Source organism: Ruditapes philippinarum, unplaced genomic scaffold (assembly GCF_026571515.1).
Source record: "Ruditapes philippinarum isolate M1 unplaced genomic scaffold, ASM2657151v2 ctg5254_1_1_1_1, whole genome shotgun sequence".
NCBI lineage: Eukaryota > Metazoa > Mollusca > Bivalvia > Venerida > Veneridae > Ruditapes > Ruditapes philippinarum.
In genome coordinates this window covers 144,180-213,350 of record NW_026854361.1, presented here as the reverse complement: position 1 = coordinate 213,350, position 69,171 = coordinate 144,180, and the positions used below count along the sequence as shown (strand labels likewise).

Here is a 69,171-nt window from a genome sequence, read left to right as displayed (position 1 = left end):
TTGTAAATTCGACTTCAAGTAACGAAGTTATGGGCCGGACACGAATTTGCTGCAAGGTCATGCTGTGACCTTGACCTTTAAGGTTTAGCGACCAAACTGTGCGTGCGACACATTGTCTAAATATGGTATTCATTTCTGTGAAATAGTTTTAAAATCCAACTTCAAATAAGGAAGTTATGGGTCGGACAAGGTTTTGCTGCAAGGTCATGCTGTGACCTTGACCTTTAAGGTAGCGACCCAAATGTTGCGCGCGACACATCGTCTCAATATGGTGATCATTTCAGTGAAAACGTTTTAAAATCCGATTTCAAAAAACAAAGTTATGGGCCGGATACGATTTTGCTGCAAGGTCATGCTGTGACATTGACCTTCAAGATAGCGACCCAAATGTTGCGCGCGACACATTGTCTCAATATGGTGATCATTTCTGTGAAACAGTTTTAAAATCCGACTTCAAATAACGAAGTTATGGGCCGGACACGATTTTGCTGCAAGGTCATGCTGTGACCTTGACCTTCAAGGTAGCGACCCAAGTGTTGCGCGTGGCACGTCGTCTCAATATGGTGATCATTTCTGTGAAATAGTTTTAAAATCCGACTTCAAATAACAAAGTTATGTGACGGACACGATTTTGCTGCAAGGTCATGCTGTGACCTTGACCTTCAAGGTAGCGACCCAAATTTTGTGCGTGGCACGTCGTCTCAATATGGTTATCATTTCTGTGAAATAGTTTTAAAATCCGACTTCAAATAACGAAGTTATGGACCGGACACGAATTCGGGACGTACGTACGTACGAACTGACGGACGGACGGACAACCCGACGACTATATGCTCCCCCGAAATTTTTTCGAGGAACATAAAAGGAATATTTGTTTCATATAAAAATATTGGTAAAATAAGTCTTGCTGCTCGTTTGTTGCATAAATGTTCGTAAAATGAATCATGCAAGTGTTCCTTTACGTACAATTTTGTGAAAAGGGCCATGCAAAATGTTCTTTCAAAGAAATCAGAAATAAATATAATATTTTATATGTTTTAAGATTATCTTTATACTCGATATATACATAAATATTCAAAATAGCATTTAAAGCTGAAACAAGCAAAAGCAAACAAAAGGCTTTCGCTTACTGGAATGACATTTTAACATTTATGTAAAAGTGTCAAAACCTTGCTCATTATATAGATTTAACATTTTATTTTGATGTGGTGTAAGATTGATTTAATATTTGCTACGGCTAATTATAGATATTTTATTCATCAAAGACAAGTCCATAGACACGGAGGAGGAGTGATTTAAAAAAGAAAAAATAAGACAAAATCTTTATATTACTGAATGTTGTATTCAAAAGTAAATTGAGATATGTTGTGATTGAAATCAATTTATGTTAGTAAAACCAAAATTGAAATAAAATGATAAAACTCCAAAACTTTATATTTGCATGTGAAAATGTTCAGAACGCTAATAAAGATGCATAACTGCGTTTATATTTTCTGTATTCAGAGTTAAGATTTATCTCCCTTCAATCACTTATTTTAAACATGGTTGCGTTCGTCTTGATTATTTTTGTGATTGGTGGTCATTCGATCCTGACCAGTCCGTTCTTTCGATAAGTCTTGATAGTTCATTATTTTTCCCAAAATTAAACAATCTGGTTCCTAAACATCAGTTCAATTAACTAGAAAATATGAAATTACGTTAATGTTTGCAGTATTATCATCTATATTAAAGAAAAAGAAATAAGTTTATGCTCAGATAATGTGGAGGTTGTGCTTGTGCGTGCGTGCTTGCGTTGGTGTGTTCGTGTGTTCGTGTGTCAGTAAAACATGTAAATGTACATACTCTATATGGTCATCAACTTTTTTCTTACAGGAAATAATTTCTTATAAATGCAGAAATATATGGGGAATAACATCTAACCGGAATTTTCTATAACTATCATATTTATCATTTTGTTATGGCATATTACACAATTTACTAATGAAAGAAAATAAAATTTGCCAATTTACTTGGTAAGATGGTTTAGCTAAGTGGGTTTTTACATTGACCAGTAATGTTATTTGAAAACCAAACAAAACCTTTCTTAATGATTTTGTTTCTTCATTTTTGTTTGTGAATGATTGAACATTTCAATTATTATAGTAATTGATTAATTAAACAATTTGAACACTTAACCTATTATATTTTCACTTTTTTTTTAATTTCCAAGTACGAGTCAGTCTGTAGTTACGGTATTTGGAGTGGCTTTACCTAACTACTTAAATATAGTTTTCTTTGCAGATAAGTGTTTTAAACAAAACTTATTTTGCATGTATAAAATGTTTTGACATCATCGACAAACTTAAAACAAAACTATATTAGATAATTTCATAATAAACATTTCTACGCGACAATTTTGTCTTGATAAGACCGACAATTCATTAAAACTGTACCTGCCTTATCCTTTATAACATGTAAAAGGCAGTTATCAAACCATTTTGATTTTTTAACACAGGAATTAAATTCATAACACATTTACTTTATTTGATCTTTCTCTAGTGGGTGGTTCCATTATTCCTTCTTGAATACTGTGTAATCACCCAAATGATATGTTTCCTGTTGATGTTGCTTTTGTTTTGTTTTTGTTTTTTTTTTTTGTTTTTTTTTTTTTTTTTTTTTTTTTTTTGTGATTTGACGTCTTTTTCTGTGGTATGCAGGTTTCATAACCTCTGATTCCGTTTCACAATTTCATATCAAATAAATGCCACTACCACATTGTGCCCGAAGATAAGTACATAGGTCATTAATCAAAAGAACAAATTCAAAAGACTACATATATTTCCATGTTTTGTGTCTTTTAAACACGGGAAACTATTTGTCACACGTGATTGTTGTATTCTAATTTTAGCACTTGCCACCAATACCCTTTTTAAGAAGGTTGTTAAACAAATGAAGATGACTAATATTGACTTTTCCGGTTTTTCGTAGCGGAACATTTAGCCACACCTTTTCCATTCATTGCTAGGTCAACTGCCCACAAACAGTATCACAATCATAAGCACGTGTTCTTTTGTGCAAACCAGGTCAACCAGTGACTATGTATTATCTCAAGTTAGCCAATTTACATAAACTGTAATCACCGGAAAGGTCCATTATCGAAAGCCTTCGCAAAATCTACATATAGTACATACCACTTCAAATATCATTGAATTGATAGTTCTTAAGATGACTTTCAAAAGGGAAATCATTTTTTGTGGCTGAAATTTACAGATAAATTATTTGGTAACTTAATAGTAAAGTTAATAGTATCAACAAAATTTTGATTAGTCAGGTCTATGGGGGAAAAAACTTTGAAGTCATTCAATTACGCAGAAAAAAATTCATCGGAACCTTAACATAGAACAAAAGAACAGAACAAACATTTTATTTGGCACAAACATATATACATGTTCATCGCCAATACGTTGTAACAATGTATGGCGGTAAAGAGTAACATAATTATGAGAAAAGTATAACATAATTTATCACACAAAGTGAAACATATTAACAAGACATTCGAAAAGCTGTTAACAAATTATATATACAATCTATAGTACAGGATATACATTAATATGTAAATTATTAGTGCATACGTGTTTCATAAACAGGGTGATTGACATGTTTAATTGTATTTTAAGAATTTAGTTCATGTAGACAATTTTGAGAGAATAAAATAAATATTTATGACAATTATACAGTTAAGACAGTAAGTACATATTGTAACGACTTGACGAATACATATTTACAAATGTGTACTTTATATAATTTGTATAAAAGTATAATATATCGTTAACGTTACTAAAATTCATCGTTTAATTGTACATTTCCACGTTTGCAATTAGCCAGATAGATATATTTTGCAAGTTTGTTAAGAGTACATTTATTTTCACATTTCATCAAATTTTTAAATTTCTGTATACTTGGCCAAGAATTGTAATATTTTGGCAGATTTTCCATTCTTATTGATCTATAATATGGACATACCATCAAGAAATGGTATTCATTTTCAATCACATTCATGTTACATTTAGTGCATTTTCTATTGTTTCTATCAATATTCCGATGTCTGCCTTCTTCAATCAACAAGTCATGTGCAGAACATCTAAATCTACACAATGCATTCCTGTAATTTATATTATTAATACATATAAGATATTTCTCTGAGGAAAAGTCGTTTTTAAATAAGCAATATGTATCTAATTTTGACATACTATGTATACTATTATACCACATTTGAATATATTGATCTTTTACTCTTTGTATTAATTGTTGCAATTGACCATTTGAGATATCAACGTAGTTCCACATATACGAGAAGCCAAGATCATCTAATAGTTCTTTAACTTCCAAAGACCATCTATTCACAATAATACCATTAACATCTACCATTTCATACACTTTATAAATCAAAGAATCTCGATTATTCTTCAACCTTTGCCAATATTTCAAAATTCCTAGTTCACCATAAACGGTTGCATTTACAGTTTGTTGTCGGACATTTAATATTTGCTTTAAAAACTTGATATGAATACGCTCAATATCTGGAGCTTTATGAAGGCCCCAAATTTCAGAACCATAATTTAAAATTGGTAATACCATAGCATCAAACAATTTTATCTTTTCAGAAATATCCATTTGCACTTTGTCAAACAAGGCATTTAATGAATATAGTGCTTTGTTTGCCTGCTTTGATAAGGCTTTCTGTGTTTGATAAAATTTACCATTTGAAGATAGAGTAACACCAAGATATGTAAATGATTTAACAAAATTCAATTTCTTTTACATCAACATTTTCATTCCTATTTCCATTTTTAAAAAGCATTACTACAGTTTTGCCAATATTTCAAAATTCCTAGTTCACCATAAACGGTTGCATTTACAGTTTGTTGTCGGACATTTAATATTTGCTTTAAAAACTTGATATGAATACGCTCAATATCTGGAGCTTTATGAAGGCCCCAAATTTCAGAACCATAATTTAAAATTGGTAATACCATAGCATCAAACAATTTTATCTTTTCAGAAATATCCATTTGCACTTTGTCAAACAAGGCATTTAATGAATATAGTGCTTTGTTTGCCTGCTTTGATAGGGCTTTCTGTGTTTGATAAAATTTATCATTTGAAGATAGAGTAACACCAAGATATGTAAATGATTTAACAAAATTCAATTTCTTTTACATCAACATTTTCATTCCTATTTCCATTTTTAAAAAGCATTACTACAGTTTTGTTCGTATTGACCATAATACCCCACTTTGCACAGTATTGATGTAGTTTGTTTAACAAATGCTGTAAACCATCCACTGAGTAAGAAAATAAAGCAGTATCGTCAGCAAATAGCAATAGAAATATCTGTAATTCGTCAACAGTAAATGTATCTAAAGTGTCTTCGCTAAGTTGAATTCGCATATCATTAATAAAAAACAGAAATAATAGAGGAGATAATGGTTCTCCTTGCTTTACTCCCATATATGTGTCGAAATAATCAGATAAACTGCCATTTACTTTGACACATGCTTTTACATTCTCATACATGACTTTAAGCATATTTACAATTTTTGATGATGCACCATAAGAAATTAACTTGAACCATATACCATTTCTGTATACCACATCGAACGCCTTTTTAAAATCTACAAAAGCTATATACATTTTCTTCTTTTCATAATTCAATATTCTACTTATAATACTATTCAAAACAAAAATGCAATCAACAGTGCTTTTTCCTTTACTAAAACCAAATTGACATTCATCTAATACATTTACATTTTGCGACCACTTTCTTAGTCTGTTATCTAATATGATTGAAAATACTTTTGAAAAAATACTTGTAAGGGTAATACCTCTATAATTATTTATATTAGTCAGGTCCCCTTTTTTAATATTAGGTACAGGCACCACAATACCTTTAGTCCAACTTTCTGGATATATACATTTTGAATACATGTGGTTAAATAATTTACATAATAATGGTGAAATAATGTGTTTACAATCTATAAAAAGTTCAGGTGTAAGAAGATCATCCCCACTACTTTTGCCTTTTTTAAGAGAAGTAATTGCCCTTTCAATTTCTTCAATTGAAAAATCTACATCTAATTCATCAACTAAAATATCGTCTGATTCCGAATTATTTATATTATCTTCTACATCCCTATCAGTAAAAATATCCCTGTCACCGTACAAATCTTTAAAATGTTCATAAAATTGATCTTTACTTATTTTAGACCCTTTTGGATTACTTGACTTAAGTTTTTTAATCTCAGACCAAAATTTTTGAGGACTATTTTTCGCTAAATTATGAAGTTTATCTTTCTGTCTATTTTTGTATTGTACTATCGCTCTTCGTTTTGTCTGTTTATATCGTCTTCGCCTTATAACTAGTAAGTCTCTATTATCTGTAGACATACATATTTTATAATTTCTATTTGCATTACGTAATTCTTTTCTTGCAACTTCACATTCATTGTTAAACCAAGGATTTTTACCTTTACGTTCATTATTCTTAAAACTATGTACAATTTTTCTCGTACCAAAAACAGAACGAGCATTGTCATATAAACACTGAGCTATATCATCTATACCTGTATCAAAATCTATATCAGACGATATTATATTATTCACCATTACATCTATACGATTATATTCAATATCCATAATATCTCTAAACTCTTGAGCTTTGTCTTCATCATACTTCAACTTTACACCGGAACCAACACGCTCATTTTCAGATGGATTCAACATACATTTTGCTTTAAAACATACTTGTAACGGTACATGTGTTGAAAATGTATATAAATCGTGAACAATGAAATTGCTAATAAATGGAAATAAATCACACGTGCATAACACATAGTCTATCAGGCTATTACCGTTTTGGTTTAAATTTGTAAAACTTCCTATTCCAGCATCGTCTCCACAACGACCATTGACAATTTTTAATGTACTATTAGCACAAATATCTAAAAGTTTTATACCAGAGGTATTAACACATTCATCCATTGTAAACCTATGTGGCAAGTCACATAAAGTATATTCAATATCTCTATTCATAACATGTATATATTTATTAAAATTCGACTCATTATTCAAGTAATCGTTTCTGTTACCACATCTAGCATTTAAATCTCCGATAACTGAAACTGAACCAATTTCAGAATATTTTCGAACATTTTCTTCTAAACTTTCGAAAAATCCCAATTCGTGCATATTAAAGTATACTGAATTATTTGGAGGAATATATAAGAAACATATATAAAGATCCTCCGATAAATGAAAAAATATCTTACAAAACTTTACCCATAAAATTCCTGATTTATCAATATCTACAACATTCATACCAGGCTTCATGTTTTCTTTGATAAATAAACAAATACCACCGTGACCTCTACGAGAAGACAAACTTTCGTTACGAGGTACAAATACTGACTCATACCCATCTATTTCAAAAGAATCATTTTTACGTTGCCATGTTTCGGAAAAAAACAGAACATCAAAATTACACACAAAATTTAGGAACTCGACGTCACTTAAACAGTTTTTCAGACCTTCAATATTCCAAGACAAAATATTCAAGTCATACTTTTCTCCGGTCTCCTAGTCTGTATCATGTGGTTCCGCTCCAGTAGTCGGCGCGTACAGCTGATTGTTGATAAAGAGCTTATCCCGGACCAAAACTGCTTTCTTGCCGTCTTTCCTGGCTTTCAGCATCTCCGGGATAAGGGAACGTCTACGTTCCATTATCTCGGGTGGTAACTGTTCTGTCACGTTATACGGTGAGCTTTTGAAATTGAAACCTTTCAAGTGATTCTTGACGGCTTGGACAGACTGCTTATCTTTAAAGCGTACAACGATGGGTCGTATTTTGTCATAAGCAGGTGCACCAACTCTGTGCGCAACATCGATGTCGAATTGCAATTGGGGATCGGAGATATTCAAGATTTTAGCGAAAAAGTCATGTACTTTCTCTACACAGTTCTCAATGTTAGAACTTGCTGCTTGAGAATTAATCGTCTGTTCGGGATTTCCGGAATCGCTCTGAGTCATAAGCCCGGAGGACCCAGAAACTACCTCAGATATGAGCAGCCCTGGTTTTACGTGACCGCCAAGAAGCGTGTTTGTAGAGATAGAAGACGGTGCAGGCACACTGGACTGTGAAAGGTTGGGATATTGGGTGGGGATCTGCGCGCTGCCTTCCGGAATACCATGGAATAACATATTTAGACTCATTGAACGGCATTTCATATCAATGATGTTTTCATTAAGTTTATCATTTGAGATTTTGAGATTCACATTTTCAGTAGCTAATTTAGAAACGTCGCTTTGCAACTTTGTAATTTTGTCCGTGTTTATTTTTGTAGACGTAGATATATTGTCATAGCCGTTACTAAGAAATTCAACGCTTTTTTCAAAGGCTTTTATTTTCTCATCCATGCTATCAACCCGCAAGGTCATGGTTTTAATTGATGCCTGAATAGAGTTCAATTGTGTAAGTTTACTATCCATTGTATCCAATCTACCAAGAATATTCTGGAGCAATTCATACGTTTGATTTTGTTGCGGCTGTATTATACTACATGTAGGTGAGGTATTCATATTTGTGTTTAAGTTCGTATATGTAGGTGTATATGGATAACTTGGATTCATTGTGAACGTACCATTTAATCCAGGAGAAACGGAACCAATTTGTTGTGTTTGCTGCCCAGTTGATTGATCAGCGTTCATGGTTTGAGGATCATATGACGGTGTTGAGAATGTACCGTTATTGGTCAATCGTTTAGCTGGTGTATCAGTCACGGAATTAGGCGATGACTGGGATTTCGTCCGTTTCTTGTTTTTGTTAGGCATGATCCGTATAATCCATACAATTGATCATTATTATAATATAGTGAGCGAAGTTCATTACAATAGTATAACAATGCAATGACCGTTCCCCCACAGGCAATATCGGAAAAATGGTTAAAAATTCAAATCAATTGAAGTCTATTTATATCTATTGTTCTCGAGATAAAACAAAATACCGTCTTAATTAATATCCAAATGTAAATCCAATGTATTGCAACATCTGTAGAATTCCATTACGAGCATTTCGGTATAAAATTTATAGTAACTTTTTGGTTTAGAAACATATTTTAATCCAGTTTTTCAAGAGCACTCGTGAAACACGTCTTTACCATACCATACATAACATTATTATAACATTACATAAGATAGTCCACATTATATCCGACAGGATAAAAAAAACAACAGGAAAATCTGGCAGAAAGGCTGACGATGTTTCATTTAAGAAATGCTATAGCTTTAGAAAAAAATATATTGTTCGTGTACAATACATTGGAAGCAAAAAAAAACAACAAAGTATTTACTAATTGTATGTTTGCGTTTAAAAATACAATGTTGTCACTTAAATATAGCGTTAAATTACAGGGTAAAAAGCTGCTATGTAAGATGAATTTAATTGGTTTATAAAATTTGGTGTCCGGCTCTAAAGAGGTAGTTATGTTTGAAGCTCAAAGCTAACCTAGATGGACTTGGCGTTTTATGTTATATGCTATCATAATCATACATATTGAAACACTTATTTAATGTAATGTAATGGCGAGTCGATTAATGTGCTAGTTTCGTGGAACAAGAAATACGGTGTATCTACGAAACTGAGATTTAAATATTCTTGAATGTAACAGTTTTGCTACACGTCTAACATATACATTTGTATATCTTGTTTTATATCTTTAGAAATTTCTTTTTTCGTCTTAAAATATCTTAATTATTCATGACATCGTTTTTGCTTATGTGACTTGTTACCAACCTCCGCTAAAGCCTCCCTCGCTACCAACCTCCGCAAAAGCCTCGCTACCAACCTCCGCTAATATATCTTATAATATATCGTGCATGTATCGTATTGATTAAGGATCGCTTGATTATCGTCATTTTTACTTTGAGAAATCATCTGCTTTATGTCCGCAAAATGAGTTGATATTTAAATTTCCCTTAATTCCAAATGGATTGTTTCATATACGTATACATTTCGCAGAATAAAGTTAAATTGCTGTGTTCCAGGAAAAATAAATACAGTGCCGACGATATGACTTGCAGACGATATAATTTATTTATTTTATTTATTAATTTATTTATTTATTTATTTATTTATTTATTTTTCAACTTTATTCGGATAACAAGGAACAGTTCATCGTCGGATAACCATGGCCGACGTATTAATATTTATTAGCCGTCGGATTTTTGGCCGATATCTAGTCGGTTAGAGGTGTGTCAAAGACATCTTCATTTACTTCATTGGTTGTCTCACGATTTAACTATAGGTGATAAAAACCAACCAAAACGCTCGTTTTATACGAGGTTCGGTATTACAGACAAAACTGCGGCACTTTTTGCTGTACATCGACGCAAATGGATTCATTTTAGCCATGGATTTATTTCATGTTTAATCATTGGTATCCGACGAGGATACTTGTCTTAATGTGGGCGTAGGTCAACATTATTTACCTTGGAGAAAGTAAGGACAATATTATAACTATCTTAAGACTTTTAAAAAGAACAACAACAGACTATATATAATGCTTTAAGAATCATTTAATTGCTCTTTCAAAGTCGATCAGTCCATTGGTTATGTCAAATAGGTGAAGTCAGTCGGCCAGAAAAACATTATTATTTCAGATCTATCATGTTGCATTCTTTCCGGTTGCTATGCGACAACAATAATTACTGTTGGAGCACTTATAGTTTTGTCCACAATCATCATCATTGACGCAAACTATATATTCTCCGTTTAACTTCTTCGGCTTAGATGATCTTCTCGAGATAGGAAAGCAGTCGAGACCTTAAAAGAAAAGATATGAAATTCAATTTTGATGATATTGAAAATCCATAAGAAAACTTAACTATCCAAAAGATATGGCAACAAGTTTATTATCTTTGCCATTTTTTTTGTTGTCAATTTAATGACAATGCTTAAATGGGATATATACGTGTATCCCTACAAGTCCGACTTTTTGCTGTCAAGACTGATGTAACAAATGTTATCCAGTATAAGAATATACCGGTGAAATATACTGTTTAGAACTTTTGTTTTTATCGAGATACAAAGAACCGCTTTAGAGTGGATTAAGACAGTATAATTTCTTACGTCTGCAGACAAAGTTCAGCCCGCCTGGGCAAATCCACTGTCCGTTATTACTAACAACCCTTATATTATCGTTTGGACAAATACATGCACTGCCTTCTTCTGGAGGACCACATGGCTAGACGTATGAAGTGGAACATAAATAATTTGACCACTTTACATGTGATCTTGATTAGTAATACAGTTAGCTGGCAAATTTGTATTTCTACCACGGGAACATAGATATTTTAAATAGTCGTTATACAATATTAATCGTGAAAACTGTTTCAAAACATTTAATATTGAATATCCTGTGTACAACATTCATCGGCTGCCATTTTCATTTGATTTTACTGCCCGCGAATTTATAATATATTGACAGCCCCGCTTTGTAGGAGCACATTTGTCTCGGAGCACATTTGTCTCACGAAGTGTGACCGATGTGTTCGTCAACATTCATATTTGCGACAAATTGGAAATGAGACAGATGTGTTCGACACACAATAGAAAGGACACTCGAAGCACATTTGTCTCACATTTTTCCATAAAATTCTTAAAAGGTAATAATTATGCCCGTCCGTTTACCGGCAACCAGCCATTGTTCTGTGTTTTCTGTATTTATAAAACAGTTTTTAGGTCACTTCCGGTCAGTCAAAAACTTCCTGCCTCTGCATAGGAGTCATATATTAAATTAAAGAATATCCCTGTTCTGCATGTCACAATGAAAATTTCTACAAGTGCAGCATCCAGAACCTAAACACATATGCAGCAAGTCTATTGTTTTCGTTATCAATTGTGATACGTTTATTTTCAATGCTTAAAGTTTTATAAATGATTTATGGCACTAGAAATGTTCTTAGCAAAAACAAGGTAGTATCTACGATGGCATAAAGGGGACATACAATTTTCTTATTTATAATAGCTTTTACATGGCCACGCGATACTATTACGTGCGCACGCGATAGCTATGACGTACGCACGCGGATTGTATACTGACCGGGTTCCTCGCTAAATCCGATGAATAGTTCGATGCCCCGTGTATATATCGAACCTACAGCGGTTAAGGACAAGTGTTTTTTTTAACTCAATCGGCCACGGAGGCCCTTTAATGATCTATGGAAGAAAATAAGAAAACCATTACACACGTATTTTGTTTTCATCAGAAATATATGTATGAAAAATCGTCATTTTCCAAGAATTGCGGCTTTCAGATCCGCCTTTGAAAAAGCACTAACAACATGTATCAGTTCCTAAAATAATCCGGGGAATGCCATAATTATGGAATATCGGACCACTCAGAATCGTGCGAGACGCGACATTCCGATGAGACACGAAGCGAGGCACGATATTGTAACACGAGAGCGAGGCACGATATTGTAACACGAGATCTCGCAATGTCGAAGTATCCCGTACCACGATATTTCAGAAATGAAAAAAAAAATACTTCTTTGGATAGAGCAAGTATGAATTTATTAATATTCAAATAATGATTTCTAAAGGAGATAGATGCTTGTATACTAAAGAAATTCGCAATAAATGTGAAATAATGCTTCATAAAAGTAGCAAATGTAAATAATGTAGTATTTTGACTTCAATACAAAATTCTAAATCACTTCAACTGTACAAACTGCAAAAAAGCAGCAGATGAAAAATGCTTAAGGTAATTAGCCAATGAGTAACTTTTTTGGAGCTATAAAAGTATACCAAAAATACAAAGTTTTTAAGGAATACAAATCAAAGCATTTCTCAGGCATAATGGACTTTTAAGTGATTCTATGAAGACTATAAAGGGAAACTACTTAGCGGTATATGACCTGGAATCAATTTCTTGTCTCGCGTCGACGAACGAAATGCGAATCGGGACGCGAGATTTCGGCAAGATGCGAAACGAGTTCACGATATTGTATCATTCAATATCAACCGATTACGGTGTTCCGTTTGGACATAAGTAACATTTTTGACTCCCTGATCAGCTATGCGCAATGGTACAAAGGTGAAATTAAGGTACGATGACTAAAACACGATGATACGATTGGTCAAATCACGATGATGCGATGACACGACAGAGAAAATCATGTCACGTTTTCATCATCATGCCATCGCAGTTTCATCAAATCTTACCATCGTATTTTCGCCATCGTTAACATTCGTCGTTCACCATAGTATCATCACGATTTCATCATCGAACCTTCGTTGTTTTCACCATCGTACACGTTGTTTCACCATCGTACAGTCGTTGTTTCACGTTTTCGTACCATTGTGTTTTTCACACCGCACCCATCGCGTTTTCATCAACGTAACAATGTGCCACCGCCTGTCACCATTGTACCATCATGAACGGGATTTAGTATGTTTCAGTGTACGCCTTCACTCAGGTTTAGCCAATCAATTACTTTGAATTAGAGATATTATGATTAATAGTTCACTTTAGGTTTTTCAATAAAGAAAGCATAAGCAAAACCTATTGATAATTACACTTGACATGAGGTAAAACGGCGAACCTCGATTCTAAAAAAGAATTTCTGCCGAAAAATGTGAGATTTAATTCATAAAAAATGACATGAGACAAATGTGCTTTCTTGTCCCTTAAAAACACATGAGACAAATGTGCTTTCTTGTCCCTTAAAGAACTTGATCGGAGCACATTTGTCACACAAATGAGTTTTTTGGGGTAGATATTTGAGATCCCATTTGTCTCATGTGGGACAAATGCGACCGCATTGGTCTTACGTAAGACAAATGTGCTCCGAGACAAATGTGCTCCTACACCGCTTTGTTGTAAATTAATTAGATATAAGATCATTAAAGTACACCTTTTAAAAGTAGTTGTATCATTATATTATACTATAAAAAAAACGTTGCTCTTTTCCATTTATCATCCTTAGAAATAATCTTCAGTCAAGTTAACTTACATCTAGGAAAGATTTGTCGTTGCATACTTTATCGTCAGCGTTGACAATTTGGAAACTTGCCTGAATTTAAGATTAAAAAAAGACCTTAAAACATGCAGAACCAATAAACATAAGAATTTTGAATATTCAATTAATTTTCCTCGGCAATTATCTGTTCCATAATTAAATCTTATTGAACGTAACAAAACATAACAGTATACATAGCCGCATGCAAAACAACTTGACGATACTATGCTAGTCTGCTAGACAATAGCTAGTTATAGGTAGCCGGTTCGAATCAAACTTTTAATCTGTTATCTATTTATTAATCTACTTAATAATGTGCGTTCAAATCACACACGGTACGATTTCATTAAAATCAATGAATGAGAAAATGATAAATACAGTATCAACAATAGAATATTTACAACACAAAAGGCGATAAAGATAAATGTAGAAGTAAAATTTTGACAACAGAAATCGAAACGAAATTCAAATTCAAAATTAAAAGAACTCCACTGAGGTCCAAAAACATAAAAACATCTAATTTGAATTTCTTTCATAGATCAACTTGGGCAAATAAAACAAAAATATATGCAAAAGATTAATGTAGAATATACTCAGAATTGAATTAAAAAACGTATTTTTCTGCCACTCTTGGCTCGATTCGAATGAAAATCGTTAAAGTCATTTTTCGCATTAAAAGTAATTAGTCTGGAAGAACGGAGTGAGCAACTGATTTGAAATTTCGCACACAGGTTATTTATCTAGACCTACACCACATAGAACTTTAAATTGAACAATTATTTTCAGTCCTGTCATGTCAATAAACCTCAGTGGAATATTTTTAAACACTATTTATGATAATGCTAACGTTAAACAAACATACCAACATCAGCAGGACTATTACGCCAAGAACTTGGGCCATTCTTACAACAGATTGCACGGTAAAATTATGACTATAATAAAAAATGAAAACAAATATTAATGTTGCACCTCGTCCCTGCATTAATTATATTGAATGGAAGTAAATAAACATAGACCAAATAAGAAAAGGATTTGAAATATAAAATGATATTTAGGTACATGAATATTGGTTTACACAACCAATAAAAGAGAACGACATTTCAAAGTTGTAGCCACATTTATGATGTTTAGCAGCTGTTGAATAAGATGATGATTATGTTCAGTGTTTAAAACAGAGACTGTATTATATCGATATCAACTTGAAAATGTTTGTTAAAATTTGCCAAAAACATATTGTATATTTTAAAACTTTATTTCAATATAATTATGAAGAAGTTCGGTAAAGAATCACCAAGTTAAAACGCAGTATCATTAAAATTCAATGAACGTAAAAATAAATAAAATCACTTTGTCATATTTCTGAATAATTCTTTCTTGCTAAAAAGACGAAAATTGTACATAAATATTAAATAAAAAACGTAAAATTTTACCTTTAGTCCTAAAGTGAAGGAATCCAAACAAACAATAGATGTGGTATTGCTGTTAATAAAGAAGTAAACACAACCAGCTGTTGAATGTACACGTTGTCAAAGGTGTTGAAACCCCGATAATTTGTAAAATCGATGAAACAATGAAAAATTTAACCTAAATTACATTACATCGCTATAAACTTTTACAGATTAATAAAGTTACATGAGAACTCTTTAAAAAATTCCATGTTTTAAAATTCTTTTGAATCTGAGCCTTGCAGTCTTTTTTTTATCATAATTCACATGCGTGCTGCTAATAAAAACGTCAAGATTGTTATACCTAGTGCAAACTGTATTTTGAAGATTTAATTATATCATACAAAATTACGGAGCTTGAGCATACAAGATATGATTCTGTTTTGAAAAAAAACGGAATGTTGTTTTTCTTTTTTTTTATTTATTTATTTTTCTTTATTTATATTGTTGTTGTTTGTTTGTTTCTATTTTTCTTTTTCTTTAAGTTTTGTGTTTTTAGTAGTAGTTGTTGTTGTGTTTTTTTGGAGAGGGTGATTGTAATAAGAATGGTTGAATAAAATGAATAGAACAATGTTATCTTCATGTATATTGTCAGGGTGAATGACAATGAATAAAATTAAAATTGCGTCGAATGTCTAGAATCTGTTTTGAAAAAAAGGGATTGACTTTAAACAATTGAGCCGCGTCACGACAAAACCAACATAGTGGGTTTGCGACCAGCATGGATCCAGACCAGCCTGCGCATCCGCGCAGTCTGATCAGGATCCATGCTGTTCGCTGTCAGTTTCTCCACTTGTAATAGAGTTGCTAAGCGAACAGCATGGACCCTGATCAGACTGCGCGAATGCGCAGGCTTGTCTGAATCTATGCTGGTCGCAAACCCATTATGTTGGTTTTGTCATGACGCGGCTCATTTACCATAAAGTATGTCACCTAATGAATTGAAAATGATAATTCTTTAGATGTCTCATGGCTCATTCAAATTAAATATTTTACCTCCATATCTGTGTACCGCAAAATGTTGAAGTTCAAACATTTTTGAAAATGTTTCCGTTTAAACAGCTTGAATATATGATTAATATGATGACCCCGTTTGATAGTAAGACAGCATATGGATGATAATTAGTATACACGTATACTCTTGTTCTTGTTATAAAGTAAAATCAATGAAGAACAGTGGATAAAGTGAAATCAATGAAGAACAGTGGCTGATATTTTTTATTTAATATTAAAATAATACAAAAAGAATTATACAAAAAGAATATGTGTATAGCAAATGTATAAGCAAAACATTTAATCAATATATTTGATATAAGTCATTATTATTGCGCTTTTAATCATATAACAATAATGATATGTATATGACCATTAGAAAAATTTCTAAAGTAAGACAATTAGCTTGACAACACAGTCATATCGACATTCAATTCTATTAATCATTACCCGTGCCGTAAAAATGGTATTGCACAACCATGCGTGAATTCATTTGCATTATACCAACATATTTTAAAAACACGCTAAATGGACACGTCAATGGAAAAAAAAAAGATTATTTTTGAACTTTTAATCAGTATTTATTTTGGGTATGTGAAAAATAGAATATTATATTCGTGTATGTTCATTATTGAATTTATTGAAGTTGTTGAATAAAATAATAATAATATAATCATATTCAACTCGTTCAATAAATTCCGTATTTTACCTACACTTATTTAATATTCGGGATTCGAACCAGCAGCGGTGAGGGGAAAGTTTATTCAAGTAAACGAGCATAACCACTCGGGCACAGACGCCCCGAAGCAGGCATGATGCAGGCACCTATGTAAATAATTTTGACATTAAGTACACAGACACTTTAAGAATAAAAAATCATTCGATGGAACAATGGAAAACACACCAATTTGTTTAACATTGAACATAAGGTTCATGATGAAGCAAAATCTGTTTGAAGACACCTGACTTGTAAAGTGGGAAAGTTATAATAAATATGATCTTAAATACATTTTTACCTTTAGGGACGAACTTTCACTTAGTTTAAACAGTATTTTATTTATTAACATTACATTTACATAATAATTGACAAATAATAAATAGTACGGATTGAGTAGGAAGCATATATTATTGAAGGATTGAGTAGGAAGCATATATCATTGAAAAAGTTTATCAGGGAACATACCTATGCAATTTTCTATGAAATTGTGATGGATATATTTTTAAAACAATAACCTTTAAAATAATGAAAGAATAAAGTGTTTTGTTGTTTTTATTTATTTATTTATTTATTTATCTATCTATTTTATTTATTTATTTATTTATTTATATTTATTTTTTTTATTTTATTTATTTATTTAATCATTACTTTTATTTTATTTTCTTTCTTCATTCTCCTTTCTTTTTGTTTTTCCTACAAAATTTACTGTTACATTAGTATTATAACATAAGAGTTAAAACTTTCACAAAGTGTTTTAAAATAGACTTGTCTATCTCTTAATATGGATTAAACTATTCACTATTTTAGAGGAAAAATTTAAAATATGTACTGACTGAATAGCGAACAGTACTGACCATGATCAGACGACACGACTTTGGTCTGCACTAGTGCCATTAGAAGCATCTATTGCTGCGACAGCTGGCTAGAAATTAAAGCTGCCACATTTAATGAAACATGCAGAACCCTACAGCTTGTAGGTCTAACAATCAATTGCAGTTACCAAAAAAATGTTCCCGAACCGACATAATAATATTTCAAAGAAGGAATGAAATACGAAACCTCTGTTATCTGCGAAAATTATTAATCATTCATATTTGAAATGTCAAGCACAGCATTGACCTATGTATTTATATTTTATGATTGAATAAACGCCTTCTCACAAGACATTAAATATAATTATAATGATAACATAGCTTTTTGTTAAGTTTATGGAATTCGTTGAATAAAATATGTTTTGCTTGTCAGAGGCTTGTATAACATTATTTTTTACTCGTTCAATAAAATCAGTATTGAATTTACACTCGTGCAATATCCTCGTTTTATGTAGAAGCATTATATTTTCCATAACGTAGACAAAAAAATTTGAGCCGCGTCACGACAAAACCAACATAGTGCGTTTGCGACTAGCATGGATCCAGACCAGCCTACGCATCCACGCAGTCTGACCAGGATCCATGCTGTTCGCTATCAGTTTCTCTACTTGTAAAAGGGTTGGTAAGCGAACAGCATGGATGCGCAGGCTGGTCTGGATCCATGCTGGTCGCAAACCCATTATGTTGGTTTTGTCGTGACGCGGCTCAAATATTATTGCACTTCATCAATACGATCATTCAGTAGAATAATAAATACATGTATATGAATAATTGAATCATCTTTATTGTAATATTTCGAATTTGATACTAACTTGCAAAACATTTAAATCGATAATGTAAATTGTATAAATTTGTCATGGAAAAAACAAATACATTTTGTCCTGCGCATTGGACGTAAATTTCTAAACGTAAAATCTGTGGAATGAACGCTTCTCTTATAATGCCACATAATGCATTGTTCAAATATTAACAATTTAAAAGAGAGGAAATGTTTGAACACATTCAGTAAAAATCAATATGAAACAAAATTGGTGTTAAAATTTAGCCTTTACCTTGCGGAAAGCAATAGTGGTTACCCTTTGCCGACAAAATAGAGACCGATCATCCTGCGCTTCCATGCAATCTGACCTGGCTCTATAAGCAGGGCTGGCAATCAGTGCTGCGTCGTATCCCACAAAATTTAAACAAACGCCGCAATCTTGGAACAAAAAATTTTTTTTTTGTTTATTTCTCTTTTTTGTTGGAAATGGGTGAAAACCAGATATATTTATTAACCTACTCCACTATTTTCCGTTTCCTTCGGTATATATAGCTTGCCCAACCATTTTGTAATAAAAAAAAAACGTTATAGCGAACTTGTAACTCGAAGCGGGCTAGATCTTTTATGAAGTTATTTGGAAACGAGGCTGATTCCCAGCCCTGCTGACAAACTTTATATTATCATTTTGATACCTCGAATCGAAAACTGACATGGATATTAAATAAAGTTAGCATACTGAAGGACAGGAAACAAATAAATCTAAAATCGATTAGTTTGTCACAGATTCTGGTATTGAAATTTTATGCACATTGAACTTCTGGCTCTTGAAGGCATAGCATAAGTTTACATCATTAAACTTCTAGATGACATTGCCATACGTTATTCAAAATTAAAAGAATTCTTTAAAGTGAAAACTATCAAAATAAATATGAAGATGATTGCCGTGTTTGTTAGTGTAGCAGCATTATTAGCTCTTATTGAATCTGCAGTTGTTAAACATTTCGTAAATAAACAATGTGATAAAACTGATACATTTCTACAATTGTTTGGCACAAGTTTAGACGAATGTACTGAAGAATGTGACCGGCGTTCTAGATGTACATATATTATGTTCATGCAGAGAATGAATCACTGTAGCTTGAAGGATGTTAGCGGTGTTGGAGGTATCGCTAGTTATGTGAGTGGATTAAGTGGAAATGAACCGCTCTGTATGTTTCTTGAGAAAAAAGACTGGATATCGTCTGATCTTGGACCATGTAACGATAATAAATGCAACGGCACAGACAGGTGTGTATCATCGAAGCGAGATCCTAAAGACTTCTCATGTTTAAAGTCAACTTGTCCGTCGCCACCTTTTGTTGCGAATGCTTATCTGCTATCCGACATTCAAACAATAGGGTCTACCAATAGATACATGTGCAAAGATGGCTACAGGAGTTTTGGAACACCTTCGATTACATGTACCAGTAACGGAAAATGGGAAAAAAGAGTGTTTCGGTGTGAACCAATGTGTAAAACACCAAAATCAACATATGAAAATGCTGTGTTGTCCCGGATAGAATACAGTGGTAAAAGAGAAGTCATTCATTTCACGTGCAAGCAAAATTACCAGGCTTTAGGACCGACTGCGACGAGCACTTGCAGAAATGGTACATGGGCTTTTAATAGGGTTCGATGCTGTAAGAATGGAACCTATAACGAACCTTGGAATTATCGGTGTGTATTTCACACAGAACCTCTGGAAAACTTTGGTAAGTTTGGTAGATTTTGTAATATACAAAGAAAATAAAAGCGTGTAACTTGTGCAATACTATCTCACATGGAGATGAATATCATTACTTATTTAATTGTCAATTTGTTAATTCTGATTGAACTAAATACATAAACAGAAAGTATAGTACTAATGTCAATGTTTTCTATTTTTGATGAATAGCACAGATAGGAGTATATTGTTAAAACTTGCAGTATTATGTAAAACAAATATATTATCATTTAAGTAACTGAGCTTATTATCAACACTTACGTTTTGATTTATATACTAGTATACCATCTTGTACATAAGTATAAGATATTTTACTTTCTATGTATATTATTGTATGTATTACTGGTGCCTCTTAGCGTCCTGACATTTTCAATAAACTGCAACGGTAAACTGTTTTAAGTATAAAACTATTTTATGTCATCAAGACAGTTAACAACTTTAGGTTCATCTTAAAGTTGCGCATTTACTCAGATCTGTCCGGCATCTTCTTTTTATCACCACAGATGTATTGTAAATTCCGATCGGATTTTTCACATACCACAGACATATATCCGGAGCTATTCTCTACGTTATTTATTATGTAGTGAGTTCTAAATGACAGCTAAGCACTAATTTTATGTAAAAGGAACTAAAAATGCATCTGGGAGATCTTTTAGGTGATATTTTCTCGGAAATATTTTTGATAAAAAAGAACATTGCACACACAATTTGCATGGATATATTAATTCAACTATCGAATATTTTGCTTCCTCGTTCTGTGATATATATCAATCTTCAATTTTCATGTACCAGTTTTTCAAAGGCCCGAATTTCTCCAACGTTTTTATTTTGTTTTGACTTTAGATGTTCTTCCGACCACACTTCAAAATATGTTTTTTAACTTCTTATTTGTAAGTTTATCAAGAACTTTTATTTCGGCAGACTCTTCTGATGCACATGACTTAAAACCTTACAAAGCCGTATTATTGCTAATTCTACATCTTGCACTACAAGTAAACTTTCTATTTTATTGACGTCTTGTTTGACTGCCATTAAAACACATGTAATTAGATATTGTGATAAAGTCTATGAAAACACAGGCAAACATCTCTTTTGGTCAATTAAAAATTCTGGTGAAATTTTGGATAAATTCAAAATTAATAACTTTCAAGCTTCAACTGTCAGTACATACGATTTTTCTACACTTTAAACAACTTTGCCACATAAATTAATCAATGATAAACTAATTTCCCTAATTCAGAAAACTTTTGCACGGGAAAAAGTTACCTTTCTAGCATGTAATTCGAACAGAGCTTTTTTTACTAACGGTATTGTTAAACATTATACTATGTGGACCTGTGACGAAGTTTGTAGAGCACTCTCTTTTCATTTAGACAACATTTATGTCAGGTTTGATAATACCCTATTTAAACAGATCATAGGAATTCCTATGGGTACTAATTGTGCACCCCTGGTCGCCGATTTGTTTTTGTACTGCTATGAAAGAGACTTTATGTTGAGTCTCTCTGTAGAGAAACAACAAGATGTTATAGTCGCATTTAATAATACTTTCAGATACCTTGATGATATTTTTAATTTAGATAATCCTTATTTTGATCAAATGGTGTCTGACATTAATCCGCATGAACTACAACTTAATAAAACGAACTCTTGAAATTTTAGTTCATCATTTTTGGATCTTCATATTACTATCAACAACAATTCTATTCACACGAAAATTTATGATAAAAGAGATGACTTTGACTTTTGTATAGTTAATTATCCACATTTGGATGGAGACGTACCCTATGCGACATCCTACGGGGTTTATGTTTCTCAGTAAATTAGATTCGCTAGAGCTTGTTAACAACGTAAAGGATTTCAACGAGCGGAATGTTTTTATTACCAGCAAGCTTCTAAAACAAGGCTACCGCTATCATAAATTACGGAAATATTTTACTAAATTTTACAATCGTAACTTTGATTTAATTTCTAAATTCAATAGTGATTTAAAAACTCTTCTGCGACAAGGGATTAGCCAGCCTGGTTTTTATGGCGATGTGGTTTACAAACTTCGTAAGATTTTGGGTCATGGTAATTTTTCTGCTGTTTTTACTAAAATTATTAAACGTTTTATTAAAAGAGGTTATGACCCTACTATTTTAAGACATACTGCATGTTTAGTGTTCAACCCTTTTACAGTTGGACACTACGCTTTCCTCTTTTGATTGCATCTGACGGACCAAGTGGGAGACTCTATGATGGATAGTTCGTAAAGCCCTTTGGGACTGAATTGTCTTAATGTTCGTCTTCTGCCTTGCTTCGTCGGGCCCTTGTAGGTGATTTTCTTGTTGCTCTGTCTTCCTTTAGGACATTGAGTACTTTTGTTATGGTAATTGGGTTTACTTTTATATGTTTCTACATGATCATTTTAGTGTTTTACTTATTTAACCTTTTGTAACCATGACAACTGTTAGAATTTCACTTGGCGGGGATTCATTTTATTTACACTGTCTCGTTTATAGGAACATGGTGGGGCTAAGAGCGAGGTTTGGTGCACCATTAACCGGTTTAAACTCGGTTAGCAGTCATTATTATGCTGCTGACCGTTCCAAGGCGGCGCCCCACTGTGTTCCTCAGATGTATGTCTATGTTGTTTCATACTGTTTTGGTGACACTTTTGCTTGTGTCCCTTGTTGTTTTCTCGTCTACGGTAAGTATCTTTCCCATTGCCTCTAGTTTTTATTTCTTTGATTACCCCCCCCCCCCCTTCCCCCGGTCTCCTGTCCCCTTCCCTTTTGTGGGCCTATTATTATTTTCTTTGAATTCCTAATCAGTTACAAATTATTTATCATTTAATGATTAACGTGTCGTTGCCCTGTCCTTTTTATGTTTGGGGTCCGCCTGGGCTCCTTGCCATTGGTTCTTGTTGCTGGGTCATATGGGGGTTGCGTTCATTGAACGCCGCCTTTCCTTGTTGATCATGTTTTTCATATATTGTCATTTGAATTAAAGACTTAGGATTTCTGAGTGTGTGAAGAAAAAGTCAGTTAGTCTTAACCCATGCCCTCCTGGAGCCCTTATCGCCAAAAAAAGCCAGGATCGTAAACACTTCGGTGAAGTCTGGTCAGCACTAAACTGTGAACTTACTAACATTAGTTTTCATACTCCGCGAAAAATAAAGATTATGCATGTAGTTGCCGCATTATCACACTCACTTATTATGTTCGTCTGTCTGTATATCAGTCCGCAAATTCGGATCAACGTCCAATGATTTATTAACGTCATTCCGTCTATAATCTTATTTTAACAAGAGCCGTCGCCGGACGGGGGCAACGCTCGACTTTTAATTTTTTCTAAAAGCAAACAAAGAAACATTTGAACAAATCTTAACGTTCCCTTTTTTATAATTTTAATAGGTATGTCTTGTCACATAAGTGTTGGTACAGTATGAATCATTTGCATATATCCGCATGTATAAAGAAAAAAGATATATGTATAGTCATTTAATTCACAAATCAGTGAAAATTGAATAATTTAACCTTCAAGGTCTAGGTCATAAAAATGGCCAAGGTCAATTTGAGTTTGATAAACATAAAGGTCTTGTCCTTAAGAATGTTCTGTTATAATATGAAGTCAATCCATTCAATAACAGCAAAGTTACAGCCAAATACAGCCAAACAAATTAAAAAATTCAAGAATTTGACCTTCAAAATAGGGTCATTTATGAGTGATGGTCAATGTCTATCTAATTATTTTAAAGGGAGACACAGGCAAAATTTTCATGATTTAGTTTTGAATTCTTCATTCATTATTCTGTGAATGACCTCAAAATGAATATATTAGACAGTCAAAGGAACAAAACTTTACTCAGTATAAAGAATAAAATAGTGGTTTCCTAACTTGACCCGCGTGGGTCAGGTTAGACCGCTAGGATTTCACAATAGTTATCACAGTGAACTCTTATAACGTTAAAGAACATGTCAAATGAATGACTAAAACTTGTTTCAATAAAACAATATCCACAGTATCTGATATTGTCACTTCAAGGGTTTGTTCAAGTCACGTGCTGAAACTTTATGAAATGCCATCTTAGCGTGATTTGAGAACATAAGATCATTTTAATATTTTTGTCATTAATTTGCCTGAATAACCCTTTAAAGGTCTATCTTGATAGAATTATTATGTTCAAGTTTAAAGACAATCCATTCTAAAATAATAGAGTTACAGCCAATAATAGGAAGAACAAGCAAAAATTTGACATTTTACCTTGAAGGTCAATCCCATTTATGGATGAAGGTCAAGGTTATTGTGGTCTACTATAAGGGTTTTTGTGGCTAAGTATGAAGACAATACACCAAGAACTAAAAACGTTATGATTCAGGTACAAGTTTGCGGACGGCAACGCCGCAAGGACTACATGTATAACAATATGAAAGACATCAGTAAATAGATAAAGGTCTTATGAGCAAAAACGTATAACGTCTTTTTGTTATTTTAGCGCTGGTAACCGTGATATAAAGACTCCTTGCTTCGGTCAAAGTTATTAAAAGCATTATTCGAAATATATGATTTACAACAGTCAATAAATAAGGCATATTGTGTAAAACTCAGTTCTTAGCACATTTTACATTTTAATCAAAGTGGTCCATAACTTTATACACACTAGGTATGTTCCTAATATTAACGAAAGTAATCGGTCAATTACTGAATGCTGTATAATACAAATTGCAACAATTATTGAAAGTATTTAATAGGAGATATATAGACAAAAATCTAGTAAGGTAATTTAATATATTTGACACTTCGACTAATCTTTTGGACATATTACTGTGTTATGTTTTCATCAAATTGTGGACAAGCATTAACGAGTGAACATTTCCTCTTTTACATCGACGATTTATGTGGTTTCTTTCATTTTAGCTCGATTCTTTTTTTTAAAAAAGTAGAGGTATTGTTATTGTCCTTGCGCCGTTGCCGTCCGCAAACTTGTACCTGAATCATAAAGTTTTTAGTTCTCGGTGTATTGTCTTCATACTTGGCCACAAAACCCTTATAGCACTGTTTATTACCCTTCCAGATGTTTTCCGCCTTTTTGATTGGATATTGATTACCCGAAAGAAATTGATATAACCGAGCCAGACGGGTAATATACACATTAAATTTCCCCGTTGGGTACCCAACGTTGTAAACGACATGCGCTGAGATGATGCGCGTACGGTTCGATTTTACGCGGTGTAAATTCCGATTTACAAGCACTTTTTAACTGTCAAATGATAAATATTTACCAAAGTAGAGTAATGATACAAATTCCCATCCGTATTGAAAACAAATACGACCTTGTGAAAGCTTGATATTAATTACAAAAAAGTGCTTTCAATAGACTATCCTTTTCTCTCGTTTACATTCGTTAGGTGCGGGAAAAATACGTCATGTATTTATGTGACGTCATGTTGTGATGAAGAGGTACCCTAAAGGGAATCTTATTTCGACGTTTCATTTGAAACAGCAATGATTTTTTAAAAAATCGTCTAAACTCGACAGGGGAAGGGTAATAAAATTATTATTTTGGTTTTGGAGTGATATATGTGGATATATTACTGATAAAATATCACCCTCGCCTAACGGCTCGGGTGATATAAAATCTTAGCAGGTAATATATCCACATATATCACTCCAAAACCAAAATAACATATAATATTAGACCACAATAACCTTGACCTGTATCCATAAGGTCCTTCATGGTCAAATGTCCAAATTTTGCTTGTTCTTCCTATTATTGGCTGTAACTTTGTTATTTTAGAATGGATTGTCTTTAAACTTGAACATGATAATTTTCCAAGATAGACCTTTAAAATAATTAGATAGAATTTGACCATCACTCATAAATGACCTTGACTTTGAAGGTAAATTCTTGAAATTTTCAATTTGTTTGGCTGTATTTGGCTGTAACTTTGCTTTTAATGAATGGATTGACTTCATATTATAACAGAACATTCTTAAGCACAAGACCTTTATGTTTATCAAACTCAAATTGACCTTGGCCAGTTTTATGACCTGGACCTTGAAGGTTATATTATTCAATTTTTATCTGATTTGTGAATTAAATGACTACATATATATATATATATTTTTTTTTTTTCTTCTGTAATACACATGCGGATATATGCAAATGATTCATACTTTGACAAAACTTATTGGCAAGACAGACCTATCAAAATTATAAAAAGAGAATATTAAGATTTGTTCAAACGTTTCTTTGTTTGCTTTTAGAAAAATTAAAAAGTCGAACGTTGCCCCCGTCCGGTGGTGGCTCTTGTTAAAATAAGATTATAGACGGAATGACGTTAATAAATCATTGGACGTTGGTCCGAATTTGCGGACTGACATACAGAAAGACGGACGGAATGAGTGAGTGAGTGTGATAATACGGCAACTACATGCATAATTTTTATTTTTCGCGGAGTATGAAAATTATTGTTAGTAAGTTCACAGTTTAGTGCTGACCAGACTTCAGAGATGTGTATACGATCCTGGTTTTTTTCTGGCGGTAAGGGCTCCAGGAGGGCATGGATTAAGGCTTACTGACTTTTTCTTCACACTCAGAAATCCTTAATCTGTAAATTCAAATGACAAAGTCATATGCATCAGAAGAGTCTGCCGAAATAAAAGGTTTTGATATACTTACAAATAAGAAGTTAAAAAAACACATTTTATCGTGTTATCAGATGAACATAATTATAAAGTCAAGTCAAAATAAAAACCTTGGAGAAACTCGGGCATTTGAAAAAATGGTACATGAAATTTGAAAATTGATATATATTACAGAACGAGGAAGCAAAATATTTGATTGTTGAATTAACTTACCATGCAAATTTTTTGTGCAACGTCTTTTTTAACAAAAAATATTTCCGAGTGCATGAGATGCAATGCCTCAAATATTTTAAATTTATCGACATGTAAAAAAGGGAGATTAATAAGCAAAATTTAAGGAAGTGATCCTCTACAAAACTAGTAACTGTCACCCCCCCCCCCCCCACAGCCCCACCCCCATTTTATTATTATTATTATTATTATTATTATTATTATTATTATTATTATTATTATTATAACTATTATTATTATTATTATTATTATTATTATTATTTGATGTGTGAAATAATGGGAGATGTAGCCATATATTGAAACGGTGTACTTTGGTTTATTTTTATTTTGTTAATACGCATGTTCCTATTGAGCGACCAGGGTCTTTTAAATAGAATCGGAGCGAGTAGAGTCTCCGGACTGTTTGAAAGACCCTGTGTGAATTTTTAAACTTAAATAATGTTTAAAATCATTTAAATAAATCTATCTCAATTATCGTATAAATATCTAAAGAACCAGCTTATAATCCAAATTGTTGACATAAATTTAATGATAGCTTTGACCAGACATTTCTTAAACGTCTTAATTAAGTGTTATTGACGGAGGGAGGTTTACTCAACGGGTGTGTGTGTCTCGCTACCAAGTCGTTTTAATATTTTTCAACGTGAGTTAACCCAAGAACCGTCGTCTGTGAAAAAGCATAAACTTACAGCCTTAACTGAATTGTTTGTTTATTTTAGATCAGTTTGACGGGATATGTTCAGGTTACGGTAAGACTGGATTTGATGTACAGCTCTATAGATATTTGCTTGATAGTCACGGGGTCTATAACATATTGATGCCTCAGAAGAAACATTACTACAAGAGAATGAATAATTTAACTAAATGTTTTAAAAGTGAAAACATCTCGGTGGGAAATAGGACATTTGACGAGTTAATAAACTATGCTAGAAGTCTTAATATGACACGAGATGATTGCAAATCGGTCACGTGGTGGGCTCCTTCTGAGCCAAACGGCGGTACGGAAGAAAACTGCATTATGAGAAAAACCAACGAAACCGACTCTCCTCTCTACGATATACCATGCACTAACTTAACCGGCTTAGACATAAGAGGTGTTTGCCACTGGGCTTTGCCGGTTATATAACATGTAGAGGAGGTAAACTGCACAAGAGACCACTCGTTAAAAATATCTGCATTATATACATGTATATTACATCAAGTTTTGCTTTATATATTAAGATGTTTTGTTTTATTAATGAAAGATATAAGCAGGGTGAATTGGACAAAAACAAAAGGGCTGTCTTTTAAACGATCAAAGTAAAGATGAGAACCAGGTCTTTATTCTCGAGAAGCCATCAGGAGAGATTAAGGTACGAATGTCTGTGTTCAGATATTACTTAGGAAAAAGTTGCTTATGGATTTGTAGGGTTTTAGAGATAATAACCAAATAATATCAACTCAAGAAGAAAGTACGTCCGCCTGAATCCATATCATAGAAACTTTTTGGCAGAAATGTAAATATGAATAGATAATTAAGGATCACTATATAAAATGAGAATGCGTACAAAAGGCTTTGGAGTTATGGCCCATTTGTTTTAAAAAGGCACTTTTTAAAGAAGAATTGACATATTTTTTAAGAGATTGATTACGTTGTAACGAAACTTAGCAGACATATTTGAGCCACGTAACGACAAAACCAACATAATGCTGTTTGCTAACCTACCCTATTACAAGTAGAGAAACTGATAGCGAACAGCATGGATCCTGATCAGACTGCGCGGATGCGCAGGCTTGTCTGGATCTATGCCGGTCGCAAACCCATTATGATGGTTTTGTCATGGCGCGGCTCAATTGTTGATAAAAGTTCGGAAGGTATTGATGTTCAAATGTTTAAAATGTTTCTTATCTTATATGCAAATGATATTGTTATGTTTGCAAACAATTGTATTTAATTACAAGTAGTTTAGAAACATTCTACGAATTATGTAGCCTAGGATTCAGGCGTTGATATTTTTTGCTTAATCTTGATATACGCGCTACTTCATACTCGTTCGTGTTTTTGATAATTTTATTTGGTTTGCCGAAAAGACCGACATAAAAAAATTGACAGACAGGAACTTATGTTAAAAGTTGAAAATAGTTGTTAAAGTTACATTATGCCCGTCCAATAGCAAATGGTAAGTGCACAGGTAAAAGTCTAAATAACATAGCATTTTACCATAATTACGACCAGCTTTGTATTTTACTATGAACAATTCTATATTTTACAATAAATATAATCAATAACCTACGTGACCCACGGACAATTCTATAAGTAGTCGACATTTTTTTTAAATGTGACAGCCTTTACATATTTTAGATATTTTATAATTTATATATTCTTTATAAAACAATTTTTCATAATCAATAGTTGGTCAATAGCCATTATGATAGTCAATCTCTTGAAACGTATTACTAAAATAGATAAATACAGAATCCCTAAAGAAAGCCCAACACGGCAAAATTGAAAATGTTGCAGGCTCGGTTTGATTGAGCCTGTTCATGGACGGTACTGGGAAGTGCAAGTTACCCCACGCCCCCTAGCACCGGCTTAAGCAGAATTCAACATTTACACATGAAATAGTAAAATTTTGAATTTAGAAACATCCGCAGATGTGTTCATACAGCGGTTATCATGGAACCTTCAGTGTGGCACTTCCGTGCCATTCCATGAAAAGCGGCGTATGGTCCCCAGGTAATAAAAAGCCTGTGCCCTAAACGAGAAAACAATAGGCGGAACTAAATAAAATGGAATTTTGAAAGGGGATGGGAGGTTATGAAGCCTGCGTATCACATATAAGACGTCAAAAGACAAATTTAAAAAGCAGGCAACATATCCTAAGGGTGATTCAATATTATTCAAGTAGAAATATTGGAACCACCCAACTAGAAAATGCCGAAAAGTTGAAACTAAAAATACCATAAGCACAACAATAATGTCGTGCTGAACGATCTTCATGGATCGAAAATATAACATCATTGATTAAATGTACGGGGAGACTTTTTACAGCCGCCACACGGCAAAAATAACACGGATGTGATCATAGAATAGATAAATACAGAATCCCTAATTCAACTCAACTTGACAGTGAAAAAAATGAGCATAATATTTTATAATGACTATAACTGTGAAAAAAATACAGTGATGATTTTTCGCCAGACATGGTGTGAATCAAATCTTCATCAAATGTAATAATGCAAATTTTATAATGCTAATTTTGAACATTACCTATGCTTAAATACATTATTTTGCTCTTTTTTTACTTTGTTCACTAAAATGAATATGAAAAACATACCGATAATATTTTTAAATCTAATGTCATTGTTTATTTTATTTGCTCAAGCTATGAAATAATAAACTTGATAATAAAATACATATGTATGTTGACAATAAAATAAAGAGCTATGAAAAATTTCAGCATGTAGTAACAAAAATTTTGCCTTCAATAGGACCAATGCCAGTATGATGCAACAAAAAGCAGTAAATTATACATGTAGATAACAAAATAAGGGTTGTCACCTTCGGTTAGTGTGAAGAAAGTAAAATGAACTTCGATTAATTTTGTCTGAGTGGTGTCTCTTAAACATTTAAAACTTTGTGACAGTTCCTTTAGCGAACTTCAACACTATTTTGCCTATAAATCGTTCATTTTATATAAATATGGATGTGCAGGTTTCGAACTATGAATCTTAATTTTCCTATAGAGTAAGGTCGATATTTTAAAATTGAACGTGCTGATAGAATATCTAACTTATGTACAAAATATGTCTTGGAGACGAATTTCATTATCTTTCTGAATGCACACATTTTTCTAATGATATAAAGAATTAAATTCAAAGATAATCATTATGTTAACAACCCAAGCTCTCATAAAATAAAGAAACTTATAAATTGTAAAAATAAAAGTTAAATTATTAAACTTGCTTTATTTTGTAAGCTTTTATTACAAAGTTTTAAATAATCACTCATACTTCATAGTTAGACTGTATATGATAATTTAGATGTTACTTTTTATTCAGAGAATGTGTATATATAATTTACAATGTTTGATAAGTGTTTGCATGCACTTGTGCTATGAACCCTTAATCATGTTTTGGTTATCTTTTCTATATTCTTTGTAGTTTTAATCAGAGCATGTTATATAAATAAAACTTGTAACCAACATACGAAGTGTTCTCCTTTCACCAGTGGTCCATGACAAATAAAAAAAAAAACTTTATTTTTCAATTTCAAAAATAATATTCCCAACAGCAGCCATAATAATCAAAATGTTTCAACTAATTATAGTTCTTAGAAAAAAAAGAAGAGACAGAATACAAATGTGTATCACCATACACATTTATAAATAAGTTTTATTTTAAACTTTTATTCTTCCCTTTTTTCAAGTTCTCAAGAATGCTGCATACTTTTTGTCGAGGCCTTTTTTCAAAATAGCTTTAAAGGGCCTAGAATTTATCAAGTGCAACAGTGAAATTGATAGCAGATACTTTGTACTTTTAACTTGATTTTTTACTGTAAGTGATTACTTTTGTAAATATATATCATCATTTGACTTAAGTATTAATTTGCAGTTTACACGTGAATAAAATACTGCTTTAGGCAACACATTACTTTTTGTTATAATGCTTATTTAATGCATTACTTTTTGTTATAATGTAATAATGCTTATTCAATGCATTGCTTTTTGTATTATTCTTAATCAATGCATTACTTTTTGTAATGACGCTAATATAATGCATTACGTTTTGTAATAATGCTAATTTAATGCATTACTTTTTGTAATAATGCTAATTCAATGCATTACTTTTTGTATAATTCTAATTCAATGCATTACTTTTTGTAATGACGGTAATATAATGCATAACATTTTTGTAATTATGCTAATTTAATGCATTACTTTTGTAGTAATGATGATTTAATACCATTCGTTTGGAATAATGCTAATAAAATGTATCACTTTTTGTTTAAATGCTATTTTAATGCACTACTGTTTATTATAATGCTTATTTAATGCATTACTTTTTGTAATAATGCTTGATGCATTACTTTTTGTAATAATGCTAATTTGATACACTCCTTTTTGTAATAATGCTACTTTAATGCAATAACTTTTCAAAATACAGAAATACTTATGCTTTTTACTGCAAAAATTTGCTAAATGCTAATTTAATGAATTACTTTTAAAAGCAATTCTCTCCAAGTATTTTTTTTTCGCAATAGCAGTAATATTTCGTTAAGTTATAGTGGTAATCCTGTTAAAAATGTTGATAAGTTTACTTTCTTAGATAGTTTTTGTGTTTTTGTTATTAAGCTTAAAGTACACTTAATGGTCAGGCCATAAAGACAACTCTTAGGATATGTTGCTGTTATTTAAATTTAACTGTTTTGATCTGTAATGTGTTGTATTGTTTGTCTTTTATCTGTTTGTACAAAATAAAATATAGAATTAGAACTTTCATGTTTTACACAAACCCGAATATTGCCTTCACCCTCTTATTTTCAAAATTACATACATTTCATCACAGCCTTTGATGCATTACTATATTTAGAATGGTGGTATTGTGTTCAATAAGCATATCTTGTTCTATTTGAATGAAGGAAGCTTATCAATATATGGTCGACTTTTAAGTTAAAAAATAATAACCTTAACGTAGTATGTTTTTTGTTGCTCTGTGTCATTTTTACGCTTATTTGTATTTGCTCCCTTCATAAAAAAGATGGAAAATCACAAAATAACTTAGTTTACGTTTTATATTGTCAAAATAGTTTGATGTTTCAAAACTATATACTGTGATGTTTTTATTCTGGGTCAGAATATCGCTTTTCTATACGGCGGAAATAATGTTAATGCATAAAATATCTCAATTGGAAGTACAATTAGTTGGGACCAAGTTGTTAATACAGAATTTATTTAGTTTGATTGTGTAGAAAAGCCATATGGTAAAGACGTACTCTCGAAAACGTTTATCAAAACAAGTAGGATCGAGGTACTAACCAACGATTGAAGTTTCTTGATCAAGGAGAAAACGGTTTGTTTAACCGACGGACCGAACAATCCGTGATTACTAATCCGCTGCGTTTACCACCCATGACACGCTGAACATGTGCAGGTTTATTATTTGTGTGATACCTCATGGTGAATTATTATTAACAAATGGCATGATGCCGACTTTGACAAGACACCACAAATACCCTCGAACAGACGATTTTGACCTTTTATCACCAAGTGTGACCTTAATCTTGACGGTAGGCGCCTGGGTGTATGCGCACGACACATCATCTTCTTAATGTGAACATATGTGCAAAGTCTTTTCAAAATCCCTTGATTGATGAGCATGTTATGCACTGGAAATAAAATATACCCTGCAACAGACTATGTTAATATTTGTCATCCCACTGTGACCTTGACCTTGGAGATATGCGACTTGTTTTGCTCATGTCATCGTCTCATTTTTGTAACCATTGAGAAAAGTATTTTCAAAATCCCTTCATGGGTAAGAAAGTTATGGACCGGACACGACATATAACTCTAAAATAGACAATGTTGACCTTTAACCACCAACTGTAACCTTGAACATGTAGGTAGGGGTCCGGTTGTTGCGCATGACACATTGTCTTATTATAATAAAAATTTAAGCCAAGTTATTTCAAATTCCTTCAATAAATGACATTGGTTTGGACCAGACACGAAAATGTGACGGACAGAAATGCTCAATGTTTGGTATTTAAGTGGCTACTCTTTAGTTCTTTTAGCCATGTAAAAGAAAAAGTATCCACATAAGAGCTAACTGAATGAATAGCATCAAAGGAAATTTTCTTTTACCTATTGTTCCCATAGCCCCCTAGGTATCTATACATTTGTACGGACGGTCAGACAGTGTTTATTTCTATATCCCCCCTTTTCCTTCAAAAATGCGGGGGGGACAAAAATGAAATCTACATATGATAAAAATACATAAACATTATGGAAGCTCCTCGATACCATCAAATACATCGGTCCACTCTCTAAATTATCTAAGCTGTTCATGTATTGACGTGATATGATGCATTTTTCCGTGATAAAATTACGGAAATACTTAGTTTGAAACAAACAAAAATTGTTTTTCCCACAGAAAATAAAAGCTGAAGGCCGCTTTAATAAAATGTTTATAGAAGACATCAACGTATTGCTACATTACAAAGAGCTTAGCTCTGTACATTGTAGCTACAGCCTACAAAAGTAGAAGAAACAAGTCAGAGCTTTCACATAAGTGACGGATGCCCAAGAAAAGATTTCTTAAGCATGCAGGTATTATGAAAAGAAAAGAGAATGAAAGTAACTAATTGCTTAATATTGTTCTTGTGAAATGAAGTGCAGTTTATAGCAAACTTTACACCTTGGGACAATGGTCTTCTGGATGCGACACATCATCTTGATGTGGTAGACATTTAAGCAAAGTTACTTTTAAATCCTTCAATGCATGACAATGTTACAGTTTGGAAACTAATGTGTACCTTCAAACTCTTCTTATGAGCATAAGTACCTTCAGAATATTAGAGTGATTTTGACCTTGGAGGTAGGAACATGGGTCTTGCCAAGTTATTTTAAAATCCTCCGATGCATGACAAAGTTATATTCCTGATACAAATGTGTGTACCTACATGTATAATCTCTCATTGTGATAGCGTGAACCTTTAAAATATAAGTGTGACCTTGACCTTTGAAAAGGGATGTGGTTCTTGGACGCTTCACAATATTGTCATGTGATACACATTCGTGCCAATGTATTTCAAAATATCTCAATGCAGGACATAGTTACATTCTGGACATGATTGTTGTGTAAGCGAGGACGCATGGACGGACAGACGGACTTGAGCCTTAGCCACAACACATTTTCTTGATGTGGTTCACATTTGTGCCAAGTTATTTTAAAATCCGTCCAGTTATAGTCCGGACATGAATGTGTATCTTCAAACTCTTTTCTAGATAACGAGTACCTTCAAACTAGAAGTTTGACTTCGACCTTGAACAATGAAGGTTGGGAAAGGGGTCTTGGACTCGACATGTTGTCTTGATGTGGTTGACATTTATGCCGTTATTTTAAAATCATTCAATGCATGACAAAGTTACAGTCCGGACTCGAATGTGTGTACATATAAACTCTAATTGTGATAAAGTGAAACTTCAAATTGTTAGTGTAACCTTGACCTTTGATGTAGGGACGTGATTTTTAGTCGCGACACATATTGACATTTGAGCCAAGCTTTTTCAAAATCCCTCGATGTATGACAAAGTTACAGTCCGGACACGAATGAAGCGAGGACGCAAAGACAGACAGAGACGGTGCGATTTTAATAAGCCTCCTTCCTTCGGGGGCATAAAAATACGATATTTTACTACATAAAATGTATGTGAATCTGTATGTTATACATTTGTATAATCTAAATGACTTCCATGGTGAGGCAATTTTATACCCTAGCTTCGTGATTGTTTAAATTAGGTAGGGATCAACATGGCAATACTGCATGCCAAATATCTAACTCTGGGCATTGCAGTTTCACGCAAAAAAAACTTAAATGTGATTCTTATACAAGTCTTTTTGAATCGGGATGGTGCAGCAAATTTTGTTTTGCCGTACGAAATAACTAAAACATAGACGGAGAGACAACCAGGTGCATATCATCAAACGCAGAGTTTTTTTGTTTTTTGTTTGTTTTTTTTTTGGGGGGGGGGAGTATAATAACAACAACAAAACAGTTAATTTGTTATAAAGTTCATCTTATTTTCAAATATTAACGCTTTTATACGTTTCCTTTTCTCTAAAAAAATACATATGCCTAATATTTAAATATATGTATATGTTTTATAAAATTCATATAACTTTCAACATACAAACAAGTCATGTCATACATTCGACCAGATAATTTGACACTTCCTGCAACTAATATAATAAATCAGTCAAGGGTAACTCGAGCCAAACCCCCCCCCCCCCAACCCCCGCGGGAATATGGCGTGTTGTTTTCTGATTTGATTGAATTTCAAACCCCTTGTAAATGCAAGCGGTTACAGCCAGATAGAATAGCCCTCGCTAAATGTCATCATTAATAAAACAACCTCAGCATGGAATAGATAGCTGGAGTTAAGAACTAAATCATGAAGATATTTGATTTAAGCAGTAAAGCATACAGGTTATGACTAATTACGGTAATTTAATCGGAAATATTCCGAGTTTTGTTAATAAATCGACAGATATGTGGATTTTCTTGGAATATTTGTATAATTTATACGAACAAACAGTATCTAGACATGTATGTTTAGCAACTATAGCTATTATAAGCATGACAGGAAAAAATGTGTAACAAAAGAGTTATTGAAAGGACGCTAACTAACTTGTCCCATTTTAATATCAACCGCAAGAATCTGCTTCAGGTTTCTAGCTTGGCAATCCATTTTCAGCCATTGAAATGGTACTTTTTAGTAGACAGGCATTTAATCAAACATTTAAAACTAGTTAAGCCAAAATACAGTTCATTTTTTTACCTGTACATGTACAATTCCACCTAGCATTCCCTACAGTCATACAATTTATTGCAGCATGAAAGCAATTAAACAACTTGGCAAATACTATTAAATAACCATTACATAAATACATTAATGAAACTGACTGTATTTTATGATCCAACTGCTAGGTTGTAATTATGTAATAAACATTTGTAATGATGAGTGAGTATGTGGCAACACATTAGTGTTATGGAACATTGTTAAATATTCATGTATATAAATTAAATAGATTCTAATTAGGAAAAGAAAAAATCACCTTAAAATTCAGTGAAATGAGACGCTCGTCAATTACAGTTTTGCAAAATTTATTGAAAATATACCGGAATGTAATTACACACTTTCCACATTAATCGTAGTCCCTGATGCCACTAAATTATAAATTGTAAATGAAACAATATTTAGCATTTTTTTTTCAGCATTATTAATAAATGCAATTTTCACTTTTTAGTTTATTTAAAATGCCATAGCCACATTAAATATAATTTATTTAAAGCCCCGATGATAAAAACAGGAAACTACATTTCATATTTCTAATAACAGGTATCATTTGTTAAGTGATTGATAAGTGTGGTTTCATTTTAATTTTGTGCAAGAAAAAAAGGTTGCGATTGGATATTTTTTTATTTCTCTTTGATTTTTGTGGAATAAGTAGATTTATAATATCATTTTAGAGACTGACTTTTGAATCAGACCTTTGTAATGATATGAAGTAGCAAAGTTATTGTACTGTCCAGCAAAAACAACACTTGTATGATCATTTTTTGGCACAAACGATTTTTGTTTAAAAAAAGGATAATAATAATCTAAAATGTTTACATTAACAGATGATCAAGTCCCCATAATCAATGCAACAAAAACAATCTCAACAATTTTTTTATAGACATTACAATTAAGTTTCTTCACCTTGTGTATTACATTAAATAAGAATTTATTTACAATTACTTGTACATTTAAGTTAATCTGCTCACATATTTGCCTAGATCCCCTAAGAGTAATAATATTCTTAAAATATCTTGGGAGGCATGGTTTCAAAAATTCAATGCATGGAAATACTAGCATGCTATTTTAAAACATTTTTTTTTAAAAAAACTTGCCATTTCATACATTAGTTTCTTCTTATCAATTATTCACTATATTTTCAATACAAAACACACACAACTAACAGAATCAAATGCCATCTATTCAATAATATTATTACAAGCAGAAAAATTCATTGAAATCTAAATGAAAGTTTTAACAGTTTAAACAAAGTGTAGCCGGTTTCAACAAAGGGTAGCCAAAATCGATAAAATCACCATTCAAAAGTGCATTTTTTTTCTAATTTCTGAACTTTAAGGGGGCGGTAATCCAGAAAAGCAGCATAAATAATGCCTTACATAACATAAATATATATAGGTAACTTATAAATAATTGCATAAGCATGAATAATTTGAATGTTGCACCATCTCATCAGAATATGAATATCTTTATACATGTATCTACGAACTAAAGAACACAGAATATATAGAAAGCCCTATTTTTTAAACGATTAAAGAAGAGATTTTGCTATAAAAATATACATATACAATTTACAGTATATCAATATTTTATTTATCAACTAAGTATTTAGCATACATAAGCTATGATATAATATACAATTATTGACTAGTGTGCGATTGAATATGATGTGATATTCACCAGCAGATGACATATTGACCCAGGTGAAAGCCGAGGTCAATATAACTTTCTGTCGGTGAATATCACATCATATTCAATTGCACACTAGTCAATAAATGTTTTATTATATGAATAGGAGTACAACCTTATACATGTACAATTTTTGTCTGTTTCGTTGAAGCACGAGAAAAAAAGACACACGTGGAAGGCATGCAACAACTATGCGAATGCTGTGCATACAAAAGTAATTCATTCAAGTTTAAACTCATCAATGTGGTGTAACTTTAAACTATAATAGTAAAGTAATGATATTTTAATCGAGAAATATACCATAAAGAACAAAACACAACAATTATTTATTAATAATCACGCGTAATTAACAGTCTGCGTAATTAACAGTCTACGCGTATTAACAGTCTACGATTTTTGGTCTTTGAAATATGAATTTCAATTTATTTTTACAATGGGAAAATCCAATTTAGCCAGTGAATATGATTCTTCACCCAGGGAATATGATTCTATAAAAAGTTCTGTTGACTAATATTTTGACCAATGAGATTGCAGCTATATTTAGATCATATAATAAAATTATATATTTGCATCATAGCTTACTACTCTGTGAAACAAACATTAAAGGCCCATTATGTCTCAGAAATGCTATCAATTTTATTCATAAAAACTTTAAAAAAAATATTTATCTTGTCACAGTTTCAAAATAAAAATACTAATTTACAATATACATACACTATCTTTTGCTTTTTTTGTTTTGTTTGCAAATAGTACATTTAGTGAATTATTATTCTGTATTGAAGTCAAAATACTACTTAATTTACATTTTGAAACCTTTATTTGATGACACATTATTAATTAACTTTTCAATATTAGGCACATTTTCTCTTCAAAATGTAGTTCACCAGGACATTATAAACATAAAACAAGGCCATTATGCAAAAAGTATGGCCTTAATGAGAAAACTCGGCTATTATGAGATTGAAGAATTTTGATTTGCTCTCTTTGCTTTCATTGAAAAAAGTCGCCATTTTGAATTCCTGCAAGATAGATTTCCAAGACATTCCTAAAACAAGAATCTCATTTGCAATACCTCACAACAACCAAATTTCACATTAGAAATTATTTTGTTCACTAAGTAACTTTTTTTAGATAATGTGTAGTTAATTAATAAAATTGTCCATAATTAAGTGTTTTCATAATGGCCTTGTTATTGGGCTTTAAACTGTCGTATTAGCCTTTGGCCTCAGGCTAATATGACAGTCTTCAGTCCAATAACAAGGCCATTATGAAAACCATAATTATTAAAGTTATACTACTGCACATACAGCTCTTCTTTCTCCAGCTATTAAACATCTAGCATTCTCTAAATCCATTAAACATGTTTGCTTTTGACATTTCTAAAGAATATTATATATATATATATGTATTTCTGATTCATAATGTGCCTTTAAAAAAGGTGGCAATATGCGATTACTGGTCAAAAAGCCATTGCCATTCAAAAACAATATGATGCCTAAAGTACATATATGACACTTCTTTGCAATTAAATCAATAAATAATGAACATAGAGCATGATCTATTCTATAACTTTATACTGTCTTCATTTATCTAATCTAAATCAATTTTAACAATAATGAGACTAATATTTTACAACTAATTCATACTGTGACTAACATTGGACAAGTCTAATTTTCAATACAACAACTTCAAACAGATTACAATGTATTTTGAATTCAAAATAACAACATTTTTATACTTAAAGCTAGATTTGTTGTGATAAATAAATCACTGTGTACTTGTAACCATGATTTTTTAATTGTACTTCAGAAACCAGTCTGAAGAAATACAACTCTGTGATTGGTCAATTTTAATATGAACCAATCAAAATCAAAATGCTTTAGACTGGTTAGATGATTGAAAGAAGTGTAAAAACTTCAGAAATATGCTTGGTTTGTTCTTAGTGAAATAAACAACAAGTGTAAAAAATGGAAGAAGCTATAAAGACTTATGAACAGAAGTTGTTGTTGTAAAAATGTTTTATCAACCTGACTGTAAATATTAAAAGATCTGTTACTAAAATAAAAATATAAAATTTCATATTTATGTTAACATATAAAAATTGTACAACTGTGTTAATAATACAGCACAGTCTTACTCGATTTCAAATTTAAAACAAGAGCTGTCAATAGGACAACTTGCTCTACTATTTTCACTGCTTGATAGTAAAACAAGTGCTTGGATGATTTAGAATTATCTAAGTTCAAAAACAGCCATAATTCTTTCAAAATTCATGTTTGAGTTATTGGCATTGGCAAGTAACCTATTCTGCTCTCAAAATATGCTTGTGAAGTGTCAACCCATTTCCTTCAATAGTTTTGGAGATACAAACTTGCAATGAAAAAACTTAACCAAACTGTGACAGCGAACAAACACAAGGGTGAGAACAATAGCTCTTTCTAGTCTTTGAATAGTTGAGCTAAAAAAATCTATTTATAATACTATCTAATGCCTTTTGGAATAACAGATTCTGTTTGTAAAACCTTTCATAACATTCTTGTAACTCGGAGTTTAAGTGATCAAAATTTTGCAATGAACATTTACTATAGTAAATCTAACTCTAAATGCAAATTTACCAGATATGTGGCAACAAAAGATAAACAAAAATTTGTGAAAAATGTAATTAAAATACTAGCAAGGTACACAAAGTACCATTTACTATTAATTACATCTCATAAAACTAATTTTGATTTATTTAATTTTTTAACAGGCATCTGCTTCTTTTGTTGTCACATATCTTTCACGATGAACTGACCATAATACAGATTGCACAGTTCCAACAACAAAAATATTTAAACATGTAGACCAGTCTGGCAGAACTACAGCCATTGGCTGGTTTTGAAACCAGTTCATAAAATAAACCAGTATATCAACAGACTGGTTTACAAATTCAAAAAAAAAATTGCAAGAGAACATATTCTATTCAAGAGAAAACATTTGGCACTGACTATGACAATTGATGCTACAACAATGAACATTTATTTTTAAAGCAGCATGCCTCCAAATCAATGCTAATTTTCATGAAAATTTTGAAAATGTATTTAAAAGTTAAATATTTTGAAGTGAACAAGCAAAGTAATTTACACATTGCAAAGACAGTTACAATCCACAAATATAACCAAAAATAAGCAAAAATAATTGCAACTAGAACTGCCACTATCATGGCGTGAATACCCCCGCATACCACTTTGTCAACAGTGGCCATTTAGAGCTCAAGGACAACCTCCCTACCAAATCTGAGGTTACTAAGCCAAGCCAGTGCATTGCTAAGTTATGTATTCTACATGCTTCAAATGTGAAAATGTCAAAATCAATACATTGCGGACAGGACATTCTTTAGCAATTGAGAAGAAAAGCTTTTTTTTTGTCAAGGTCCCTGTGACCTTGACCTTTGACCCAGTGACCTCAAAATCAATAGGGGTCACCTTATAGTCATGATCAACATCCATACCAAATATGAAGACTGTGGGTCAAAGGAATCTTAAGTTAATGGGTGGACAAACTTTTTGAAGTCAAAGTCCCTATGACGTTGACCTTTGATCCAGTGACCTCAAAATCAAAAGGGGTCATCTACTAATCATGACTAACCTCCATGCCAAATATGACGACTGTAGGTCAAAGGAATCTTAAGTTATTGGGCTGACAAGCTTTTTGAAGTCAAGGCCCCTGTGACCTTGACCTTTGACCTGGTGACCTCAAAATCAATAGGGGTCATCTACTAATCATGATCAACATCCATGCCAAATATGAAGACTAAGGGTCAAAGGAATCTTAAGTTATTGGGCGGACAAGCTTTTTGAAGTCAAGGCCCCTGTGACCTTGACCTTTGACCTGGTGACCTCAAAATCAATAGGGGTCATCTACTAATCATGACTAACCTACATGCCAAATATGAAGACTAAGGGTCAAAGGAATCTTAAGTTATTGGGCGGACAAGCTTTTTGAAGTCAAGGCCCCTGTGACCTTGACCTTTGACCTAGTGACCTCAAAATCAATAGGGGTCATCTACTAATCATGACTAACCTCCATGCCAAATATGAAGACTAAGGGTCAAAGGAATCTTAAGTTATTGGGCGGACAAGAAAAAACCGACGGACGGACGGCCGGACGGACGGACGGCCGGACGGACGGACAAGCTGATTCCAGTATACCCCCCTTACAACTTTGTTGTGCGGGGGTATAATAATTGCTCCTACTGCATTAGTCACACAGTAGAAATATGGTGATCAATACTGCAATATCTATCAATAATCGCACAAGACATCATTGGTTAGAAGAATGTTAATGGTTTGAAATGAAAGTTGTTAATGGACAATGTAGATTGTTTTGTACATGGTGCCGTAAAGCAAAAAAGAACAACCCTTATGCAAATGGTGGTAGCACAAATTACCAACATAGTACAATTGATAGACACCAGAACAAAAATCCAGATCACTTAGAGTTAGCAAATGGTAGAATGCTAATCAAGTAAAAAAAACAAAAACATGTTGTTGGCTGCGCAAGTGTAAGAGATGGAAAAGCAGAGACTCTCATGAATGCCATCCTTGAACAATACTCTAAATTAGGACTTGACGTGCTGAAACTTGTTTCTATGGGAAGTGATGGTGCCAAAGCTACAACTGGACATAAAGGTGGTGTTTGGTGCCTTGCTTAGGAAGAGTAACCATAGACTTGTTCAAGTGCATTGTGTTGCCAATAGACCAGCACTGTGTGCTGGACAGGCATGTAAAGAAACAAAAGAATTGCTGAATACCAAAACACTGTGAAAAACATATATGGCTACTTTCACAACTCAGTTGCGTTATAATACCACCAGAGAAATGGAGAATGTTTTAAATGATGAGAATGGGGACACACATACAACACAAATGGAACCAGCATGCTTCAGATGGTTGTCATTAGAGGCAGCAGTGAAGACAATATACAAAGTATACCCAGCACTTGTATTAGCTCTTGAAGCAGAGGCAGCAACTGGCAGTGCAGATGCTAAGGGGATCCTGAAAAATGTTAAAAATGCTGCCTTTATTCTAAGAAATAGGTTTTTAATTGATATCCTAGAATGTGTGAATAAACTGTGTAAATTGTTCCAAAAAGATGATTTAAATATTGATACTGTAATTACACAAGTTTCCAGTACCAAAGACACTGCTGAAAGTTTAAAGATTAAAAATAGTGTGGTCCTTAGTAAAGTTTATGATTTACTCAAAGATGGGAAGTAACTTGATGTAAAATTAAATGACACACCACTAATCCGTATTGGATTTCAGTCAAGTGCAGATGAATACATAAACAATCTTGTTGACAATCTAAATGCCAGATTTGAAGACGAATCCATGGACAAACTGTCAGTAGCTTATAAAATCCTGAACCCAAACATGCTTCCTGAGACTACCACTTCCATCATTATGTATGGGGAAGAAGATATTGAATCTGTGACCAAGTGGCTAGGCCCAATCAATGACCATCCGGGCTTACTTGACACAGAAAGAATGAAACAGGACCATACACAATTCAAGATGACTTTAAAAAAACATGAGGGGAAAAACTTTATCAAATGTGTGTGAAATCATCATTAATGACTTCAGTGACAGTTATCCAGACTATGCAGTTCTGGCCAAGTATATGTTAACCGTCCCACTTACAAGTGTAGCATGTGAAAGGGGTTTTTCCACCCAAAATAGACTAAAGACAAAAGCTAGGTCCCGCATAAGCCATGAGAAAGTTGCTAAACTGATCAGAATAATTAAAGAAGGTGATATTATCAAAGATTTTCCAGCAGCTGCCATTGTGCAGAGATTTAATGATTAGGTAGAGACGTAAATGAACATATGATTATGTGAATGAACTTTGAGGAGACGTGGTACGTGCAAGTGGGTCTATGTAATGAACTTTAAATAATTGACTTAAAAAATCAATGTTTTTTGTATTTTAAAGAAATGACATTGTATGTTAGGTAACACGGTATCCAAAATGTCAGTGCATTGATTAATTTTTATATTTTAATTGATAAATGAAGGATATTATGAAATTCCACAGCATAATTTACTGATACATGTATTACAATGTTGCTGAAAATACACTACTGTCAATGTTTTTTTTTTGTTGTACAAGGTCTTTGTAAATAGACAGATAAGTTTTTTTCATTTATGGACTATTAAGCATGTAATCATAATTTCAGCATTAAATTATTGCCAGTGCATTCATTTATTTTTGTTGATGTGTAAATTTAAAGCATATTAGGGACTTGATTGACTGATAATGCTTCTTCACTCCAATGTCAGTATGTATGATTACTAGATTATTGTATAATTATTCTGATGTTGACTGACATTAGCATAATTGTTTAGAATCTCCTCTAAAACTATCATATCATTGTTTCTGAGGCAAAATATGCCTTAACATTAATTTCACTATTGGATACATGTAATTTTAAGTTTTTTTAAGAAATATGTTTTATGTGGTGGATACAAGTTGATAGATAAATTGTTATATACATCCATGGTTTTTATTTCATCCTGTTGGTTTGATTAGTCCATAATTATGAAATTAAGATAAATGATACTCAAATTATGCTGACCCTTGGAGTTTGACCTTTAAAATTATTGTGTGATGGATCACTGACCCTTGAGTTTTAGAATCTACCAAACACACTGTAACATGTTTACCATTTCTTGAATCTTGACTTTTTTACTTTTTTTAACTATCTTAGAAAACTTTTTTCAATTTTGGTTTATTTTCTTGAAATATTTTGGCTTATCTGGAGGCATGCAACTTTAAACATTACTATTCATTTATGGAATTATTAACTTTTCCCTTCTAATAAGCGTAGTACTGTTAAATGTTCTTTATATTCTTCAAACAGCTTTGGACCTAAAATATGGGTAATGTGCATCTGAAAAACAAATAAAAGTCATGAAAACAGATAGATTAAAATGAAAAAATATAGAATAAAATGCCCAAATATCTTTATTAACTTAGCCTAAATAAGAATCATCTGTGCATGTACGTACATGTATTGTCATGCTATAAAAATCAGTTATTTTCTTGTATATTTTTATTATACATGTATATTTATAGTAAAATGAAATTCAAAATAAATAGTTCACTCATTTCTTTTATAATAAATACATTTATCAAAAAATATTATCTTTTCTTTTATCATAAATACATTTATCAAAAAATATTATATAGAGGATATTGAATGAGTGCAAGTTCAATACTGAATTTATTGCACGAGTTGAATAAAATTATATTATGCGAGCCTTTGGCGTGCATAATATTATTTTATTCAATGAGTGCAATAAATTCAGTAATGAACTTACACGAATTTAATATTCTATTTATCACATACCAAAAATAAAGACTGTTTAAAGTGAAATAAGAGTCATTTTACATTGACGCGCCTATAGTATAACGCCAACATTTAGCGCGTCTTAACGCTATGTTTGTACGCTAATGACGTCACGTCAAAATATATGCACAGCCGTGCAATACCATATTTACAGAGTCGCAAAATCGGCACGGGTGTGTGATAAAAGAAAATAACTGATTTTTTATAGAATGACAGTATGATAAAGTTTTGTTTGGTTTTAAGTCATACTTACACAGAAATACTAATATGCTGACATTCTAGCTTTACTACAGGTATCCTTCTGTGTCCTTTGGACACAAGTGGGCACCTACATGTAACAAGAAACACCAACAGTTTTAAAGTCATATTGTGACTTTCCAGCTTCACTAATGAAGACTTCAATTGCCCTTTTGAGAATTATTTAAGGCTTGAGCTGGCACTTCAGTAGAACCACCCACATTCTGTAAGTTAGCTGGATAACTTTCTGACATGAAAGAAGTCTCTAGGGGTTGTAAGTATGATCATTTTACCACTTCATAGTGATTTGAAGGAAATTGTTCTATATACATTGTCTTTGTGACCTTACTACATATGACATAAGTATTTAGTTCATTTATTTTTTTTAATTTTATGTATAAATATGGTTCATTCTAGATGAAAAACTGTACTGTAAGTTTTCAACAAATAAGTTATAAATCAATTGATCTAAAGCTGAATTTAGTGATTCACTAAAACTTGTTGACTGGCATATATACTTATATAGACAATATTTCTTACAAAAACAAAACAGTATTTTGAAATATAACATTCTTAGTTTTTTGTTGTTGTTTTTGGCTTTTACACAAATTTTAACTAGAACTATCGCTGAATGCGATTCATACCCCCACCAATGTCCTTGACAGAAGACCACTAGGAAAGGTGGTTAAGGGAATAACTTATGTGGCACAAATACATAAAAAGAAATTATCTCTGGTGAAAAAAAGACTAATTGTACAGGTAATAGTATAAATATATATTATCAAATCATGTTCTAAACAGTTACAAATAACCTTTCCTTTTCCCAATGTATTAAACATTTTATTTATAAGTCAATTTTTGACCTTCAAGTGTGGCCTTGACCTAAATCTGGCACAAGGGTAACATGGGTTTTGCACATCACCCAGTTTGGTTGAACATTTGAGTAAAGTTTGAAGAAAATCCTTCCATTAGTATAGAATTTATAGAGTAGACACAATATATTGTCTAGTATTGGTTGTATGTAAATTTGAAGACTAAAAAGGGGCATAACTTTGTCAAAATGCAATACAGAGTAATGAAACTTGACCTGCACACCTCATATATCTTTTAAGTTTCAAGCAAATGCCTGCGCTAGTTTCAGAATTATTCAAGTACATGTTAAAATTTAAGAACATTTTCTAAGTCAATTTTTGACTTTCAAGTGTGACCTTGACCTTTAGCCGGCACAAAGGTGACATGGATTCTGGATTCTGCACATAACCTTGTTGAGGTGAAAATTTGAGTAAAGTTTGAAGAAAATTCTACCATTAGTATAGGATTTATAGAGCGGACACAACATATTGTCTAATATTTGATTGTATGTAAATTTGAAGACTTAAAAAGGGGCATAACTTTGGTAAAATGCAATACAGAGTTATGAAACTTGAACGAACAGCATATTGGAATTAAATTGACCCTTCAAAAATATATTAAGTTTCAAGCAAATACCTTTTCTAGATTTAGAAATATTCAAATAAATGTTAAAATTTAAGAATATTTTCTAAATCAATTTTTGACCTCAAAGTGTGACCTTGACCTTAAGCCAGCAAAAGAGTGACATAAGTTCTGCACATCCCCTGGTTGAGATGAACATTTGAGCCAAGATTGAAGAAAATCTTTCAATTAGTGTAGGACTTACAGAGCGGACACAACATACTGTGTAATATTTGATTGTTTGATATTTGACCTTCAATTGTGACCTTGACCTTGAGCTGACACATGGGCAACATGGGTTCTGCACATCCCCTTGTTGAGGTGAACATTTGAGCCAAGTTTGAAGAAAATCTTTCAAGTAGTGTAGGACTTACAGAGCGGACACGACATACTGTGTAATATTTAATTGTTTGATATTTGACCTTCAATTGTGACCTTGACCTTGAGCTGACACATGGGCCACATGGGTTCTGCACATCCCCTGGTTGAGGTGAACATTTGAGCCAAGTTTGAAGAAAATCTTTCAAGTAGTGTAGGACTTACAGAGCGGACACGACATACTGTGTAATATTTGATAGTGTTTGATATTTGACCTTCAATTGTGACCTTGACCTTGAACTGACACATGGGCAATATGGGTTCTGCACATCCCCTTGTTGAGGTGAACATTTGAGCCAAGTTTGAAGAAAATCCTTCAATTGGTATAGGAGTTATAGAGCGGACACGAAAATGGAGACGGACGGACGGACCGACCGACGGACGGACCGACCGACCGACGCGACAAAGCGAATCCATTATAGCCCCCCCCACATTTTGTGGTGGGGGTATAATTAATTGTTGGGTCATATTTTAGTAAATCCACCTATCAAGTTTTCCTGGATAACTAACCAGTAACTACTAAGTCAACTGATAAGTCAACTGACCGGTAATTCTGCATAATTTCCAAATCAGCCGCAAGAGACGAAAAACACTTGAGACTCAATGTCAGAGATTGATTGTCACAAAGAAATTTCACCTCACCCAAGGATCCAACCAGCAAACCCTAGATAACAAATCCTCCCCTAGATAACAAATCCAATGCTCTTCCCAATGAGCTAAGCCAGCATTTTTGGGTCAAACTTTTAAGGATTGGCACCTGTGCCTGGCTCTTTTCAGGTGGCAAAGAACATTTATGCAGATTTAAGATGTACAAGGTAAATCAAAGGTTCAAGACTAAAACATTACCTGCATTTCTTGTTCATCACTTATCATACTAATTATATCAAGCACCTTTCTTAGATTGTCATAGCCAACTCCAGCTGTTAGTTCACTGAAATATAGATAATGAAATTTTACACCATTTGTCAAGACAAAGTAGTTCACTGAAATATAGGTTATGACATTTTACATCATTTGTCAAGGCAGGAAGTTCATTGAAATATAGGTAATGACATTTTACATCATTTGTCAAGGCAAAGAAGTTCACTGAAATATAGATAATGAAATTTTACATCATTTGTCAAGACAAAGTAGTTCACTATAATATAGGTAATGGCATTTTACATCATTTGTCAAGGCAAAAGTTCACTGAAATATAGGTAAAGACATTTTACATCATTTGTCAAGGCAAGAAGTTCACTGAAATATAGGTAATGACATTTTACATCATTTGTCAAGGCAGGAAGTTCATTGAAATATAGGTAATGACCTTTTACATCATTTGTCAAGGCAAGAAGTTCACTGAAATATAGGTAATGACATTTTACATCATTTGTCAAGGCAAGAAGTTCACTGAAATATAGGTAATGACATTTTACATCATTTGTCAAGACAAAGTAGTTCACTGAAATATAGGTTATGACATTTTACATCATTTGTCAAGGCAGGAAGTTCATTGAAATATAGGTAATGACATTTTACATCATTTGTCAAGGCAAAGTAGTTCACTGAAATATAGATAATGAAATTTTACATCATTTGTCAAGACAAAGTAGTTCACTATAATATAGGTAATGACATTTTACATCATTTGTCAAGACAAGAAGTTCACTGAAATATAGGTAATGACATTTTACATCATTTGTCAAGGCAAGAAGTTCACTGAAATATAGGTAATGACATTTTACATCATTTGTCAAGGCAGGAAGTTCATTGAAATATAGGTAATGACATTTTACATCATTTGTCAAGGCAAGAAGTTCACTGAAATATAGGTAATGACATTTTACATCATTTGTCAAGGCAAGAAGTTCACTGAAATATAGGTAATGACATTTTACATCATTTGTCAAGACAAAATAGTCCACTTGAATAAAGATAATGAAACTGTACAACATTTGTCAAATCAGAAAATCAAAATCAAAATAATTTTAATCACTAATTAGCAATATATAAGTTACATTTTCTACAGGTTTGTTTTTATACAATTACATTATATTGGTTTATAAAGAACAGGAAGATATACTCATACACACACACTTTCTAATCTGTTCCTGGAACCAACATGTTCTGAGCAATGAGTGTAAAGTGTCTTGCTTAAGAAAATAACTTGCCCTTGGCAGGCTTGAACCCATGTGACTAGCGATCACTAGATTACTAGTCTGACGTGTTAACCACTCAGCCATGCTGCCACTTAATTATGTTATTTTTACTGATATGTTCAGTAATAGGGATGTCAAGGTATTTAGTTTGTGTATTTGGATTTGTTTTACGGTGCACCAACACAATTTAAGCCATATGGCACTGAAACAGAAAAGATGACTTTGGCAAAACCGTGGATGTTACAAACTTAAAGCAACACCAGGGTTCAAAGCCACCTCACCTGCTGGAGCTAAGAGATGCATATACTTCAGTAATTCAAACTAATTTAGTTGCCTCTTACGATCACACAGGGTTAAATGGTGGCTGCAAATCTGATGCCTCAACACTTCAAAGGCAACCCCTCAGCCACAAGTAATAATAAACTCGATAGATGATAACTTACTGTTGTACAATCAGAATCTGTTCATTCCTCTCAGCATCACTACAACCGTTCTGAATACAGCCTGTAAATTTATACAAGATTGTTTCATTTATACATCCTTTGGGTTAAACTAAACTTTTTTGTATGTATATTAATGTAAGATAATTTGATTTATAGAACCTTTGGGTTAAACTAAACTCTTATTTACATAATTTTTTTAACTAAGTGCTTCATTTTCCTTTGGGTTAACCTTATCTTTTTATTCACATTATTTTTTAACTAAGTGCTTCATTTTCCTTTGGGTTAAACTAAACTGAAATGATTCATTTTGCAAACATGCTTTCCTAGAGAAAGGGCAATAACTGCACATACAATGTTTGACTGTTTAGAAACTTTCTGTAACAAATAAAAGAACTGAATACAATGTATATCTGAGAAAGTGCTAAAACCTGACATATAAAGCTAACATGACTCAAACATGACTGTTTGTTTACATTAACTTTACTTATGAAAGGTATTGGGAAAACTTTTTTTTTTAAACAAATCATCCCCCCCCCCCCCCTGGTAGTATCCAAAGCTGTTAAGGGGCGAATAATTAGCCATCAACCAGATACAGGAGACAACAAAAATTTGGATTACAGTTCAGAACATGCTGGCTTAATTTGGCCATGAAGTGTGGCAAGACACCTTTCAAATGCTCATAACTAAAAGAGAATGTTCTGGATAGATCACCATCAACCCCAGACCTAGTGTGTTTAAATGAGAAGTATTAAAGAACACAATCCACCTTAAGATCATTTGCTCCCCTTTTGTTTTTGACACTCCTCTTTTCATTTTTGACACTCCTCTTACATTTCCTCTCCTCCCCTTTTGTTTTAGACACCCCTCTAAATTCCCTCCCTCCCCTTTCATTTTTGCCACTCCTTTTCATTTCAACCCTTACCTTTCATTTTTGACACTCCTCTTATTTTTCCTCTCCTCCCCTTTTGTTTTAGACACCCCTCTTATTTCCCTCCCTCCCCTATCATTTTTTGCCACTACTTTCATGTCAACCCTTCCCCTTCATTTTTGACACTACTCTTTCATTTCCTCTTCTCCTCTTTGATTTTTGTTACTCATCTTCTTTTTAATCCCTCCCTACTCTTTCTTAAATTCCTGACCATTTTAATTGAACTTTCAATACTTAATTGGTCTGCCCCTCTATTTCAGCTTATTCCATGACAAATGCCCTCCTCCCAACACACATAATGTCTAATTTAGAGCCTGAATAATGCAAGTGGCTGCATTCAGTGAACATGATGATTTATTTTTATGATGTTTAAAAAAAATAACATTTAAATTATCAATGAGCACTCAATCAGGGCATAATCATGAACAATATGGTTAGTACAAAAGAATATAATTAGGACACAAGAGGAATATGAATTATAATAAGGACAAAGTTAAATTGAGGCATTTTCAATACATGTTTTGAGGCATCTGGGTACAAGTTTTATTGTAATTTCTGCAGGTTATGATATTTTGTAAAAGCTTATAATTATTTATAACCCTTTCCTGTGATATATGGGGCCAACAAAATTAAAGCAAAGCTTATCCTATAGCATGCTGTCATACAAAAAATACATGCATTATATACATATATAAAATTTGAAATGTATAAATTCAGAAACTTTTTTTGTTTGGTTTGGTTTTACAGTGGTCATAGGGCAATATATATAATATGTAACAACCCTTCAGGGCAACCCCTAAGTCACCAGGGGGGAGGGGGCTTTTTTATTATTTACTGTTCTGTCCTGGCAACAATATAGAATTTTTTATACTTAATATTGCACAAAGTAATGACACTGATAGCAAAACGTTTCTCATTTGAAAATAAAAACAATTTGCGAATCATACCAAATCAAACAGAAAAAAAATTAACACTTGAAACTTTTACATACAAATTAAAAGAATGGGCTGAAGGATGTGGAAAAAGTCTGATAGGAATTTTGTTAACTATGGACCAGGAGAGCTAAATTAACCCTAACTACACTAAATATCTTAAATGGACTTGTCCATCTTTCAATGTGGACAAAACCATTCACCACTTTCAGGGTAAATTTCAAGATATGTACCAACTGCATAAGGAACAGTGCAGATAAGTGGTGGCCGATTTTTGTCTGCAATGGTCACGTGGGTAGAATCAATAACGGCCAGCAGTCTAACGGCTAAAATACACAGACACTCTAAAGGTCACATGTAAACTTCTTTTATGGTGCCTAAAAAAACACATAAGATGCTTGACAAGAGCTGTCGGTAGGACAGCGCTTGACTAATCTTAGTGCTTGATAGTAAAAGAGCCTTGATGATGTAAAATTTTACGGCCAATATTTTTTTCGGACAAAGTCTGTCAGTTATCAGATGGACTTCCTTTAAAATTAACAGGGAAGGACTGAATACAAAAAGAACTTTCATTGGTCATTTTAGAATTGCAAACTGAAATCGATCTCATTGGTCATTCTTAAATAAAATGTTAAGGACAGTTCTAACCATTCTAAAATAAAATTTTAAGGATAGCTCTAAAATAAAAGTTAATACGGGATAGTTTTTGCAACTATAAAACAAAATGAAAAGAAAAGTTCTAAAATAAAATGTACAAGAATGAGGATAGTTTTTTGTAAATGATTACAAAATTTTTAAAGTCAAACGTAAAACAAGTTAAAGAGACACCTAAAATAGAAGTTGTCTATGGACTTTGAAAATATTTGAGGTATTACAAAAACTTTAACACAAGTGGTTATGTAGACACTTGGGTGACTAGGATAGCTTTACTTATTCTTATCAAATAGTTGGGATAAAAATGCATTATTTCAGACTTGAAGTGGCACCAATAACAAAATATGAACCTTTTAAGTTTTATAACGCTAGCTGGATAAGTTCTTAACAAGAAATGATTATAATATTCTTGTTAAGATTTGAACTTGAGGGGGTGAAAGGCAAATGATTTGATGTCAGTGACATATATGAGTCGCGTCATGACAAAACCAACATAATGGGTTTGCGACCAGCATGGATCCAGACCAGCCTGCACATCCGCGCAGTCTGATTAGGAACCATGCTGTTCGCTATCAGTTTATTTACTTGTTATAGGGTAGCATGGATCCTGATCAGACTGTGCGGATGCGCAGGCTGGTCTAGATCCATGCTGGTCGCAAACGCACTATGTTGGTTTTGTCGTGACGCGGCTCATATAAATCACTCGTCAAGAGTGTCACCTTGGGCCAATACATGCATGTTTTCAATAGGCAATAAAAGGGGGCCACCTGACTATAACTACAGTATAATTAAAAGCATTGTGTTGATTCAACTTACTGATGATATCTTGTATGGAGCATTTACCATTCTCATCAGATAGTGTACTATATAAAACAAAATAAGCATGCAGGAAAATATATGTATATATTGTACTAATAAAGAGACTGTTAGAGAAATAAAAGGAATGTGACAACTTATTAACCCTTTATCATGCTAAATATCTTAAATGGACTTGCCCATCTATCAATCTGGACAAAACCATTTTCATTTTAAAGAAGATTTCAAAATATGTATTGACTGAATTGCGAACAGTGCAGACCATGATAAGAGAGCACAAAAGTGCCGGCTGATCTTGGTTAGTACTAGTTACATGGGTATAATCTGTTGCCATAAATATGCTAAAGTTTAATTACATCTACTTAGTTTTGTACATGTATTGATATTTCTGGGGTGTGCGCTAAAATTTACATGTATCAAACTAAAATGGTGTTTAAAGTAGCTCGCATCTAAATCTGACAACATCCCAGATCTGGATTATTTTTGGTATACATACATTAAAATATATCAGCTTTACTTCTGCAGTATTATTTTGTAATTAAAGAGCATTAATATGATGTTAAAATGCCCCTATTGGCAGCAACAGAATTGTGTTTTTTCATAAATAAACCAGTATGATTTCATTTGACTTCACTGGCTCAAATTTTATAATGTTTGGTAGAAGTTAAAAGCAACAATTTGAAATAATAAAAACTTGGAGCAGACTTTCTTGTCATCTTTATTCCTCCAGCATGGTTTAATACAGATGTAAAACAAACTGATTTTTGTTTGAAATAATAAGTCGTCACAATCCAAAATTAATATTAACTTACAATATTATCTATATTTATAACAATTATTACTGTGAAATTGGGTTTCTACATATTGAGTCAAAATAAAGGATATTATGTCAGTTCAGCAAATGAATGTGGGATAGAAGATTGTGTCATTTTATTTTTCACCAGTGAAATACGAGAAAACAGAAATCAACTTCTTTTCATAGAAACTTTGTAGGAAAATTTACCATAAAACATAAATTGAGTTACAAGTAACTCCCCTATAGGCTGAAGATGAAGAAGGTTGTAAGCTTGCCAGGATTTCAGCACATTTTTTGGGTTTGGTTCAACCAGCCTTTTTGTGTAACTAACAGTTATTACCAAATTTTCGGCCAAGTGACAGACTTACTAAATCCCACATGGTTTTCTTAGCAATTAGAGACAAAATTACCATTACACTTAATGTTGAGATTCGGTCATGAACAAATTTTTCCTTTGCCTTGAGGATTTGAACCCTTTAGACCCCTTAGATTAACAAATCAAATGCTCTCCCTAGGGAGCTTCACAGAGGTAGACAAAGAATTATTGTTCATCACAGGCTATTAACACATTCAAAACTTCTTCATATAAGTAAGTACCAAGTAATTTAATTCCATTTTTAAACATGGCAACAATAAAAATTCTTCCAAAATGACCATAATTTGGTGGAAAAAAATCTAACAAGAGAGAAATGTTACTAATGGAATGCATTAAACTTTGTTAAACAAGTGTCTTGAAAAAGGACATAATTTTCAAGAAAGGGGGCTTAAATTTCTGACTGGATAAGAGAGTTATGCTCTTTTCCTCATTATCCTTATAGGCACATGGGAAATTGTCCAGAGTGTACAATGCCAGAAGGATACATCCTTTTAATAACAAAAATAATTTTATGTCTTGCAATTTTTTCAAGTAGATAAGTTGCATTTTACTTGGAGGGGAACAAACCTTTGGGATTCTCTAGTAAACTAGAGTACAGATATTCTCATAAACAAAAAATGTATCTCAGAAAATTTCAAATTATATAGAATAATAAACACCAAAAGCTAGCGTAAACAAAAAAGCTCAAAACTTTTTTCTACAAATTCAGTTGCATCACATCTATTATAACAGCTTCCACACATAGCTTGCTTGCCAAAACAATTCTCTTAATGCTCAAAGCAATCACATCAGATAATGAAACCTATTTCACCAAAGGTACAAAGCAATGAAGTCAAAGCAATTTCACCACAATGACCAAAGCAAAGAAACACCTTAATGCCTGTTAGAACTTAGAATATCTTAACAAGAGGGCCATGATGGCCCTGAGGTCGCTCACCTGTATATAGGCCCCCCCACCCCCGGGCCAATTTTTACCCAAGGGCATTTTATTTGTTTATTTGAACAGACTTGGCCTTAGACCCCCCTATAAAAAGATGTTTCAAGCTAAAACATCTAAGTTCTAGCTCATTGGCTTTTTTTAAAAGAAGATTTTTTAAGTTTTTACTTATACACATTATAGTTAAAAAAATTGACACCCTGGGGGCAGGGCCAGTTTTTGACCCCCGGGCGTTTATTTTACAAACAAACTTTGTAGATATTTACTTTTAAAGATGTTTTCAAAGCTTAATATCTAAACTCTAGCTATTTTGGGTTTTTCCAAAGAAGATTTTTTTAAAGTTTTGGCTATACACATATAAGGAAAATCAAGTGACCCCCGCGGCGGGTCCAGTTTTTGACCCCAGGGCTTTTATTTTAAACATACTTGGTAACACCCATTAGAACATGTTTTCATGCTAATATCTTAGCTTCTAGCTCTTATGGGTTCTTTAAAAGAAGAATTTTTAAGTTTTTACTATATGCATATAGGGAAAAATCAATGACCCCCGGGGGGGGCCAATTTTGACCCCAGGGCTTTAATTTGAACAAAAACTTGGTAGACACTCACTAGAAGATGTTTTCAAGCTTAATATCTTTAGCTCTAGCTCTTTGGGTTCTTTTAAAAGAAGATTTTTTAAGTTTACTATATGCATATAGGGAAAAATCAAATGACCCCCTGGGGCCGGGCCAATTTTGACCCCAGGGCTTTTATTTGAACAAAACTTGGTAGACATTCACTAGAAGATGTTTCATGCCAAATATCTAAGCTTCTAGCTCTTACGGGTTCTTTAAAAGAAGATTTTTTAAGTTTTTACTATATGCATATAGGGAAAATCAATGACGCCCAGGGCGGGGCCAATTTTGACCCCAGGGCTTTTATTTTGAACAAACTTGGGGTAGACACTCATTAGAAGATTTTTCATGCCCAATATCTTAGCTCTAGCTCTTTTGGGTTTCTTTAAAAGATGATTTTTAAGTTTTTACTATATTGCATATATGGAAAATCAATGCCCCCCCTGGGGCGGGGCCAATTTTGACCCCCAGGGCTTTTATTTGAAACAAACTTGGTAGACACTCACTAGAAGACTGTTTTCATGCCAAATATCTTAAAGCTCTAGCTCTTTATGGTTTTTTTAAAAAGAAGATATTTAAAAGTTTTTTCTTTTGGTTGCCATGGCAACCAGTATTTCTGCAGGAAAAAAAATTTCTTTGAAAAAATTTTTGGGTGGGAAATTCCGGGTTGAATTTTGGAAAATAAAATTTGGGCTCAGGGGGTTTATGAGGAAAATTGTCTTTTTAAGCAAAAGTTTACGGAGGGGAGGGACGACGGGCCCCGGCCCGAAAAGGATCAAAAAACCCCTCCCCCTTTTATTTTGTAAAAGGTGACCCAAAAAAGGAAAAAAAAGGGGGCCCGGTTGAAATATTGTCATTTTAAAAAAAAATTTCCCTAAAGGGAAATTTTTAAATAAAAAAATATGATTGAGGGGTTTTAACAGTGTTGGCCAAAAATGAAAACTGTTAACTTTTGTCAGTTTTTAAGTTTGTGTGCTCCCTTTTGCAAATTTTATTATTTGATTTTTTGATAATTCAAGAAATACTAGGTTTACCGTGACTTCATTTCCATGTTTGATTACCCCAAAAACCCAACTAAATTTTAAAAGGGAATTTCCCCCAACTCTCTTTTTTGAAAATTTTATCTTTTTGGGGAAATTCAAGATGTAAATAAAAATTTTAGGGGAAACGTTAAAGGCTGGTAAGTTCCCAATTGACGTGCTGACGGGCCCCGGGCTCTATTTTGATGACAAATGTTTAATATAAAGTTCATTTTTCAGCACAGAAAGGGGTTTAAACTTGGCGGGATTTATTTTAAATGAAAAATTTAAAACTGTTTAATTTGGGTTATATATTTTTCTATTTTTATTTTACAGTTTCTAGTACTCCCCCACAATGCATTGTTTAAAGCTGACAAAAAACCCTCAAAAGACTTTACAGGGGATTAATTGCAATAAATAGAAAAATTTAGTATGTTTTTTTTTATATTTTATAAATTTAATGTAAAAAATATAAAATTAAATTATTAAAACATTCTGTTTTAACAATAAATGAACAAAAATAATAAGTAAAAAAGAAAGAAAAAAAAAACCTTAAATAAAAAAACCCCAAAAGATACCCAAACCCGGGTTTAAAAACCCAATAGATTTACAATAACTTTTTTTAAAAAAATTTCAAAAAACACATCCCCAACACTTTGGGGGAAAAAAAATGCAAAAACCCATACATACCCTTTTTGACACTGAAAATGGAACATTACTTAATCCCAAAAATTGTACAAAATGTTTTTTAAAATAGTTTAGCTATTTTAATACTTTGTTTATTTTTTAAAAAAAGAAATATAGAAATATTTGAAAATCAAAAAGAACTAAATATTTTTTATACAATGTATTTTAATATCAGGGGAAAATGTTATTTAGAATTTTACTAGATAGATTTTAAAGGGGGATAAAAATAAAGGTTTTATATTAAAAAAGGGGAAAGGGGGGGGTAACTAAAAAGGTTTTATTAAAAGAAATTGAGAGTTTAAAAAAATGAATTATAAAATAGAAATCAAAAAATATACAAAATTGTAATTTAAAAATCAAATAAGAAAAGAAAAAACCAAGTAACACGGGTTACAAAAAGAACACAACTAAATATGAAAAAAACAAGGGAGAAAAACTAAAAAAAAAGGAAAAATTGACAATATAAAGGGGTGCCCCAGTTTTTTGTTAAAAAGATGCCCAGATTTTTCAAAAAGGATGTTCAGTTTTTTGGGGTTTTTAAAACCTTAAACCATTTTCCTCCTTTTTTAATTCGAATTTATTTTAAATTTTGGGTTTTAAAAAAGCCCGGGTGGAAAAAAAATTACGTTTTTTTAAATTTTACCTCCATTTTGTCCCCGATAAAAAAAAAAAATTTAATTTTTAAAATTTTAAAAAAAATAAACCAAAGAATTTTTTTAAAAGCTTTTTAAATTAGGGGGTTCATGAAAAAAAGCCAAAATTCAAGACTTGATCGATGTAACATTATGGAAGGCATTCATTTTTTTGCTTTATTTTTTTTGTTACCAAAATAAAGTAACCAAAAATGGTGATTTTTTTATTGTTTATATAAAAAATGTAAAATTTTACTTATAGAAATGTGCCCATTGTAAAAAGATGCAATTTAAAAGCGCGGCCAAGTAAATCCCCCTTCGGTTCTTTTCTTATATATTTTTTTGGCTCAAAAAAAATGTTTTTGGAAAAAAACAATAATAAAAAAAGGGAAATTTAAACTATATAATTAAATTTTTAATGTATTTTACACTGCATATATTAAAAACATTACCTGAGTTCAAACCATATTTGTTTTGTTTTTTAAGCGGGAAAATTTAAACAAAAATTTTTAAATTTTTTTTTAAATAAGGGTGGAAATTTCAAATGCCCCCTTGAAAATTATATAATAGGGATAATTATAATGTTACATTTTGAATAATATCAACAACAGAGTGCAAAAATTTAAACCCTTTTCAACAATGCGCAAAAAATTTTTAAAAAATTTCAAAAACAAATTTAAAATCAATATAATGTAAAAATAACCTATTCTTTCCCAGCCGGGCCCTGGTTTTTCCCAAAATTTTTGTCGGGGTTAAAATTTATTTTGGATTAAAAGCTTTTTGTTAAAAGCTGAAAAATTCAAAAATTTTTAAAAAAATTTACAAGCCCTCTGGAGAAAATACGGGAAATTTTCACTAGCCCAAAAAAAATTCCCAAAAAAACCCAAAATTTAAGGGGGTTTTTTTTTTTTTTTTTTTTTTTTCTTATTTATTTTCTGTTTGAATAAATATTACTGTATTCTCTGATGGGCTGCAAAATTTTTTTTCAATCACCTAAAATAACTTAAAAATTTTTAAAAAAAAATTTAAAATTTTTTGGATGTGTGGCTGCACTATCATTTTGAAAAAACCCTTTTTTAAAAAGCACATGTCTAATTAATCTAAAATCTGCCCAACCCAAAACGGGGGGAAAAGGAATGGGAAGGGAAAAAAAGGACTCCTAAAAGGGCTCTGTTTGCCCACGTATGAAAGGTGAGCTAACAAGAGTGTCCGAAAGGACAGCGCGCTCGCTTTTTTTTTGCTTCCAATAAAAAATTTTTGGGTCCAAAAACCCCCCCCCCCACCCCCCCCTTTGTTTTTAAAAAAGGGTGAAAAATAAAAATTTTAAGTATTTAGTGAAGAATTATTTTTTTATAATTTTTAGGAATAAAAAGTGGAAATAAATTTTTTTAGTTTTTTTAAAGGTTTTTGGGGGCTTCCCTTAAAAATAAAAAATTTTTAAAATTTTAAGGGGGCCCCAAAATTTTAAAATTTAAAAATCTTTGACAAAAATTCCCTTTTCTCCTGGAAATGTTTGGGAATCATAATTTTTAAACAAGTATTCCAACTTTAAAATTTAAAATTTTCTCAAACAGTTTCGGGTCAAAAAGGGGGAATGGAAATTTTAAAAACTTAAAACCAAAGTTTCCCAAAATAAAAAATTTTTTTAAAACAAACCCCTTGACCGGAAGAAACCTTTCTGCGTACAGAATTGGGGGTAATGATGTAAAAATAGCTTTAAAATTTTTTCAAAGCAATTTTTAAAAAAGGGTTAAAGGCAATAAGGGGTTTTTTTTAACCCAAAATTAAATGTTTTTTAAGTAAAAAAGGGGCATAATTCTTTTAAAAACCCCTTGAAAAGGTTATTTCTTGTTGTTGGAATTTTCTAAAGGGTAAAAAAATATGGTCAGTTTTAAAAGGGCCAATACCTAAATTGGGTTTTGAAATAAAGTGAGGGGGTTTTAAAAAAAAATTAAACCGAAAGTTTCAATAAAACTTTCTAAGAAAAAAAAGGGCCAAAAATTCCCGGGTAAAAAACCTTTGACGGGTTTAGGGTACTCTTGTCGGGTAAATTTTATGAATTTTGAAATAGAGGAAAGTTTAAAAGGGGCCATTTTGTAATACTTCTAAAATTTTTGGGGGTTTTGGGTACGAAAAATAAAAGGGTTGGCGGCCGCCCCCGAGGGGATTTTTAGGTTTAGTTTTTCCTAAAAAATCCGAGTTAAAAAGTTCCCTTTTATGGAATAAATTTTTTGGGTGCAACAAAAAATTTTAGATAAAAAATAAAAGAAAAAGCCCAAAGGGCCTTAAAAACCCCTCCTCTAAATTTTGGCTTTTTAAGGTGGGTTTGGGCCTTTTTTTTTTCCCCTTTTTATTTGGGATAAAATCCTCAACCAAAAATTTTTTTTTAACAGTGAAAAAAAAAAAAGAAAAACCCAGTAAAAAAAAAGTTTAATTCAAAATTTTTATATCTGTTTAATCAGCCGTTTGATTTAAAAAGTGGGGAAATGATTTTAATGTTTTTGGGTGGGTTGATGGGATCTTTGGGAAAATTTGGGCCAAAATTTTTGGGGTTGGTGAAAACCAAAAAAAGGAAGGTTTGGTGGGAAATAAAAAATATGAGGGGAATATATTGGGAAAACTAAAATGGCCCAAAACAAAAATTTAAAATCAATTTTATCAAGACAAAAAAAAATTTTGGGAAACCCCGAAATAGATTTTGTTTTTTAACATTGGGATTTCCTTTTTCGGGCCCTGACATCCAGTAGCCCTGACCAGGTTTTAAAATTTTGACTTTTTAAAAACTTTCACCCAAAAATTATTTCTTCCAAAAATTTAAACTGAACAAGTCAATTAAGAAATTCAGCGGGTTTAGAGAAAAAAAAATAAAATTGACATTTATTCATTTGTTTGGTTGTAGTTCCCATTTTACATAAACCCCTTTTTTTAGCTTTTCGGGGTTGGGAAAAAACAAAACCCAGCCACCCATGAAAGGGTTTCTGTCCCAAAAGCCCCCAAAATTTTAAATAAAAAAAAAATTTCCCTTTGAGCTTGCAAGCAGCTCCCTAAACAGAAAAAAACCAAAAAATAACAGAGGGGGAATTTAAAACTTACTTTGGAAAAGGGAAAGAAAATTCAAAGTCAGTGTTTATTTGATAACTCATTAAAAAAGGCACACATGATTGGGCTTTAGCTTATATACCCCTCGATAAAATTATTACAGGGGCCCAAAACCCTTTTCGGGCATGTTTCCCCAATTTTCTTCCCTACTGAAAAAAGAGGTGAGTTACCACAAATTTTACTTACCACGACTTTTGATGCATAAAACACATTATTTCTGAACTTTGGTGATCTTTTACAGTCTTCGGAATGAGAGTCCCACATGAGGTTTTTAATATTTTGACGTTTATCACTTTAAATCAGGGAAAAACTTTTTTTTACAAAAAAAAAAAGGGCGATTTTTCACTGATTTTTCTTCGTAGTTTTTTCCTCTCCAACTCTTGGACAAAACAAATCTCTTGTATCAGCATGATGTTTAGACCATCTTTTGTCAGGTCTCATAGCAAAAGTATCTTTCAGACCTTTGTATTGGTATTTACTAACAAACGTTTCCTCAAAGTTGTTACTAGTTTGCGGCGAGTCTGATAGACCCCAGCCCGAGTCATTTTCCTCTATATCTCCATTATTTTCATGGTAAGAATCATTATCCCCTGGTCCCGCCCCTTTCCCACTCCCATTTTCTTCCTGTAACCCTACCTCCTCATCATCTTCTTCCAAGGTCTCTGAATACTGTTTCAATAAAGTTCGACTCATGTCATCATCGTCCTCATCAACATTGACCTTTGACCCTTTATTTTTCACAGAACCACCTGTTGAATAATCGCTATCAGAATCTAAAATTCCCTCCCCCCTGAACACAAATGTATCAAGCTGTTCTGTATACTGTTTTAACAAACTTTTATCAAGAATTGTACCGGTGTCTTCTAATTCCTCTTCGCTGTCACTATCACCTTTGTAAACAAACGTATCAAAATCCTCAACAGTGCCTTTTTGAGAGTTTCTTTGTTTTTAAATTTTTTTCAAAAAATTTATAATTTTAAAAATTTTTCTTTATTTTTTTTAAAGAAGCCCGGGCCCCCAACGACCCTAAACCTGACCCACTTGCAGGACGCGGGGAAAGGGGGGGTGAACGGGTTTCTTTTCAACTGCGGGGGGGGAAAGTTTGAAATCAACACATTCCCGGGTTACCCTTTAAAACAAAAAATAAAACTAAATAATGGGAAAGGGAAGGGGGCCTAGGGTTAAGAGCCTCTCAGCTCAAATTTCCTAGGTTCGAGACCTCCTAGAATCACAATCATGTTTCTTTAAAAGACACCAGTACACTAGCTCCAGAAAGAGAAAGTTTGGTTTAAATAAGTTACACACTTTCTTTATAATCAAGCTTAAATAATATTTATATTAAAAAGAGTGAGAATAAATTCTGCTATTCATATTTGTTTTATATTTTAAACATATATTTACTATTAGTTCATACATTATTTCTCTATATTATAACAACTACATGCTGTTGCTTAACTGCTACTGCACATATAATCACAAAATATTTAGTTCCCTAAGAGACTGGGCTCTTATTCATATAAATGTTGGTAACTCAAAACTAGCATTTTTATACTGACATTGACAATACTAAACTGAAGTTGAATAAGTTCGTTTTATATTCTTGTTAAACTTACAAACATTATATAAAATTGAGTTGGAACCAAAAGTAATTAGCCTTTGCCACTGGTATAGAGCCAGGCCAGTCTACACAAACATGCAATCTGACCCTGACCTGACTCTATACTGTTGACAGACCTAGTTCTAGTTGTCATCTTGATATCCCCTAAAAATGATAGACAGATCTAAAAATGGAAGTTGGACAAGTCAATTTAAGACATACAACAGTTTAAGGCTTCATTAACATGTACCGTATGATATGATAATAAATCATTCTGCACAATGTCCTTGGAGCTGGGCCTATCTTCGGGCTTCTGTGACATCATTTCCTGTACGAGGGTACGAAGCTCCAAACTATATGTGTCCGGCAGATTTAACACTTTGCCATTTTTTATTTCACGGATAAGCGTCCATAATGCTTTACCTTGAAATGCACGCTTCAAGGTCATCATTTCATAAACACAGCAACCAAGACCCCAAATATCCGTCTGCCAAAAGAAGAGACAAAGAAATTATGATACAATATAATATGCGATCTTGGCCTATCTGTACAATGATGGATAAACATATCAAAATTCAAAAAGAGAAATTATGGCTGCATTTAGGCTTTTACCTGATTGACAAAACTGTTGAAAATTCCCAATTAAATCTTGAAAATCAATCAAAAGATTTACCCAATGAAGCTTAATTCTTACGAATGAAATATATTAAAGTCTACGAAATTCATCCAATTTTCTTACATTTAACATGGCTATTATAAATATCCCAATTTAAAAGACCTAGGTCTTTGCCAATAAAAAAAAATGTAAAAAATCAATGTCAAAACTTAAAGAACTCCGCGAGTCGGAAGTGTCGCCTTGTGAACAATACAGTTTAGGAGAAATGGCCAGAACAAAAATGAAATATGAAAATTAACAAATGGGCAATAACTTCAAAAATAAGAAGTGCAGAGCAGCAGTTTCTGTGCGCTGCACTTCTTATCAATATGATCTATCATCCTATGAAGTTTCAAATCCATAGCTTTTATAATTTATGAGAAATGGCCTGGACAAATAAAGTATGAAAATTAACAAAGGGTAATAACTCAAAAATAAGAAATGCAGTGTACCGGTCCTTGTGCTCTGCACTTTGGGTTATTGAAAGAAGAATGCATACCAAGTTTGAAGTCAATCTGACTTATAGTGACTGACTTATGCTTTAGGGGACGCCGACAACGAGGCTGACAACGACGCCGACAAAAGTAACCCCTATATGTCGCCTTTTCAAGGCGACACAAAAAGGAAGCATTTTGATGGGCAATTTTCCTCTTTAATAATTGATTTATTTTTATGTGGTTATTATTTAAGGGAAAAAATGGATAATGTTTACCTTATGATTATAAGATTGTCCAGAGAATAATTCTGGGCTCATGTATGATGGTGTACCAACAAATGTGTCTGCCTTACTCTGGTTCAAGTCTAACACTCTGAAAATAAGAATAGTTCAAGAAATTTAAAAATGGCAATACATGATTGTAATAAACTTTGCTGTAAGGTAGTACTCCAGTTTTTCCTTGATCTTCAGATCATAATGTCAGAGATATTTCTTTCATCTCAAAGTTGTTTACATCATACATTTACTATTTCTATCTTATACATACCTGCATTTTGTAAATCAAGATGTGGAAAAAATGAACAATTGAATCATTTATATGAGCCAACAAAATTATGTGCATACATGTAAACAGATGTCATGATAGCAACACTGAAGTGTTGATATTTAAAAGCAGATTAACCTTTATTTTGTAGATCAACTTATCAAGCTTCTGTATTTGCAATAGACCATTATTAAATTTGGGGGGAAACAACATGTAAAATTTGCAGTTGACCAGCTAACAGTATAGAGCCTATTCTGACTAAATCTACAAGCAAAAATGGTGGAGGGGGGGTAAAAAAATCTTTATAAACTATTATGTCAGAGTCTCTCTTTCTCACTCCTTGCTGGTCAATTAGACCATATGGTGTTTTCTTTGTCTTTTTTCCAATTAAAAAGAGAGAGAGATCTTCATGGCTTTACAAAAGAAATCCTAACAATCAAGATTCTTGGACTGATCTATCAGTGAAAAATAATATCTTATAAAAAAATAAAAGAATATGGAATTTTTTCTCTTCATTTGTTTTATACATGTTATATCTCTGTCACTAATTTTAAGTCTCATTGTTTGAAGTCAAAAGTCATGAAAATCAAGTAGAAAGGTATACTTTAAATGAAGGACCACCTGACTTCAAGAAGAATCATCTAAAAATCAAAAGGAGTCATCTACATCAAAGTTGGCTAAATCATTAACTAGTTATTGGTTGGACAAGGTTAGCTCTCAATGTTTTCATTATTAACTGATTGGTGATCCAAATCATCATACAAAGATACTCAACATAGTGAGTAAAGATGAAATTAGGTTCAAAATAGTGAAGAAATCATTAGTGGACATAATGCATGATGGAAAAAGGACCATACCTTTTAATAGTTTGTTGACCTTTTAACATGTTGAAAATAAACAACAGGCTTTAAGTTGTGTAGTGTTTATGTAACAATGAACAACTACTGTACTTGTTGCAGTACAGGTTGTCTGTTAATGTAACAATGAACAACTAGGGTACTTGTTGCAGTACAGGTTGTCTGTTAATGTAACAATGAACAACTAGGGTACTTGTTGCAGTACAGGTTGTCTGTTAATGTAACAATGAACAACTAGGGTACTTGTTGCAGTACAGGTTGTCTGTTAATGTAACAATGAACAACTAGGGTACTTGTTGCAGTACAGGTTGTCTGTTAATGTAACAATGAACAACTAGGGTACTTGTTGCAGTACAGGTTGTCTGTTAATGTAACAATGAACAACTAGGGTACATGTGTACTTGTTGCAGTACAGGTTGTCTGTATCACAATATACATGTATAGTGCAAAATGGATTTGACCTTATCCATCTGACCCTGAATACTGACACATTATCAATAACATGTGCATGTATTTTTTTTTTAAATAAAATATTCTTCAGTGTCTGATATCTGTTGGATCAAATGAAACACAATATATACATTGTTGTAATATAATTATTCTGTATATCAACATTCATTCTCCTTTTTAATGTACATTTTATGACACTGTAAAAACTGAATCAGGCTGTTATGATGATTAAAATATAATCAATTAACATTTACTTTTTATTTCTATTGATTGATTATATATAAAGGAGGCATTTGTATTTAGGTATACGGTTTTACATACTACGCTCAATTGATTCAGGTAATAGGCAAAAATCCATTGATATTGGTTTCACAAAAAAAGCACCTCTTGACAGATAGATTTATGATTTTATGACTTTAATAACAAAATGAATTTAATATGCCTTCATTTAAACAGTTGTCACCACAAAACAGTTAACATTAATTATGTGTTAAAGTATGTCACATTTCTTCAATTCTGTTAACCTCAAGATATAGATCTACTATAGTATATTAAAATTTTGATGTTGAAAATGTCCAAGCAAAAAACCTTGCACATTTTGGATCTTTCTGGAAGTGCAGAGATGGAAGTGTGCAGTGGTTCATTAATCCATTACATGCTGGGAGAAAAGTGATGTTTTCTTTTATTTTTTAAACATTTAAAGCTCTACAAATTATTTATAACAATTTTATTCTAAATCAATCAGTCAAAATTTAAAGGGACACTGAGGGTTTTTGACGTGAATGGACCGAAAATATTTTTTCAAGATTTTTGTATATCTAGATGTATGTCTAGACCAATAACTTGTGTACAAGATTTCAGATAATTTGCTAACTGCGTTTCCCAGAAATAATAAATTTTATTGAGCAAATTTGCCCCAAAAATAAAAACCATTTAAACGCTTTTCACCCAAATCAGCCAAAAATCGCAAAATAATCGAGTATCAATTTAATACCGTGTATATTTATATATCATCATTCTGTTGTTTGGTTTCAAATTTAAGTGTACCCAGTTGATTTAAGAAAGGATTTCAAAATTTATTATTTTAGACTACTGAACCTGACAGTCAAGTTCCTTTAAGATCATTTATTTTGATGAAATTTTCACAGTATTTTGATTCTGTGCAATGGTATATATAAAAGCGGCCAAACACCTCATAGCAATAAACTATTACAATGTTGCACCACTCGTTTATATATATAAATACATGTATTACTAAAATTAATTCAGCATTCCCTAACTTATTTAGCCATGACTTCATGCATTTTCTAATCAATTTCATGACATGTTGCAGACATCATTCTTTCATAATATTAAGTAATTTTGGTAAGATAACTTCAGGGTACAAAAATGTTTTTGCCAGTTTTAGATGAAGGCTGAATTGAGAGAATGGAAAAACATTTCTTTTGGCTTTTCGCCAATGATCCCCAAACCACACAAAGTAAGAGAACCAATCATAGTATCTTTCTACCAAATATGGAAGATAAATGAAGTTGTTTGGTGAAACTTTTACAGCAAGAAAGTGTCAGAACTATAAGGAAGGACAAAGTAGTGACTATAATTATGCTCCTGCTGAGCACAAAAAGTAAACATCACCTAATTCCATGCATATTCATTCATCCTCAAAATAAATATCAATATTTACTCACATGAATACAAGAAATGAAAGGAGAACTAGCAAAGTGGTTAAGGGGACAGCACCTTGCGATAAAGACATGGGGTTCAAACCCTAAAGTAGTCAAGATCATAACATGACACCTGTACTGGCAGGAAATTATTGCAAACTGGAAAGTGTTCAAATAAGAATTACCATTATCATCAAGCTTTCTTCATAATCAAGCAAACATAAACATGTTTAAAATAATTATGTGATTAATATAAACAAATAAGACAGTAGTTACTACAAACATAAGCAATACACATACTTTGCTATCCCCAGATCTCCCAATTTAACTGTCAAATCATCCTTCAAGAAAATGTTTTTTGTCTTCATGTCCCTGTGTAGGATCTTCTGGTCATGCAAGTACTGTAAACAACATGCAGTAAATCAAACATAATGTTGTAATAAAACTATGTGATTATCCTTAAATAAATATATCATGCATAAATCTAATGGCATAATCATGATCATGTGAACCATAGCAAAATGAATCTGAACTATGACATACATTTGTAAATTAGACATAAAATGTGCCAATTATGATATGATGCTTTTATCAATGCATGTGAACTATGACATTAAACTATGTAAACTATGACATAATGTATGTGAACTATGACACAATGAAACTATGTGAACTATGACATAATGAACACCAACAAC

The 69,171-nt window shown here is 32.4% G+C and overlaps 3 protein-coding genes and 1 long non-coding RNA gene across 4 annotated transcripts in view; 1 reads left to right on the top strand and 3 right to left on the bottom strand.

The window, feature by feature from the left end:
* Nucleotides 1-10,592: 10,592 nt before the first annotated feature.
* LOC132739950 (uncharacterized) lies at nt 10,593-15,609 on the bottom strand. The gene is made up of 5 exons (XM_060727797.1): nt 15,486-15,609; nt 14,918-14,987; nt 14,050-14,109; nt 11,162-11,276; nt 10,593-10,855 (listed from the first exon to the last, which is right to left on the bottom strand). Exons 2-5 carry the CDS (start codon nt 14,954-14,956, stop codon nt 10,698-10,700), a joined length of 372 nt encoding a protein of 123 aa, XP_060583780.1. The 5' UTR covers nt 14,957-14,987; nt 15,486-15,609; the 3' UTR covers nt 10,593-10,697.
* A 3,993-nt stretch (nt 15,610-19,602) lies between these two features.
* Nucleotides 19,603-28,678, top strand: LOC132739945 (complement factor B-like). The gene is made up of 2 exons (XM_060727789.1): nt 19,603-20,594; nt 28,189-28,678. The coding sequence occupies exons 1-2, from the start codon at nt 19,772-19,774 to the stop codon at nt 28,593-28,595; spliced, it is 1,230 nt and encodes a 409-aa protein (XP_060583772.1). The 5' UTR covers nt 19,603-19,771; the 3' UTR covers nt 28,596-28,678.
* Nucleotides 28,679-45,383: 16,705 nt separating this feature from the next.
* Nucleotides 45,384-54,485, bottom strand: LOC132739944 (uncharacterized). Its single transcript, XR_009627078.1, has 4 exons — nt 54,111-54,485; nt 50,781-50,841; nt 49,043-49,127; nt 45,384-45,649 (listed from the first exon to the last, which is right to left on the bottom strand). It is a non-coding gene; the product is annotated as an uncharacterized LOC132739944 (long non-coding RNA).
* A 9,580-nt stretch (nt 54,486-64,065) lies between these two features.
* LOC132739942 (serine/threonine-protein kinase Nek4-like) overlaps nt 64,066-69,171 on the bottom strand; it is a 17,075-nt gene continuing 11,969 nt past the window's right edge. Inside the window, exons 3-5 of the mRNA XM_060727788.1 lie at nt 68,774-68,874; nt 65,235-65,331; nt 64,066-64,354 (exon numbers count right to left, since the gene is read on the bottom strand). Coding sequence (XP_060583771.1) covers nt 64,079-64,354; nt 65,235-65,331; nt 68,774-68,874 — 474 coding nt within the window. The 3' untranslated portion in view covers nt 64,066-64,078. The remainder of the gene's footprint in view (nt 64,355-65,234; nt 65,332-68,773; nt 68,875-69,171) is intronic.

Excerpts from the sequence above, each read along its gene's own strand:
- LOC132739945 (XM_060727789.1), top strand. The coding sequence starts at position 19,772 with ATGAAGATGATTGCCGTGTTTGTTAGTGTAGCAGCATTATTAGCTCTT. Across the intron at positions 20,595-28,188 it reads AGAACCTCTGGAAAACTTTG|ATCAGTTTGACGGGATATGT; the intron begins GTAAGTTTGGTA and ends TGTTTATTTTAG.
- LOC132739950 (XM_060727797.1), bottom strand. The coding sequence starts at position 14,956 with ATGGCCCAAGTTCTTGGCGTAATAGTCCTGCTGATGTTG. Across the intron at positions 11,277-14,049 it reads ACGACAAATCTTTCCTAGAT|CCATGTGGTCCTCCAGAAGA; the intron begins GTAAGTTAACTT and ends TCATACGTCTAG. Across the intron at positions 10,856-11,161 it reads GCTGAACTTTGTCTGCAGAC|GTCTCGACTGCTTTCCTATC; the intron begins GTAAGAAATTAT and ends TTTTCTTTTAAG.